Below are 72,089 nucleotides of genomic sequence, written 5' to 3'. Positions count from 1 at the left end.
CTGCAGTCTGGAACCGCAAGACCGCTACGGTCGCAGGTTCGAATCCTGCCTCGGGCATGGATGTTTGTGATGTCCTTAGGTTAGTTAGGTTTAACTAGTTCTAAGTTCTAGGGGACTAATGACCTCAGCAGTTGAGTCCCATAGTGCTCAGAGCCATTTGAACCATTTTTGCTGAGTAATTGGAGGATGATGGAGTGAATTGATGGACTGATACGTCATTCATGGGTTGGTTCAGTTCAAAGTCTTCTACAATTGAAAAAATCCTCTTTTAGCTTGATGAAAAACTCTGTCTTTGCACTCTATATTCATGTAGTTTTCACTTCCCTGATCGTAAAGAACAGGAAACTTATGAACTTCTTCTATTAGTCGTTCCACATCCATGTTTTGTACACAGAACAGTCTTGCGCAGTTGCACAGCTCACAAGACAATTCTACCGTCAGGCAGTGTCCGTCAGGTGAAAAATTAAACACGGCGAATCCCGCCCGGCCCGGCCCCTGTCCGTTGACGTTCCACGTGCACGGCCCGGTCAAGTGGGGCCCGCTACTTTTGTTTTAATGATGTATTTCGTTGTCCGGGTGACGGCCGATACTCGGAAGTGTCTCGACACGGACACGGTCCGGGCATGTGCGTCCCGACCTTTACACTCAACGAGTGGAGCAAGCCAGTGTCGCAGTGTAAACTAGTCTTAATACGCCACCACCAGCTGGGCGGTGGTTACGGGGCGCGGGAAGAATGGCAATTCTGGACGGCGTCGTCGGTTAGTGCTGCGCTGCGAAGCGATGCCGGCGCGAGGTCACTGTGGAGAGCGGCCTCATCCCTGCGGCGATTTGTAACGGATTCTCTGACGTGGCGGCCAGCAAGGGGGGCGTGGGAGCGGACGGCTCGAACCGGAGGAAGCTACCGGTGCGCCGGAAGCGTCGCGGTGTTTGCCCGGGGCGCATCCTGCCGGCCGCCGCTTTCTCGTTCGTTAAAGCGCTTCCGCACCGCGCCGCACTGAAACACTTGCCAAGGCCAGGGGCACCAGGGGGTGGGCTGAACCGTGACTGCCCGATATCAGTGCTTTCTGTGACTCCTACTTGTCGGTACCGTAAACCGCGTAATCTCTGACCGCCGTGATTACGTCATTTAACAGATCCTCGCTTATCTTTTCCACTCTTCTTCATATTATTCTTGTCAGAAACATTGATGCATCAGACGTTAAGCTGATTGTGCCAAAGTTCTCGCACCAATTAGCGCTATCTTCGGGATCTACTGACGGCCTTGGGAGAGCCAGTCCTGACAAAACTCTACCATCTGGTGAGCAAGATGTATGAGACAGGCGAAATACCCTCAGACTTCAAGAAGAATATAATTATTCCAATCCCAAAGAAAGCAGGTGTTGACAGATGTGAAAATTACCAAACTATCACTTTAATAAGTCACGGATACAAAGTACAAACGCGAATTCTTTACAGACGAATGGAAAAGCTGGTTGAAGCCGACCTCGGCGAAGATCAGTTTGGATTCCGCACAAATGTTGGAACACGTGAGGCAATACTGGCCCTACCACTTATCTTAGAAAATAGATTAAGGAAAGGTAAACCTACGTTTCTAGCATTTGTAGACTTAGAGAAAGCTTTTGACAATGTTGACTGCAATACTCTCTTCCAAATTCTAAAGGTGGCAGACGTAAAATACAGGGAGCGAAAGGCTATTTTCAGTTTGTACCGAAACCAGATGACAGTTATAAGAGTCGAGGGACATGAAAGGGAAGCAGTGGTTGGGAAGGGAGTGAAACAGGGTTGTAGCCTCTCCCCGATGTTATTCAATCTGTATATTGAGCAAGCAGTAAAGGAAACAAAAGAAAAATTCGGAGTAGGTATTAAAATGCATGGAGAACAAATAAAAATTTCGAGATTCGCTGATGACATTGCAATTCTGTCAGACAGCAAAGGACTTAGAAGAGCAGTTGAACGGAATGGATAGTGTCTTTAAAGGAGGATATAAGATGAACATCAACAAAAGCAAAACGAGGATAATGGAATGTAGTCGAATTAAGTCGGGTGATGCTGAGGGAATTAGATTAGGAAATGAGACGCTTAAAGTAGTAAATGAGTTTTGCTATTTGGGGAGCAAAATAACTGATGATTGTCGAAATAGAGAGGATATAAAATGTAGACTGGCAATGGCAAAGAAATCGTTTCTGAAGAAAAATTTGTTAACATCGAGTATAGATTTAAGTGTCAGGAAGTCGTTTCTGAAAGTATTTGTATGGAGTGTAGCCATGTATGGAAGTGAAACATGGACGATAACCAGTTTGGACAAGAAGAGAATAGAAGCTTTCGAAATGTGGTGCTACAGAAGAATGCTGAAGATAAGGTGGGTAGATCACGTAACTAATGAGGAGGTATTGAATAGGATTGGAGAGAAGAGAAGTTTGTGGCACAACTTGACTAGAAGAAGGGATCGGTTGGTAGGACATGTTTTGAGGCATCAAGGGATCACAAATTTAGCATTGGAGGGCAGCGTGGAGGGTAAAAATCGTAGAGGGAGACCAAGAGATCAATACACTAAGCAGATTCAGAAGGATGTAGGTTGCAGTGGGTACTGGGAGATGAAGAAGCTTGCACAGGATAGAGTAGCATGGAGAGCTGCATCAAACCAGTCTCAGGACTGAAGACAACAACAACAACAACAATCTTCGGGACTGTACGGATCATATTTTTCCGTAAGCAACAAGATTAATAATCTTCAACATAGTACAATGTATCCCTTTCAGAATTAAAGATGAGATGTGATTGCAAAACGATGAGTGTACATACTTCCTCTGGAAACTAATTGTTCGGATTCGGGATACATCACAGAGACCAGGAAGAGAACACGGAAAAATACCGGGTGATCAAAAAGTCAGTATGAATTTGAAAACTGAATAAACCACGGAATAATGGAGATTGAGAGGTAAAAATTGATACACATTCTTGGAATGACATGGGGTTTTATTAGAAACAAACAAAAAAAACAAAGTTCACAAAATTTCCGACAGATGCGCGTCGTGTGGTGATGATCGTGTGCTCAGCCGCCACTCTCGTCATGCTTGGCCTCCCAGGTCCCCATACCTCAATCTGTGCGATTATTGGTTTTGGGGTTACCTGAAGTCGGAAGTGTATCGTGATCGACCGATATCTCTAGGGATGCTGAAAGACAACATCTGACGCCAATCCCTCACCATAACTCTGGACATGCTTTACACTGCTGTTCACAACATTATTCCTCGACTACAGCTTTGTTGAGGAATGATGGTGGACATATTGAGAATTTCCTGTACAGAACATCATCTTTGCTTTGTCTTACTTTGTTATGCTAATTATTGCTATTCTGATCAGGTGAAGCGCCATCTGTCGGACATTTTTGAACGTTTTTTTATTTTTTATTTTTATTTATTTATTTTTTTGGTTCTAAAAAACCCCATGTCATTCCAAGCATGTGTGTCAATTTGTGCCTCTCTATCTGCATTATTCCGTGATTAATTCAGGTATATAGCATAAAGAATTCAGTTCTAAATATATCCAGCTTTCGTGGTTGTCAGGCCCAGATTCGCTGGGGGGGGGGGGGGGGGGGGCGAAAGTACGTTTAGTAACGACGCACCGTTACAACATTAAGTATATAATGCGACAAAATGTTCTGAATTATACAAAAAGACACTGATCACACTTCCTGATAAGTAACTTAGACTGCAAGCTTCACGTGTAAGAAGATACGTCTGCATACAATGGCGTGCATATGACGCGCAAATCGACACGTCACCAAACCAGTCGCTTCCCAATGAAATTAAAACTGAAATATAAAAAACTTCTGGATATAGCGCTAGCAACGGCAAGTCAAGTGATTACTATACAATAAAACATTTATATTTACGTAACTACTGTGATTATTATTTGAAATAATTTAAGTAATATAAACGAGCGTCCTTACAGTTACGCAATAAACGAGATGGCGCAGTGGTTAGTATACTAGACCCGCATTCGGGAGGACGACGGTTCAAATCCGCGTCCGGCACTCCTGATTAAGATTTTCCATGATTTCCTTAAATCGCTTCACGCAAGCGCGGGGATGGTTCCTTTGAAAGGGCACGGCCGATTTCCTTCCCCATCCTTCCGTAATCCGAAGGGACCGATGACCTCGCTGTTTGGTCCCCTGCCCCATATCAACCAACCAACCACAGACGGGCAGAAGAAGACAGACGACAGATAGCAGTCGATTCATGCCTCAATTATTTGTAAAGCTCAGAATCGAAAATCATAGCAACGTTGTCTGTAGAATAATCACAGTGGAAATTTATAATTTTATCTTTGCAGTGAGGGTAAAAGATTAATTTCATCCACTGCTGTCAGTGTTTCTTCCGTGACAGTATTACTTTCGTAAAATAAAGAACAACCGCTTTCCGTCAAAATTGTGATTTTATGTCAATGCACGGTGCATTTCGAGCACTGGGGACTCATCTTCGGGAGCTTTGACAGCCTACATCGGTCTTGCTCCAGATTAAGATTAATTCTGGTAGTGGTACGATTACAGTGGTATACTGGAAAGTGCTACATTGTGAATATAAGTTTACAAAACTAATACAAATCGAAATATAATTTACTGTTTCCCGTGGTGAATACTTGGTTTTGAAGCACAGTATGAGGGGACATGTTTATGTACCTACATTCATTTTTCATTCTACAGCACATTTTCATAACACAAGTCAGGATAGCTCAAAGTATTTCAAAAGTAAAGATACTGCTTTTCTGCAACTAATACACAGGTGTTATTATTTCAAACAAGATACAAAGCTATTAAATTATCAGTTATGCAGGATATCATTGATAAAACAAATATTTGTGAATATGTCAAATGTGGATTAAGTTATCAAATGGTTGCATTATTAAACATTTGTTTCTTTAGGAAAAAGTAAACTTTTAAAATTGCTGAAAAAACTGTGGCTGCTAAACTCTGTTTGTGAGTTATGTTTTTGGAAGATTTTTATTTGTGTAACATTATTTCTAATTGTTCTAGATTACGTTTCTTAGCATGGTTTTCTGTGCGAAGTACCGTTAAGCTATTTCACTTGGTTTGTGTCTTTAAGGCACATGTGGTTGGCTATTGTGGATTTTTGAAGGAGGTTAAGTTTAAAGGTATCAGTGTTTTGTTTGTAACGTGTGTGAAAGTTTTTCTTGTTTTGCCTATTTAAAGAAATTAATTAATTACAGTTCTGACTGGTTGTGCTAAAGATATACATATCTGACAAAAAAATTGTATCACCGAGTAGTGGAGGATCAAACGAAATGAAACTTCACTTCTTGAGAGGGTATGTATGTTATGTCAGAGACTACAAAATCGTATCTTATTTACAAAGAACCTCCTCTGGCCTCGATGAATGAACTCATCCAGTTGGAAAGAGTGCCATAGAGCTGTTGTATCCTCTGCAGAGACACTTTAGTCCATAATTATTGTAACTGGTTCCAGACATCCGGGGTACTGGTTTGCCGCGAGGGATTAGTCGAGCGGTCTGAGGCGCTGCAGTCATGGACTGTACGGCTGGTCCCGGCGAAGGTTCGAGACCTCCCTCGGGCATGGGTGTGTGTGTTTGTCCTTAGGATAATCTAGGTTAAGTAGTGTGTAAGCTTAGGGACTGATGACCTTAGCAGCTAAGTCCCATAAGATTTCACACACATTAGAACGTTTTTGGTACTGGTTTTTTGTTGAGTTGACATCGAAACTGGCCACACACATGTTCTGCCGTGGACACATCTGCAGATATTGCTAGCCACGTCTGTACCTCAACATCACGCAGAGAATTCATGGAGTAGCGTACCATGTGTGGGCGAGCATTGTCCTGTTGAAAAAAAATGACACCTCGGAAGAGTCGCTTGAGGGGTAACGCACGACCACGCAGAATATCGTAACGTCTCTTTAGAGTTCCCTCAGTCCTACCATCCATGACCTGAAGCCATACCCATCGGCTCTCCACACCATGGAGCCAAGAGTAACACAGCTGTTTCTCTGCAAAATATTGGAAGACTGGGACCTTTCCCTCGGCTGCTGCAATACTCGCCGACGGTGGTCATCCAGAATGATTCAGCGTTGAACACAATGCGACGTCGTGCTTCCTTTGTCCCAGGCCACGGCACCAGTCCAAACGTAGCCGTTTATGTTGTCGGATGATTCCCCAACGTGGCTGCAGCTAGTCCCGGTTCAGCGGTGTGCGATGATGAAGAATCTTCATTAATTGTTGTCCAGCTGGAGGTGCAGACATATAAATAGGTTACAGAGTGATTCGTGCACAATTCTAGGTCTTCCCTTGTGGTGGTCAAACGTGATCGACCGGAATTCCCATTGAACTCGCAATGTTGACACCTTGCGTCGAAATCACCCAAGGGTATTTCGACTTTCTACAGGCTAAATCACTCATTCTGACGACCTTCCTTTTTTGCATTCATCACATTTTTCCTCCTGCCATTTTGCCTTGGCTTCCTTACATTTCATATTTATTTCATTGCTGACTGGCTTATATTTCTGTATGTCACAGTTTCGCTGAACATTTTTTTGTACTTACTTTCTTCGTCGATCAGTTTCGTCATGGAACCATTTAGCTGGCGAGAGAGCGTTACGGAGATGCTAAAGAAACTCCATTGGGAGACGTTACAAGAGAGGCGTTGTGCATCACGAAGAGAGCTACTATTGAATTTTCGGGACAGCACTTTCCAGGAGGAGACGGACAACATATTACTTCACCCCCCTCCCCCCACCACCCCTCCCCACCCCCACACGCACACATACCCCGGGTATCGACCACGAGGAGAAAATTCGGGAAATTAAAGCCAATGCAGAGGCTTACCAACAATCATTTTTCCCACACACTGTTCACTAGTTGAACAGGGTTGGAGGGATCAGATAGTGGTACCGAAAGTACCCACCGCCACACACCACTCGGTGGTTTGCGGAATATGATGTAGATCTGGATGAAGTATAAATATTTCTTCTTCGCAGTTACCTTCCTTCTACTTTGTCCGTCCAACTTTTTGGTTGGCCTTTTTAGAGATGTCCATTCCTCTTCAACCGAACTGCCTACTGTAGTATTCATAATCAAAGTAATCGAAGTACTTATAGTCTCAAAGAACTTCAAAGGTGTCTCATCATTCCTCAGTATTTCCGTATCCCACTTCTTTCCACATTGATTTTCCCGCACTAGTCTCTTAAATTTCAACCTATTATTTATGATATGATCAATGTGATCAGAGCCCATCTCTGCCTGTTTGGAAAGTTGGGCATTTCCTTACTACTAGCTTCCATCCAGTTTGACTGATTAGCTTCAGCGATACGAATTGCTGCCTTACGTCTAACAGCTTACATATTCCTGTGAGCCGAACTGTCGAGATAAAATTCAAGATTGCCATCTAAAGACGGAACTTACACAGGCAAACAAGTAGTGACTACTTAGTAAATATTACTTTTTGTATCTCATTAGAGAGTGCTTTTGTTGCTTCTGTAAGTTGCTAGCGATTAGTGAAAAATCGAAAGGAGGAAAGATTTAAATTGATGTCATTAAATTAAGTTGGGATAATCTGAAGATAAAGAAGACAGCATCAGACAATCATGTAATAGACGTTGACATTCTTGGCAACAGAAGGACATTTAAAATAGTAAGTTCCTACGTGCGACGCAAGGTCTGATCTGTTTTTCTGAGATTCGATATGAGGCCGGTGCCAACAATTATTGTCGTGCTCCTCAATCTAAAGACACAAGTCTATACTGTGCAAGTCTTTTCAGCTCTATATACATTCGAATATGACTACAGTAGTCGAGACCTGATATCTTGTACAATTTTTACTCCAGTTTTTGTAAGTAGTGTATATTTATTGCCAGTTCCGGCGTGTATGACTACATTGGGGAATATTTATTACACAATCGGTCTCGCAGAACATACATTCAGTATGGTGATGCTTTGGCCTTCTAGGACGCCAGAAATGTTCTGTGCCATACATTTTCCTGGTATGTTTCGACACCGAAGAAACCTGCAGTGTATGAGACACACATAGTCCAGTTTACCGTACAGCAATTTGCAAATACCATTTGTTTGTCATGTGAACATCCCGAAATCGTTTCTCGGAAAGCAGTACTGTCTGCCAAATTGAAGCTTCCGTAACTGGCTTTCGCTGTGGACAAACTCCCTAATACGTTTCAGATGCGGTTGGATTGTTGGACTGCTGCTCGACTTTTAAAATCTTTAACGGAGACGAAGTCATTTGATGCAGAATGACAAAAGAAGCACTGGACTAGCCAGTGAACTATTCATTTCCTTTATTTAACTAAAGACAATTACATTTTTTTCTTAATTACATAGAAAGAGATACATAAACGTATTTGCTAAGATAGAAACATCGAACTGCCTGGTAACAACAATCCTATATGCTGTGGACCTGATTAATACGTAAACTGCTACACCCACTGTCTGATTCAGTGACAGAGGCTCTCGTGTACAATGAATGGCTGGCAACAAACCAATCGGAACAGGAATGCATCTTCCTCTACTTGGAAGTTTTCTGGCCATTACAATTCTCTGACCAGACGGAGCACAATTATGTTCCACCAGTGAACACATTTGCAATCTTTCTCTTCACTGCACTTGGTCCAGGTGCGTGTAAAAGAAGTTTCTCACATAATAACTGTCGCAGATGAAATTTTTAAATATACTTTTCTTGATCAATTCGTCTTCGTCCTTACTAGTTATCCGTTCGCCATAAGACATTTGTCCTCTTCATTCAAAATAGTATACGACAAACCCGGCATTGCTCGGGTAATCATTTTGCCAATTTTCTATTAAAAACGAAAACAAAAAATGGACTATGTTTGTCGTCAAGTATATAAAACAGTTCGTTTCCATGTTGTTGTTGTTGTGGTCTTCAGTCCTGAGACTGGTTTGATGCAAATCTCCATGCTATTCTATCCTGTGCAAGCTTCTTCATCTCCCAGTACTTACTGCAACCTACATCCTTCTGAATCTGTTTAGTGTATTCATCTCTTGGTCTCCCTCTACGATTTTTACCCTCTACGCTTCCCTCAAATACTCAATTGGTGATCCCTTGATGCCTCAGAACATGTCCTACCAACCGATCCCTTCTTCTAGTCAAGTTGTGCCACAAACTTCTCTTCTCCCCAATCCTATTCAATACCTACTCATTAGTTATATGATCTACCCATCTAAGCTTCAGCATTCTTCTGTAGCACCACATTTCGAAAGCTTCTATTCTCTTCTTGTCCAAACTAGTTATCGTCCACGTTTCACTTCCATACATGGCTACGCTCCATACATGTACTTTTAGAAACGACTTCCTGCCACTTAAATCTATACTCGATGTTAACAAATTTCTCTTCTTCAGAAACGCTTTCCATGCCATTGTCAGTCTACATTTTATATCCTCTCTACTTCGACCATCATCAGTTATTTTGCTCCCCAAATAGCAAAACTCATTTACTACTTTAATTGTCTCATTTCCTAATCTAATTCTCTCAGCATCACCCGATTTAATTCGACTACATTCCATTATTCTCGTTTTGCTTTTGTTGATGTTCATCTTATATCCTCCTTTCAAGACACTATCCATTCCATTCAACTGCTCTTCTAAGCGCTTTGCTGTCTCTGACAGAATTACAATGTCATCGGCGAACCTCAAAATTTTTATTTCTTCTCCATGCATTTTAATACCTACTCCGAATTTTTCTTTTGTTTCCTTTACTGCTTGCTCAATATACAGATTGAATAACATCGGGGAGAGGCTACAACCCTGTCTCACTCCCTTCCCACCCACTGCTTCCCTTTCATGTCCCTCGACTCTTATAACTGCCATCTGGTTTCTGTACAAATTGTAAATAGCGTTTCGCTCCCTGTATTTTACCCGTTGAACGGAATGGACAGTGTCTTGAAAGGAGGGTATAAGATGAACATCAACAAAAGCAAAACGAGGATAATGGAATGTAGTCGAATTAAGTCGGGTGAATCAGAGGGAATTAGATTAGGAAATGAGACGCTTAAAGTGGTAAATGAGTATTGCTATTTATGGAGCAAAATAACTGATGGTCGAAGTAGAGAGGATATAAAATGTAGACTGGCAATGGCAAGGAAAGCATTTCTGAAGAAGAGAAATTTGTTAACATCGAGTATAGATTTAAGTGTCAGAAAGTCGTTTCTGAAAGTTTTTGTATGGAGTGTAGCCATGTATGGAAGTGAAACATGGACGATAAATACACTCCTGGAAATGGAAAAAAGAACACATTGACACCGGTGTGTCAGACCCATCATACTTGCTCCGGACACTGCGAGAGGGCTGTACAAGCAATGATCACACGCACGGCACAGCGGACACACCAGGAACCGCGGTGTTGGCCGTCGAATGGCGCTAGCTGCGCAGCATTTGTGCACCGCCGCCGTCAGTGTCAGCCAGTTTGCCGTGGCATACGGAGCTCCATCGCAGTCTTTAACACTGGTAGCATGCCGCGACAGCGTGGACGTGAACCGTATGTGCAGTTGACGGACTTTGAGCGAGGGCGTATAGTGGGCATGCGGGAGGCCGGGTGGACGTACCGCCGAATTGCTCAACACGTGGGGCGTGAGGTCTCCACAGTACATCGATGTTGTCGCCAGTGGTCGGCGGAAGGTGCACGTGCCCGTCGACCTGGGACCGGACCGCAGCGACGCACGGATGCACGCCAAGACCGTAGGATCCTACGCAGTGCCGTAGGGGACCGCACCGCCACTTCCCAGCAAATTAGGGACACTGTTGCTCCTGGGGTATCGGCGAGGACCATTCGCAACCGTCTCCATGAAGCTGGGCTACGGTCCCGCACACCGTTAGGCCGTCTTCCGCTCACGCCCCAACATCGTGCAGCCCGCCTCCAGTGGTGTCGCGACAGGCGTGAATGGAGGGACGAATGGAGACGTGTCGTCTTCAGCGATGAGAGTCGCTTCTGCCTTGGTGCCAATGATGGTCGTATGCGTGTTTGGCGCCGTGCAGGTGAGCGCCACAATCAGGACTGCATACGACCGAGGCACACAGGGCCAACACCCGGCATCATGGTGTGGGGAGCGATCTCCTACACTGGCCGTACACCACTGGTGATCGTCGAGGGGACACTGAATAGTGCACGGTACATCCAAACCGTCATCGAACCCATCGTTCTACCATTCCTAGACCGGCAAGGGAACTTGCTGTTCCAACAGGACAATGCACGTCCGCATGTATCCCGTGCCACCCAACGTGCTCTAGAAGGTGTAAGTCAACTACCCTGGCCAGCAAGATCTCCGGATCTGTCCCCCATTGAGCATGTTTGGGACTGGATGAAGCGTCGTCTCACGCGGTCTGCACGTCCAGCACGAACGCTGGTCCAACTGAGGCGCCAGGTGGAAATGGCATGGCAACCCGTTCCACAGGACTACATCCAGCATCTCTACGATCGTCTCCATGGGAGAATAGCAGCCTGCATTGCTGCGAAAGGTGGATATACACTGTACTAGTGCCGACATGTGCATGCTCTGTTGCCTGTGTCTATGTGCCTGTGGTTCTGTCAGTGTGATCATGTGATGTATCTGACCCCAGGAATGTGTCAATAAAGTTTCCCCTTCCTGGGACAATGAATTCACGGTGTTCTTATTTCAATTTCCAGGAGTGTAGTTTAGACAAGAATAGAATAGAAGCCTTCGAAATGTGGTGCTACAGAAGAATGCTGAAGGTTAGATGGGTAGATCACATAACTAATGAGGAGGTATTGAATAGAATTGGGGAGAAGAGGAGTGTGTGGCACAACTTGACTAGAAGAAGGGATCGGTTGGTAGGACATGTTCTGAGGCATCAGGGGATCACCAATTTAGTACTGGGGAGCAGCGTGGAGGGTAAAAATCGCAGAGGGAAACCAAGAGATGAATACACTAAACAGATTCAGAAGGACGTAAGTTGCAGTAGGTAGTTGCAGTAGGTGCTGGGAGATGAAGAAGCTTGCAAAGGATAGAGTAGCCTGGAGAGCTGCATCTAACCAGCCTCAGGACTGAAGACCACAACAACAACAACAATGCATTAAAACATTAAGCATGATGTAGCATTTGTCCACAAATCTCGGTGCTTATGACGCCATATTTATTGACTATGTGTCGTACAATTATGATGTGCATACTGTCAGCGAAATACCTTGCGAATGGAGTTAGTAGCAAGGAAATAATAAATTTAAACGGCATGCAAGACGCGAAATTTTTTCACGGATCTCAGTGTTTATGACGCCTTATCTCCTGAACTATATGCGGTACCATGATATACTTTTGTAGCGCATTTAGCGACACATGTGGATACTGCCTGCGAAATTTATTGCGAATACAGTTAGTAGCACAGAAGTAATACATTTAAATATCAGGCATGATGCAGTTTTTCACGCATCAAATTGTTTATATCATATCTTCCTAACTGTGATAGGTGGTCGTTGCTGTTGCCACAGCGATTGTTGCCAGCTGTAAGGGATATATGTACCAAGTTTGGTTGAAATCGTCGAGTGGTTTAGGGGGAGGTAATGGAACACACACACACACACACACACACACACACACATGTACATACATCCATACATACACTCACGTACATTTTACTTCACAGGACTGACGAAATTTGAACAGCTGATTTACAGGCACCATTTCTGCGAAACAACTGACGCTCGTAGCAGCGATAGTTGTTCGGCGCCGCAAAATGTGTTCAGGATGTAAATACTACACCGAATACCTGTTCCTTCTAATTCTTCTATTTTGCGAGAGCTGTGTCCCACGTGTACGCGGTGTGAGTTTGTGTGTGTGAATCGCTGTTTGGAACGAGACGTTTAAGTTCCACGGACGGCCGTTTTCGCACGGCGGGGCGCAGCGCTCGTTTGGCGGTCGCCCAGTTGGCGCTGCCGTCGAGTGGCGGCGCTGGGATCGCGCGGCGGCTTACTACACGTCGGCGGCGTCACGTTCCCAGCCAGGTGTAATGGACGCCGAGCCAAAGAGTCTTTGACCTTGCCGGAATTCGAAGACGAGCCGCGCCGTGCGCGCGTCCTTCACTTGCTCTACCGCCATCAGTCTTTTTCTTTTTTTCGTTCCCTGCCTCGCCTGCGGTTCCTCTTGGTTTTGTTCGCCTACTCGCTGCAACCGCCGATGACGAAGCACCTCCCCCCCCCCCTCCCTCTTTCGCCTCCTCTCACTCTGCCAGGGCGCGACTCAGCCGCGCGGCGATGCGATCGTGCATGGCGGATTCCTGAAACAAGAGCAGCGCGACGCAGCGCGCGGTCGTTCAACCGCGGTAACAATATCCGGCGTGTCCTTGCGCGCGATTGGCCGGCGGCCGCGTGACCTTGCCTGCCATTGGGCGGCGCGGCGCGCGCGGCGAGGTCAGTCGCGTGGACGCGTAGAGCTGCCCCGGCAGAAGCGGGCGAACTGCAGCGTCGTGCGCCCGCTCTCCACAGCAATACGGCGGAGCGCAGCGTACTATGAACGAGCTGGGGACCAAAGAAACGCACCCAGGCGATGATGCGGCGGAACTAGAGGGCGCGGGTCGCACGGCTCCGTCCATGGGGCGGAAACGAGCGCAGCTGCAGAGTGAAGCACTGCTCTCCGCGGCGGCGTGATTACACAAGTTGGCTAACAATTCAAGGCTTCATAGCCGAGGTGACGCGGTCCGAGCACACCGTGGGATCGACAGGGCTTCGAGTACGCACACCCTCCCGAAGGTAACAAATGTCTAGATCACGGACAGTGATATTCAGGGCTGACAATTTGCTGTGCTCCCTCCCTGCCTTAAGTGTACTACATATATCAATTCAACTGCCCTCGGCAGCTTTTGAAATCACCACTCCCATGCCAATAAATCGTAATTATTTTGGGTCGCCAACCTCAGCGTGAAAGATTACCGCGTGACACAAGGGGATTACTCTAAATCAGCGGTCCATCTGCCATTCGCGAAGACCCAGCGTCGGTTCAAACGGACCGTCGAATCGTAGGGAAACCTACGTAGAAATAAAGGCATTACACACAAGCCTAGCTTGTCGTCACACAAAGATTGTGGCGGGCACTGAAACAGCAACGACGCCATATAGGACGTTTAACACTTACGAGTGGAGACACTAACTGTTGTGGTAATGTAAATTAAAAGTGAGAAGGGTTTCTATTCACATCCTTTAACATCCGCTCCCATCCTTTTATACTTTGACGAGTAAGATCTCCTCTAGTCTCTGGATTTATGTGGTATTTATTTGGTTTACTCTTTACACTATGACAAATGAGGTGTAAACTATCATCTGTTACAACTTTAGACAATTCCAGTCCTTCCTCGCAGTTAGTAAAACCCACAAACTACTAGCCATCCGGTATTCGACTGAACAAGTCCTGAGAGACAATCTCCACTCCTTCCAAATTAACAGTGTACCGGTAACTCAAAGAAATAGTATCGACAGCAACTGATTATATATATATATATATATATATATATATATATATATATATATATATATAGCCACGCGGAGTGGCTGCCCGGTCTGGGGAACCATGTCAAGGATTGCGCGGCCGCTCCCGCCGGAGGTTCGAGTCCTCCCTCGGGCATGGGTGTGTGTGTTTGTCCTTAGGATAATTTAGGTTAAGTAGTGTGTAAGCTTAGGGGCTGATGACCTTAGCAGTTAAGTCCCATAAGATTTCACACACATTTGATTATTGATTGTGGACTGGGCCGTAATAAGTTACTAGTAGTTGCCCTTTACAGTAACACAAAATTTATTTTAAACGAGTAATTCCAGACTCAATAATAAATAAAAAATACCACGCGTTATTAATGAAGGAATAAACAGCTGTGTAAACAATAGTGTTTTCAGTGAGTTACATTTTAGCAAATCACCTTTAAATACACATACAGCAGATAATGTTTTAAAAGCAAGCCACTGTGATCTGGGCAGAAGGCCTTACACACCAGGAATGGCAATAAATTAAGAATTGCTTAAAACTCACTGCAACTTACACATTACAGGTATTGAAATATTAAACGCAAGTCGCCACAAACACAGCAGAAGGCATCAGACGCCAGGAATGGCAGTAAATAAGGTTTTAAGGCTTACTGCTAAAATACAAAAACCAAATTAGAATTTTAAGGCAAATGACCAAAATCACGGCTGAATGCCTTACACGCCAGCAACGGCAACAATATACAAAAAAATTAGAAACCTGCTGTAAAGCAGCAAATACAATAGCAAAGGTTAATAAAAAAAAAAAAAAAAAAACAAGCAACTGATCACGAAACGGATGAAATAAGATGATGGTAAACTTTGTAACACAACCCTTAACATCCACTGAACACTACACTGCTAGATTTATTCCAGAAGACGACAAGAACTATTAACCATATATAACCTTTAATGTAGGCATTACAAGGTATTGTAATAAATAATACAAGGCAGATTATACCCGCAGAAGGCGTGGGCTGAAGGAGCGTTACACTGAACTACTGGCTATCACACCTCCTTTTAGAACACACATGTCTTACAAGCACCAAAAGGCCACAGACGGTGCTCCAGATATTGACATTTGAGAAGATCTGGCATCAAACACTTTCGCGAGCGATGAGATAGCCAATAGTTGCATTCACTTCACAAGATGGTAACTCAGACTAGTGGCAGTCTAACGAATGACTAATGACAATCTTGCTGAAGTTACCTGACGTCCGATAAAGCAAATGCAACGATGAAACAATACGCCAAAGCCGGAACCGGCGGTCTGCACTACGTCCCCAGAATACTGTGTTTAGAGCGCCCAGAACGAGAAAGGAACCACTACCACCATAGTAGAAGAATCACCAACCGGCCTACAACCAAGAAAGCTGTCAAAAATACACGCCTTACCCGAGAGCAGCTGCCGTTACATACACTAACCCCCAGGGCAGGTAACTGGGGCGTTAGCGGCCACCAGCCAAGAAAAACTACTGCTGGTTCAACTTAACAAATTGTAACAAGTTGAACGCAGTAAATAGTAATAAGAAGTCGAGGGAAGCTAAACAGATCCGCCTTCCCCAAGCACTCCACTCGCTGCTCTTCACCTCGGCAACACTACGAGCAGCAACACGAACCCAAGTCAGTGGAGAATCGCGAGATATCACAATGGTGGAGGCTTTTCTGCTTGGGTCGAAATGCACTCATCTTAAAGCTTCCTGTATCCGGTTTACGAATAGTTCGTGCACCCTCGTGACCACAGCCCTTCCATCCGGCAGTCCATGCTGTAGCGTTGCTCTTGGGGGACAAAAATAAAAAGAATTGTTACTTTTTTTTTAATGCCGAAAAAGTGAATATTTTGGTGGGCCACTTGGCAACAGAATCAGGGATTTATTACGCTATTATAATAACATACGTTGACCATTAAATACCTGAATAAGAGCAGCATATTGATATATATATATATATATATATATATATATATATATTTGAGATCGCTCGGAAGAAACATTATCATTTCTGTGCATTTTTATAGTCGCGATGTAGTCATACCCGGATCAACACTAAGGGACCAGAAGATTTATAGACTTTAAAAGAAATGCAACACTACACAATTAAAAAGAGTTGGTTCAGATATAATAGGAAAACGATAATGTTCCTTCTGCCTCATGCTGCGTTCGGCCCATCAGCGTGATCGTAATTTCTGATGATGAAGAAACACAAAATAATTAAGTTAAGTAAATAAGGAGATGGACTCATCAAGGTTAATTTCCGAAAATAAGCACACTTATCTTTAACACACGTTTTTTTTTTTTTTTAATGCTACGTACCTTTTCATATTAAGTTACAATAGATGACCATTGTGGTTAAATACTTTATACATAACAGTCAAAATGTCCTCTGGATGCTGTCTGTTCGATATCAGTTACAAGAAACTACATCTTTTCTGATTGGAAAAAATAACAATTAGCATATTCACTCAATATTTTCACATCAAATATAAAATACAGTTGTGGAACACAGCAAGTCCGCGTCCGCCTCTCATGGAATACAAACAGTAAAAGGTGAGGCGCCAAAAGCCTCATTTGTCTTGAAACAACAGAATTCTTTTTTACACCATTAATCGATACATGTACATAGAGATTTACTGGCACCGCGCAAGAACGGTAAAGATAAAGAATAATAGTTTCTGTCGATGCTATGCGATGGTTCATTTCTTTTACTTTACAATTGTTCAATAACTTTAGGCCATCAGGCGTTTACTATTGAGCGTATATTAATGTTTGTGAGGCGAAAATTACTAATATTACAATGCGTGCCGCCAGCGGTCCGGGCGTGTTCTGGCGCTGCGTGGACCTGGCTCCTCATGAGTCCCCAACCGAACTGCCACACTCACACGAGCCGGAAAATAAACGACGTCGCCCTAAAGATAGGGCAACATATCGATAACCGCCGCTGCTGTCACTTGCGGACAGGCAACGCTTGCAAAACCGGCAACCGCAACCATGTCAACTAAACGATACCGTCTGGCCTGCAACAGAGGACGGAAACCTACAAACAGCACCAACGCGAGTCGCAGCACGGCTCACTGACAGCAAATCCAAAGAGATTCTCGTCGTATGAGAAGTATACTAGCGGCAAGCTACTATCAATACCTTCTCTGCACGATAGCGATGGAAATACTATCGACGACAGAGTTGCTAAAACAGATTTACCAAACACAACCTTCCGAAATTCCTTCAGCAAATAAGGCGAAGTAAATATTCCAGAATTTGAATCAGAAACAGCTGCCAACATGAGTAACTTAAAAGTGGATATCCTCGGAGCAGTGACACAACTTGAATCACTTAATAAAACCAAGTCTTCTGGTCCAGACTTTATACGATACACGTTCCTTTAACAGTAGGCTAATGCAATAGTTCCATACTTAAAATCATATACAACCGCTCGCTCGATGAAAGATCCGTACCTAAGACTGGAAAGCTGAATAGATGAAAGGTGGCTACACTGTGCCACTGCGCCAGAGATTGCGCCAAAGAGTACTACTAAGCCGCCTCCACAGTGTGTGTTAAGAGTTCGTGGCAGTCAGTGATTGTCGAGAGTTCATGGCAGTCAGTGCTTGTAGAGAGCTCGTAGAGGACAGTGTGTGTTAAGAGTCGTACCGAGATGTGCTAGTGGGCACTGCTTGTCGTGAAGTCGGAGTGAGATGTTGTAGTAAAGAGTGTTGTTCCATGTTTTATGCAGTTATTTGATGGGAGAGATAGCAGATGTTATTGTAATGAGTGCATTTCGTCAATATATATGAAGGTAAAAACTACAATGTTCTTTTATTAATTGTGTGTCTGAAATAATGCGTCACTACAGGTTCAGTCAACAAAGCATCTGGCTTGTGTTCTTGTATTAGAGTGAATTCTGGTTTTCTTGCGTAATTATAGTTTTTCTAATTTTCTTTTGTCACGTCAGTATAATTGGTATTTAAAAATTCTTGTCTTGTTGGAGAAGAACCGTGCCAGATGTGGACGTTGAGTCACACTCCCACATACAGAACAGCTACTTTTGTGCTTATTGGTTTTGTAGGTTTTATAGTTGCTGGGGACTTAATTAATTAACTGTGTTTACGAAAATTTTCTTACATTGTTTGTTGCAGTCAGATTGCGTAATAATTCTAGTCACGGCCAACCGATTACGAGACACTGCGTAATCGGACATACTAAAAAACAAAAAAAAAATATTTTCAATTATATATTTAAACAAGCCCCCATGCACGTGGCGACCGCTCCTTCGGATCGTCCCTTGGAATTTTTCTGACTGTAAAAGTAGTAGACAGTAGTTTTGTTGTAGTAATTTGTAGCTAGTAATTGTAGTCTATTTTGTATGTGTAGATTTGGTAATTGGCATTCTTCTAATGGTATTTTTCAAAATTTAATTTTTATTGCCTTGTATACGCGTTTGACAAATTAGTGCAATTATTTCAATTGTTCGTTAATCGTGTTTGAGGGAAACATATAGTGTGAATAGTATTGTTGGAGATAAGGAGTCATTGTGTGTGATTTTCGTACAGTGACGAATCTTCGTATATTTTGTAAATGATTACGCGATCAATGAAAAAGGCAAAAATGATGAATAGTGAGAATAACGAAATTGTTGACATGGCGAACTCGCCAACAGAGGAAAACAGTATGGTGGATAATGGAGTTGAAAACAATGTAATAAGTCGGGAAAATAGTCCGGAACCATTTCAAAATTTTTCTCAATCGGAAAATTCACAGAATCTGAGATTAACGACAGAAGATTCTGAAATAGTATCGAACACAGATAGCTTTACAGCTATGACGGAGGAAACTGGTTTTGCGGGAAATGTTAGGGGCGAAAATAATTTTGAAACAGTTACTATGGGGCAGTTGATGAGTGCTATATTAAAAATGGAAACACGGTTTGTATCTGAATTAAGAGCAATGACAACACGGTTATGCTCAAAAATAGGAACAATTGAAACAGAACTAGGAACAACTAAAACCGAGATGAAAGCAGTGGGATCACAGTTACGATCTGAATTAGAAACTGATAGGGGAACAATGGAAACTCAGTCAGGCTCACGAACAGGGACATGTTTCAAATACATGAAAGACGAATCAAATAAAGAAATTAGAGAAGAAGTACAACCGATTTTGAATGCTCACAATAATAGTTTAATTTCAACAGAAATCAGACAAGAAGAACAGGACAGAGAACAGGAAGAAAAAGATCGCGTGATAGTACAAAACTTTTCAGAATTAAATTTACAACGTGCACACGATAAGGAAGAAATAATTGAAAGAATTGAGGAATCCGTACCAAATGAAAGAATAAATAACTTAACGCAACAGTGTGAACAGTTAACTACTAAATGCGACAATACCGAAACCCGAGTCGCGACACTTACGGAAGACGTAAATAAACAGAAAGGACAATTAAGTGACTCATCGGAAAGAGTTGAGGAGATCTCAGATAAATTGACAAGTGTTAGGGGTTTGAAGAAAATAATTTGTTTCATTTACGGGATGCAACAAGAGAGCGCCAAGCGCGCGAACTTGACAATAATCGGCATTCGGACTGGGACAGACGCGGTAGGTCTTTGTCGCCACGAGGCGAAAACTTTGACTATAAACACTTTTTGACTGTCCGGAAATTTAAGATCTTCCGCAATTCTAAGAATGACATACATCCATGTGCATGGTTAGATCAATTTATGTACGCACTCCCGCCAGATGTGCCACAAGGTCACAAACTAGAAATTATGTGCAGCTATTAATGTCCTCAGGGGATTCACTACTCTAAGTGAATATGTGCCGTAGCGAGCATAGGGCCCCGAGCTGTAGTGGTGCTATTTCCCTTTTAGTTTTCTGCACCGCTGCCTACTCTTTTACTATTCTTTGCATCTGTCAAAACAACTCTTCGACTATCAATCTATCTAGACAGTAGATAAACAATAACCAGATATGACTATTTACCTAAATGAAATATCGAAAATTACTGTTTGAACTTATTAATGTCCTCAGGGGATTCACTACTCTAAGTGAATATGTGCCGTAGCGAGCATAGGGCCCCGAGCTGTAGTGGTGCTATTTCTCTTTTAGTTTTCTGTACCGCTACCTACTCTTTTACTATTCTTTGCATCTGCCAAACCAACTCTTCGACTATCAATCTATCTAGTGAGTAAGTAAACAATAACCGGATTTGACTAATTTACCCAAAAGTGATTTCGGAAATTGCCATGTGGAGTTACTGTACCTTCAGCAGCATTCATTCGTAGTTAAATGAAATTTTACCTGTTTATCTTCGTGACAACATTACTTCTTATGTTGACGATATTCTTATTGCGAAACGTTCTTGGAGTGAGCACAACAAAATTTTGGATTCATTATTACGTATTTTTGCACGAGTTGGCATGACAGTGAATTTGGAAAAATCTGAATTTGGTCGTTCTCAGGTGAAATTTCTCGGTCATATTATTTCTACAGAAGGTATTCTCCCTGATCCAGAGAAACTAGACGCTATTCGTAATTATGCTGTTCCTACCACAAAACGTGATGTTCGTGGTTTCCTTGGTGTTTGTAATTTTCTTAGACGTTTTGTTAGATTAGACGATTTGGCAACACCTCGTTTATGTGAACTATCTGGAAAGAAATCTAATTGGTGTTGGGATGAGGAAGCTCAGTCAGAATTTGAACAGCTTCGTGATGCTTTAGTTGCTGCTCCACTTCTTTCACATCCGGATTTATCTAAAGAATTTTGTTTGGCAACGGACTCATCATACAAAGGCCTAGGTGCACATTTATTTCAAGAGATAGAAGAAAACGGAGTTGTAGTACAGAAGACTATTGCATTTGGAAGTCGCGTTCTCTCTAAATCCGAAAAGAATTATTCGATTACGGAACTTGAAGCTTTGGCTGTTGTTTGGGCTTTTACAAAATTTCGCACATTTTTGTTTGGCAGACATACTAAGGTTTACACCGATCATCGAGCTCTGGAATTTCTTATGTCAACAAAATTAACTCATGGCAGATTGTCACGATGGGCGTTGTACCTACAGGAATTTGACTCTAGTATTGTTTACATACAGGGTTCTTCTAATATTGTTGCCGATGCTTTATCACGTGCACCTATGGGTTTGAAACAAAGTGCTGAAGAGGACTGCAAGGAAAACAATTTTTGTTTGATGTATATTCAAGGTGTTGCGTTTGAGAACTTTATTTCGTCTTCGCTCCAGGACATCGCTAAGGAGCAAAATAAGGATCCTATCTGGAAGGACATTAAGGAGAAGTGGAGGAGAAAGGAAAGCGTAGCGATTAGACAGCATTATCTAGTTCGCAATGACATTCTTTTTAAACGAAAATCGGTCGACAACTCCGTTTGGTTAGTTTGTATTCCTGATGAGTGGGTCAATAAATTGATTTGGTACACACATTTCAGTTATGCACACTTTGGTCCCAGAAAATGCTTTCACAAATTACGAGAAAATTGCCACTTCAATAATATGGAAAAACATATTCGATCTGTTCTTGCCAAATGCAAATTATGTCAAATGGCTAAGCCTCCAACGATTTCTCACAGAGCACCGTTGTTTCCTGTCATTCCAGCGAAATTAAAGGAGATGGCTGCAGTCGATTTGTTCGGTCCAGTGGTTCGTTCTACTAATGGTTTTGCGTACATTTTCGTAGCAGTGGAATTGACGTCAAAATATGTGTGTTTTACACCTTTACGCAAAGCAACAGCTCGTTCAGTATCTAATGCTTTCATCAAACATTTTCTTAAAGAAGTTGGTCATGTTGATAAGGTTATATCAGATAATGGATCACAGTTTCGTTCTAAAGTTTGGCTTCGTACTCTACAGCGTCGTAAAATTAAACCAATTTTCATTTCACTTTTTCACCCTCAATCTAACGCTTCAGAGAGATGGATGAAGGAAATCAATAAATTGTGCCGTCTTTATTGTCATCAGAATCACAGAACTTGGGATCAGTATCTTCATATTTTTCAAAACATTCTGAATGAACTCCCTAATGACTCAACTTCTTTACCGCCTATAATGATATTAAAAAACAAAGCACCGACAAATCGCATATCTGAAATCGTTCCTTTTCCGCCTTCACGGAAACTGCGGCATTCTGAAGTTGTCAACCTGGCTCTACAAAATATTGCATCTGCGGCTGCTAGAAGAGAGAAATCAGCGAAACGTCCTGGTCGTTTAAAAATTTTTTCGGTTGGTCAAAAGGTATTAATTAAGTCCCACCGTTTGTCTCATAAAGGAAAAGGCTTGTGTCGCAAATTTTTTCTGCTTTATAACGGTCCATATAGAATTCGAAAAATTATTCATGATAACACTGTTGAAGTAGAAACTCTTAAATCACGACGCTCTAAAGGAATACATCATATATCAAATGTTAAAATTTTTGTGGAATGACATACTTGTGAGAAACTAACAGCTACATGTAAACATGCGGAGAGTACAAGGATACCGCGCTGTGTTTTGGCGGCGGCACATACTCAAAGCAACAGTCAAGTCTGCGCGCCGCACAAGGCAGTCGTTGACCGCGAACAATAGCTTCCTACGTCACGCGCCCACAGCTGATCGAGCGCTCAGTGCGAATGCACTGACAGCCGTAAACAAACACACAGTCTAATTTCTCCGACTAAATTCAGTATAAAGCTATAGTGACTTGATGAATTCTGTTATTAACATTCAGTATTTTTCAGGATACGGTTCTATAAAATATTTAAGAACTTCAGGTAAATTCTGTGCGTGTCCGACGTTAAGACGACTTGCTATCGAGAAAATTTTCAGGAAGAATGTAATTTCGAAGAAGAAAGTAATTAACTAAAAAAGGTAACTATTAATTGAGTTTATTTTTCAGGTAACATATTTCCACTTAGGTACGTACTTTAGACGTAATTTGGTGCTCGCGATTACGTGATTCATACTTTGTGCTAATTTCATGTTCTATGAATTTACGTGTGAAGCGACGTGCTTGCGTACATTTGCTGATTTTTGTCAATGTTTTATTAATGAACATGGTTGTTATTTGTGTATATTATGCATCGCTTGGCTGCACTGCTTTTTCACTGATGTCATATTTTTTTTAGTTATGTGCCTGCTGTGCTTATTTATTTAAATTATAATTGTCACCTGATTAGTTGTGCTGATATGTATGTAAGTTATACTTTGTGATTTATCTGCTTGCGCCTTCATGTTTACTTATTAGGATGACACATGAACATTTATTTGCTTATGCTGATATGATGCTAATGACCTGTTTATTACGTAAGATATATGTTTACTGCTATGCGTATGGATTACATATTTACACATTTCTGTTTTGTTGTCATAACTGCTTTTTAATTTGGTATATAGCAATGCTGATATACTGTGTACAAACATAGAGTTTAGGTCACACTACTGTATTAATTATAGATTGTTCGCTTGGCAGAGCCTCGTTGTAGGAATTGTGCTGCATCCACTTGTTGACATTCTGTTCTCTACTGGTATATTTACTCGCTATTGCTTGTTTTGCTTACGCTCAGTGCCTTATATTTTTAAGATAAAAAAAATTAACTGCTATCATTCGACGAACGACATTAGTACAAGAAAGTCATAGAAGTCACATGAGCTGAGGTTTTATAGAAGCTGTATAAATTTATGCTAATAGGAAGGAAGCTAACGACATGACAGACCAAAACTAGGTTTAGACCATTGACAGTATCACACTGCATTTTCGTGAGCAATTGAAATAGGAAGTGACACTTGACACAAAAAATACTCCACATGTTTGCTTCTGCTATGATTCTTGAAGTGGTGTACACACTGTGAAATATTATGATCATTCACACTCCGTAATCTTACTTAATTACTGAGAGTTATTCGAACTAAGTCTGTTAGAGGTCAGGTATGCATTTCTTTTATTTAATGATGGACAAGGAACCAAAGTGTATCTTATAATTTATAATGAGTAGAAAATTTGGGTCAGATGGATTACACAGAGGTTGTGTGTGGACACTGTGTCTTCGGATTGTAGGGGATGATGAGGTTTGCATTAGGATTTTATCTGTACTTGTTCGAGGAGACTGACTAGAGGAAAGAGTTGTGTTGGAAGTGAGATGATATTGGCAATAAGGTTTATATTTATTGACGTATTATTGAGGTATAGAGATTATATGAAGTTGATGATTATTGGAGTTTTTGTGGACAAGAGGTAAGGTAAATGATATTGATGATAAGAGTTATATGTATCGACGTATTGAAGAAGTATTAGTGACGTATTGAGATTATGTGATGCTGATGATTATTGGAGTTTTGGTGGATAAGAGGTAAAGTAAGTGAGGAGCATATTTTTTTTGTTGGTCTTATGGAACAAGGAGGATGAAGAGAGCAGACTAGAACACTAAAATAGAAGGAAGATAGTCTATACACACACTTTGTTAAATCACTAAGCAGTATATACTTTTTTTTTGAAGAGAGGAAGTAATTGCATATCTTGGCTCACTGACAGTTGTTCAACAACAGTACATTTTGATCTGGCTTGGCAAACATTGGTCTTGACATGATGACTATGACGTTGACTAACTATTATTGACTGTTATACATTGCTGCCAGTACTACTTGATACACATGATGAACATCAGATTTAGACAGAATTTCATTTACACAATTAACACTATTCAGTTACACAGTAGCACTAATGTGGATGAAAGATGAGTGAGTGTGTTTTGTGTGTTTTCCTTTCCTAATCCTACCCACCTATCTCCTAAATATTATTTTATTTGTTGATAGTGGCTTGCACTGACACCCATAAATATTATAGGTTTACTGGTATTTGTGTATTGTAATAGTTAATAAGACAATTATCTGATATCATTTGTGTGTTTGTTATGATTTGTATGTTACTGTAAAAGCATTTGTATGTACATTCAAACTATTGTTCATGCCTGAACTGTGTGATTAGTGATGGTGCTGCACTTTTCAACATGATGTGTGACATTTGGTCGTGTTTAATTTCTGCTGATGAACTGTGTGATCAGTGATTGTAAAAAAAAATTATGGACTGTTACCTGTACCTTTTCTACATGATTGGTGCCACTAGGACATGTTTAATTTGTGCTCATAAACTCTGATGAACAGTGTGATCAGTGCTACTGAATTTTATGGAACTGCTTCTGCTGAGAGATGTGACTTTTTGCTGTTTGCACCTACTCAATATTGCTGGGTGCAACTGATGGACTGCTTCTACTGAAATGGTGTCACTTGTTGGTGTCTGCACCTGCTCGCAACATTGCTGGGTGCAACTGATGAACTGCTTCTACTGAAATAATGTCACTTGTTGCTGTCTGCACCTGCTCAACTTTGCTGGGTGCAGCTGATGGACTGCTTCTACTGAAATGATGTTACTTCTTGCTGTCTGCACCTGCTCTCAACGTTGCTGGGTGCAACTGATGAACTGTTTTTACTGAAATGAAGTCACTTGTTGCTGTCTGCACCTACTCAACATTGCTGGGTGCCTCTGATGGACTGCTTCTACTGAACTAATGTGACTTGTTGCTGTGTGTACCTCTTGAACTTTACTGGGTGCCACAGATGGAACTGCTTCTACTGAAATAATGTCACTTGTTGCTGTCTGCACCTACTCAACATTGCTGCGTGCAACTGATGAACTGTTTTTACTGAAATGAAGTCACTTGTTGCTGTCTGCACCTTCTCAACATTGCTGGGTGCCACTGTTAGAACTGTTTCTACTGAAATGATGTTACTTCTTGCTGTCTGCACCTGCTCAACATTGCTGGGTGCAACTGATGGACTGCTCCTACTGAAATGATGTCACTTGTTGGTGTCTGCACCTGCTCTCAACATTGCTGGGTGCAACTGATGGACTGCTTCTACTGAAATGATGTCACTTGTTGGTGTCTGCACCTGCTCAACATTGCTGGGTGCAACTGATGGACTGCTTCTACTGAAATGATGTCACTTGTTGGTGTCTGCACCTGCTTAACATTGCTGGGTGCAACTGATGGATTGCTTCTACTGAACTAATGTGACTTGTTGCTGGGTGTACCTGCTAAACTTTACTGGGTGCCACTGATGGACTGCTTCTACGGAAAACATGTAACCTGTTGGTGTCTTTTTTTTTTTGTATAAACTAATCACTGAAAGCATTTTATGTGAACATTTGTATAAACTGATTTTTTGTATATTGTGTAAACTATTATGTAAAGTCACATGTATGAAAAGAAGTTGTATTGCCTACTGTATTTCATATATTAGGTTAGTAAAAGGTCAGTGCAAAGCCAAAATTTTTAACTAATTATGTGATGTTTAGGTATTAATATTATCTTTTATTTTTGTCTGTATTTTTGTGGACGAATTTGGTGGTATTTTCACCACCAATGCTGGCAAAAATACCATCAAATTCTGGCCTGTGGAGGAGGGGCATATGAAAGGTGGCTACACTGTGCCACTGCGCCAGAGATTGCGCCAAAGAGTACTACTAAGCCGCCTCCACAGTGTGTGTTAAGAGTTCGTGGCAGTCAGTGATTGTCGAGAGTTCATGGCAGTCAGTGCTTGTAGAGAGCTCGTAGAGGACAGTGTGTGTTAAGAGTCGTACCGAGATGTGCTAGTGGGCACTGCTTGTCGTGAAGTCGGAGTGAGATGTAGTAAAGAGTGTTGTTCCATGTTTTATGCAGTTATTTGATGGGAGAGATAGCAGATGTTATTGTAATGAGTGCATTTCGTCAATATATATGAAGGTAAAAACTACAATGTTCTTTTATTAATTGTGTGTCTGAAATAATGCGTCACTACAGGTTCAGTCAACAAAGCATCTGGCTTGTGTTCTTGTATTAGAGTGAATTCTGGTTTTCTTGCGTAATTATAGTTTTTCTAATTTTCTTTTGTCACGTCAGTATAATTGGTATTTAAAAATTCTTGTCTTGTTGGAGAAGAACCGTGCCAGATGTGGACGTTGAGTCACACTCCCACATACAGAACAGCTACTTTTGTGCTTATTGGTTTTGTAGGTTTTATAGTTGCTGGGGACTTAATTAATTAACTGTGTTTACGAAAATTTTCTTACATTGTTTGTTGCAGTCAGATTGCGTAATAATTCTAGTCAGGGCCAACCGATTACGAGACACTGCGTAATCGGACATACTAAAAAACAAAAAAAAAATATTTTCAATTATATATTTAAACAAGCCCCCATGCATAGATCACACCAGTATTCAAAAAAGGCAATACGAGTAATCCAGTAACACGCCCTTATCATTAACGTCGCTATCCAGCGCATTTTTGGAACATATATTGTGTTTGAACATTATGAATTGTCTCGAAGAGAACGGTCTATTGACACAAAATCAACAAGGATTTAGAAAACATCGTTCTGGTGGAACATAGCTAGTAGCTCTTTACTCACAGGAAGCATTGAGGGCTATTGAGAAGGGATTTCAAGTTGATTCCGTATTTCTAGATTTCTAGAAGGCTTTTGACGCCTCGCAAGCCGCTTGTAATCAAATCGCGTGCTTATGGAATATTGTCTCAGTTATGTGACTGGGTTTGTGGTTTTCTGTCGGGGAGGTCACAGTTCGTAGTAACTGAAGAGAAGTAATCGAGTAAGACAGAAGTGATTTCTGACGTTCCCCCTATAGGCCCTCTGCTGTTCCTTATCTACACTCCTGGAAATTGAAATAAGAATACCGTGAATTCATTGTCCCAGGAAGGGGAAACTTTATTGACACATTCCTGGGGTCAGATACATCACATGATCACACTGACAGAACCACAGGCACATAGACACAGGCAACAGAGCATGCACAATGTCGGCACTAGTACAGTGTATATCCACCTTCCGCAGCAATGCGGGCTGCTATTCTCCCATGGAGACGATCGTAGAGATGCTGGATGTAGTCCTGTGGAACGGCTTGCCATGCCATTTCCACCTGGCGCCTCAGTTGGACCAGCGTTCGTGCTGGACGTGCAGACCGCGTGAGACGACGCTTCATCCAGTCCCAAACATGCTCAATGGGGGACAGATCCGGACATCTTGCTGGCCAGGGTAGTTGACTTACACCTTCTAGAGCACGTTGGGTGGCACGGGATACATGCGGACGTGCATTGTCCTGTTGGAACAGCAAGTTCCCTTGCCGGTCTAGGAATGGTAGAACGATGGGTTCGATGACGGTTTGGATGTACCGTGCACTATTCAGTGTCCCCTCGACGATCACCAGTGGTGTACGGCCAGTGTAGGAGATCGCTCCCCACACCATGATGCCGGGTGTTGGCCCTGTCTGCCTCGGTCGTATGCAGTCCTGATTGTGGCGCTCACCTGCACGGCGCCAAACACGCATACGACCATCATTGGCACCAAGGCAGAAGCGACTCTCATCGCTGAAGACGACACGTCTCCATTCGTCCCTCCATTCACGCCTGTCGCGACACCACTGGAGGCGGGCTGCACGATGTTGGGGCGTGAGCGGAAGACGGCCTAACGGTGTGCGGGACCGTAGCCCAGCTTCATGGAGACGGTTGCGAATGGTCCTCGCCGATACCCCAGGAGCAACAGTGTCCCTAATTTGCTGGGAAGTGGCGGTGCGGTCCCCTACGGCACTGCGTAGGATCCTACGGTCTTGGCGTGCATCCGTGCGTCGCTGCGGTCCGGTCCCAGGTCGACGGGCACGTGCACCTTCCGCCGACCACTGGCGACAACATCGATGTACTGTGGAGACCTCACGCCCCACGTGTTGAGCAATTCGGCGGTACGTCCACCCGGCCTCCCGCATGCCCACTATACGCCCTCGCTCAAAGTCCGTCAACTGCACATACGGTTCACGTCCACGCTGTCGCGGCATGCTACCAGTGTTAAAGACTGCGATGGAGCTCCGTATGCCACGGCAAACTGGCTGACACTGACGGCGGCGGTGCACAAATGCTGCGCAGCTAGCGCCATTCGACGGCCAACACCGCGGTTCCTGATGTGTCCGCTGTGCCGTGCGTGTGATCATTGCTTGTACAGCCCTCTCGCAGTGTCCGGAGCAAGTATGGTGGGTCTGACACACCGGTGTCAATGTGTTCTTTTTTCCATTTCCTGGAGTGTATATTAACGGTTTAAGAGACAATCTAAGCAACGGTCTTAGGTTGTTTCCAGATGATGTTGTCGTTTATCGTCTAGTAAAGTCTTCAGAAGATCAAAAGAGATTGTACAACGATTTAGAAAAGAAATCTGTATGGTGCGAAAATTGGTAGTTGACCCTAAATGATGAAAAGTGTGGGGATCACCCATACGAGCTCTACAAGGAATCTGTTACACTTCGGTTACACGATAAATCAATCAAATCTAAAGGCCCTAAATTCAACTAAATACCTAGGAATTACAATTACTATCAACTTAAATTGTAAAGAACACATAGAAAATGTTGTGGGGAAGGCGAACCAAAGACTATGATTTATTGGTAGAAAGCAGATGCAGCAGATCTCCTAACGAGACTGCTTACGCTATGCTTGTCCGTCCAGTACTGGTAGGCGGTGCGGGATTCTTACCAGACAGGATTAACGGAGTGCACCGAGAAAGTACAAAGGAGGGCAGCACGTTTTGTATTATCGAGAAATTGGGGCAGAGAGTGTCAGTGACATGATGCAGGATTTGGGATGGACATCATTGAAACAAAGGCGCTTTCCGTTGCGGTGGAATCTCCTCTCGAAATGTAAACCACCAACTTTCTCCTCCGAATTCGAAAATATGTAGTTGACGTCGACCTACATGGGGAGAAACAATCATCATAACAAAACAACGGAAATCATAGCTCGTACGGAAAGGTATTCGTGTTCGCTTTCTCCGCGCTCTGTTGGAGAGTGGAGTAATAGAGAATTATTGTGAAGGTGGTTCGATGAACCCCCTGCCAGGCACATAAGTGTGACTTGCAGAGTGTCCATGTAGATGAAGATGTAGATGAAGTTTACATGCTGAAACAAAATTATGTGACCAATCATAATTTTGTTTAGTTTTCTATTCCAGGTTGTTACTACCCATGGCTAAGTCAAAATTATGTGAACAATATTGATTTTGGTTTGTTTTCTATTCCAGGTTGTTAGTACCCATGGCTGACAGATTCACACAGGAGCAAGGTTCAAAATGGTTCAAATGGCTCTGAGCACTATGGGACTTAACATCTATGGTCATCAGTCCCCTAGAACTTAGAACTACTTAAACCTAACTAACCTAAGGACAGCACACAACACCCAGCCATCACGAGGCAGAGAAAATCCCTGACCCCGCCGGGAATCGAACCCGGGAACCCGGGCGTGGGAAGCGAGAACGCTACCGCACGACCACGAGATGCGGGCCAGGAGCAAGGAAGAGTGGCTGCAAGCTTAATGGAAGTTGTGCAAACGGCGACAGAAGTGCGTCGAAGGTTTACAAAATGATTTACAGACGGACAGACACCAACTTGTTTAACAATTTGTCTCATTTACTAGAAGTTTGCAGCAACTGGGTCAGTAGCAGACAATTATCGCGGGAATACCGGGCGACCTAGAGCCGGAAGAAGTGAAGTAAACATTGCTGCAGTGCAGGAGGGCATGCTACGTGGTCCATCGAAATCTACGAGACGTTGCAGTGTGGAAACGGGAATTCCACAGAGGAAAATGAACCTAATTCTATCCAAGGACCTCGGAATGCGGCCAATGAATAAAATTTCGAATAAAGCTTACAGTCATAGTAAAGATTACAAAACTGTTACTTCTATTAACGAAAAGTTTGATTCAAATGACGCAATCGTTGCCAAAGTAGACAAATCAAATTCCATTGTTATTGTTAGTGAAGAGCAGTACATTAATAAAACATTGCAGTTCTTTTCGGTAAACGACATTACAGAAATCGGCATGGATTTAACAAAAAAGGTACAAGCCGAATTAAAAAAGCTATTGAAGAGGACTTTCTTCCTCTTCACAGAAAAAGAAAAAAAAAAAAATACGCTGCTCCGTCATGAATCCGAAAGCTCCACGACTTAGATCCCAGTTTAAGGTACATAAGAAAAATTGTCCTGCTAGAGTAATTGTGAATTCTAGAAACAGTCCTTTATGCAAAATTACTAAAATGCTCGATAAAATTTTAAAACCATCTTTCGTGATCGGGGATAAGTTTTCAATCACAAATAATTCAGCTTTGATAAATGAAATTAAAGATAAGCCTATCGCTGACACGGCCCGCCTAGTATCTCTAGACATTAAAAACCTTTATGCGAATGTGCCGGTAAATGAGGCCGTTAAGGTCAACAAAGAAAATTTGCTTAAGTACAAAACACTGTCTCAGCAAGAAATAGTCGAATTCATCGAACAGTTAGAATTCGTTCAGAAATATGATTATTTTTCTTTTAACAATAAATTTTATATGTAAAAAGATGGACTGGCTATGGGTTCCACTATACCTGGAACCATAGCAGACATCTTTATAAATCATTTGGAAAAAAGACTCCTCGTTAACCCGCAATATCCCGTGGATAAACTTGTATATTACAAACGCTATGTAGATGATACGCTGCTTCTTATTGATGGACAAGAAAAAGAAGTTGCAGAAATAGTAAATAAATTTAACGAGTTACACAGTAAAATTGAAATCACTGTGGAAGAAGAGAAAAATGGTGAACTGCAATCTCTCGATCTAAGTATTAGGAAACAAAATTGTAGGCATGTTTTTAAAATATTTAGGAAACCAACCACTACTGATGTGTTGATACAAAATAATTCCTGCCATCCTAATTGCCAGAAACGTTCTGCTTTTAGATCTTTGATAGATAGAGCCTTTAGAGTCCCTATGAATGAAGAAGACAGAATGACTGAGCTGAACATCGTGAAACAACTAGCCAGAGCTAACGGATATCACCAAAACGTTGTCAATAAATTAATACGACAGAAACAGCGCGCGAATGCGAGGAAGAACACCGTAAATAATATTACGAGAGTCGCAATACCGTACTTCGGTGATATTACGCAAAAAGTGGCTAACATTTTCAAACCTTTTAAAGTTGATACCGCTTTTCAGACCAGTAATACGCTGCGGTTTAAACTAAGAAATAATTTACAGCAGGAAAGCGATAAATATGAGAGAGCTGGGGTCTATAAAATTCAGTGTAACACGTGCAAGGCAAGCTATGTAGGCCAAATTGGTAGGTCCTTTAAAGTGCGTTACAAAGAACATAGCGATGCTTTCCGGCTCAATAATTTCGAAAAGTCAGCTGTAGCCACGCATATTTGGGAAACGGGACACCCCATGTTGGGAATAGATCAGGATCTCGTTATTTTACATAGACAGGACAAAGGCAAAAAGCTGGATCTACTAGAACAGCTGGAAATAACGATACATAGCGTGGATAATCAGAACACACTGAATGAACAGCTGACGGGTGATACAAATAACTTTTTCAAACATTTCACTGGTTTCTTTTCGTAACTACATTTTTAGCAATTGGCAGGATACCATCATTTCATGGGGTCCTTGGAACATGTATACGTTATCTATTTGTATAGACAGCTCTGTGACTTCCTTGTTTACTTGCGCGTGAGCTCACTCGCGTTTCCGTGTCGTGTTTGGCTACGTGGTGTGTGGTATCAACGAAAACGCACGGGCGGTTTACGACGATAGAGGAGAGAGCCATGTGCTTAGATGTTGAACACCATAGGCGACACCATTTTAGAGCTTTTTATACTTTGACGACTATGTGGAGATGGACCTTGGAAGACACGGCTGCAACAAGGGAAGTACCCACGATGTTTTAATTTTACTATCAATTTTTTTGTGCCTGGTGCATGTTCCATTTTAGCAAGTTTTAACAGGTTCTTTCACTTTTTATTATTCTGATGATGGAAGCTTGACTTCTGAAACGTGTCAATCTATAAACAAGTGGTTGAGCCGATATATCTTTTAATATTGGTATGGGGTGCCATTGGTTACACGTCTCGGTCACCTCTTGTTCGCACTGACGGCACTTTGAACAGTGGACGTTACTTTTCAGATGTGTTACGACCCGTGGCTCTACCCTTCATTAGATCCCTGCGAAACCATGCATTTCAGCTGGATAATGCACGACCACATGTTGCAGGTCCTGTACGGGCCTTTGTGGATACAGAAAATGTTAGACTACTGCCCTGGCCAGCACATTCTCCAGATCTCTCACCAACTGAAAACGTCTGGTCAATGGTGGCCGAGCAACTGGCTCGTCACAATACGCCAGTCACTACTCTTGATGATCTGTGGTAATGTGTTAAAGCTGCATGGGCAGCTGTACCTGTACACGCCATCCAAGCTCTGTTTGACTCAATGCCCAGGCGTATCAAGGCCGTTATTACGGCCAGAGGTGAATGTTGTGAGTACTGATTTCTGAGGATCTCTGCACCGAAACTGCGTGAAAATGTAATCACATGTCAGTTCTAGTATAATATATTTGTCCAATGAATACCCGTTTATCATCTGCGTTTCTTCAGGGTGTAGCAATTTTAATGGTCAGTAGTGTAATTTTGACTCACTCGTACTTGCTTCCTTCCCGAAACGAAACTACAGAAAATCTGCTAGAGCGTTGTAGCTTTCGCAGAGAGCGCTACGCCTCTCCCTTCTTCACGGTCCTTGCGGAACTGCCATCTCGTCCTCCGGGCGGCTTCCAACTCCTAACGCCGCTATCGCCACTTCCCAGTTCTACTATCGGCCCTGACCCGGACCGACATCCACCACCCTCAATACGCTTTTCACTCCGGCACACCACTCTTATTCTCTGCCTTATTTTGATAGGATGTCTCATAATGAATCTCATCGACCAGCTGTCACTGGTCACTCTTTTCCCTGCTACCCCCACTTCCTCTCTTGCTCCTTCCACAAGGATCTCCCGGTATAACGGTGGCCTAGGAACCACAGCTGTTACTGCCCACTGTAATGAAACTGGTCTGACTACATCGTGTTCTATCTCCCAAACGTAGCTTCCGATACAAGATGTTTTAGCACACATTTTGCGATGTTGATGTTGTAGTCTTCAGTCCTGAGACTGGTTTGATGCAGCTCTCCATGTTACCCTATCCTGTGCAAGCTTCTTCATCTCCCAGTACCTACTGCAACCCACATCCTTCTGAATCTGCTTACTGTATTCATCTCTTGGTCTCCCTCTACGATTTTTACCCTCCACGCTGCCCTCCAATGTTAAATTTGTGATCCCTTGATGCCTCAGAATATGCCCTACCAACCGATCCCTTCTTCTAGTCAAGTTTTGCCACAAACTTCTCTTCTCCCCAGTCCTATTCAATACCTCCTCATTAGTTACGTGATCTACCCACCTAATCTTCAACATTCTTCTGTAGCACCACATTTTGAAAGCTTCTATTCTCTTCTTGTCCAAACTATTTATTGTCCATGTTTCACTTCCATACATGGCTACACTCCATACAAATACTTTCAGAAACGACTTCCTGACACTTAAATCTATACTCGATGTTAACAAATTTCTCCTCTTCAGAAACGCTCTCCTTGCCATTGCCAGTCTACATTTTATATCCTCTCTCCTTCGACCATCATCAGTTATTTTGCTCCCCATATAGCAAAACTCCTTTACTACTTTAAGTGTCTCATTTCCTAATCTAATTCCCTCAGCATCACCAGACTTAATTCGACCACATTCCATTATCCTCGTTTTGCTTTTCTTGATGTTCATCTTATATCCTCCTTTCAAGACACTGTCCATTCCGTTCAACTGCTCTTCCAAGTCCTTTGCTGTCTCTGATAGAATTACAATGTCATCGGCGAACCTCAAAGTTTTTATTTCTTCTCCATGCATTTTAATACCTACTCCGAATTTTTCTTTTGTTTCCTTTACTGCTTGCTCAATATACAGATTGAATAACATCGGGGAGAGACTACAACCCTGTCTCACTCCCTTCCCAACCACTGCTTCCCTTTCATGCCTCACGACTCTTATAACTGCCATCTGGCTTCTGTACAAATTGTAAATAGCCTTTCGCTCCCTGTGTTTTACCCCTGCCACCTTTAGAATTTGAAAGAGAGTATTCCAGTCAACATTGTCAAAAGCTTTCTCTAAGTCTACAAACGCTAGAATCGTAGGTTTGCCTTTCCTTACTCTTTCTTATAAGATAAGTCGTAAGGTCAGTATTGACTCACGTGTTCCAATGTTTCTACGGAATCCAAACTGATCTTCCCCGAGGTCGGCTTCTACCAGTTTTTCCATTCGTCTGTAAAGAATTCGCGTTAGTATTTTGCAGCTGTGACTTATTAAACTGATAGTTCGGTAATTTTCACATCTGTCAACACATGCTCCCTTTGGGATTGGAATTATTATATTCTTCTTGAAGTCTCAGGGTATTTCGCCTGTCTCATACATCTTGTTCACCAGATGGTAGAGTTTTGTCAGGACTGGCTCTCCCAAGGCCATCAGTAGTTCTAATGGAATGTTGTCTACTCCCGGGGCCTTGTTTCGACTCAGGTCTTTCAGTGCTCTGTCAAACTCTTCACGCAGTATCGTATCTCCCATTTCATCTTCATCTACATCCTCTTCCATTTACATAATATTGTCCTCAAGTACATCGCCCTTGTATAAACCCTCTATATACTCCTTCCACCTTTCTGCCTTCCCTTCTTTGCTTAGAACTGGGTTGCCATCTGAGCTCTTGATATTCATACAAGTCGTTCTCTTTTCTCCAAAGGTCTCTTTAGTTTTCCTGTAGGCAGTATCTATCTTACCCCTAGTGAGATAAGCCTCTACATCCTTACATTTGTCCTCTAGCCATCCCTCCTTAGCCATTTTGCACTTCCTGTCGATCTCATTCTTGAGATGTCTGTATTCCTCTTTGCCTGCTTCATTTACTGCATTTTTATTTCTTCTCCTTTCATCAATTAAGTTCAATATTTTCCTCTGTTACCCAAGGATTTCTACTAGCCCTCGTCTTTTTACCTACTGCATCCTCTGCTACCTTTGCTATTTCACCGCTCAGAGTTACCCACTCTTCTTCTACTGTACTTCTTTCCCCCATTCCCTTATGCTCTCCCTGGAACTCTGTACAACCTCTGGTTCTTTCCGTTTATCCAGGTCCCATCTCCTTAAATTCCCACCTTTTTGCAGTTTCTTCAGTTTTAATCTACAGTTAATGACTAATAGATTGTGGTCAGAGCCCACATCTGCCCCTGGATATGTCTTACAATTTATATCCTGGTTCCTAAATCTCTGTCTTACCATTATATAATCTATATGATACGTTCTAGTACCTCCAGGATTGTTCCATGTATACAACCTTCTTTCATGATTCTTGAACCAAGTGTTAGCTATGATTATGTTGTGCTCTGTGCAAAATTCTACCAGGCGGCTTCCTCTTTCATTTCTTAGCCCCAATCCATTTTCACCTACTATGTTTCCTTCTCTCCCTTTTCCTACTCTCGAATTCCAGTCACCCATGACTATTAAATTTTCGTCTCCCTTCACTACCTGAATAATTTCTTTTATCTCATCATACATTTCATCAATTTCTTCATCATCTGCAGAGCTAGTTGGCATATAAACTTGTACTACATGGGCTTTGTGTCTATCTTGGCCACAATAATGCGTTCACTATGCTGTTGGTAGTAGCTTACCCACACTCCTATTTTTTTTATTCATTATTAAACCTACTCCTGCATTACCCCTATTTGATTTTGTATTTATAACCCTGTATTCACCTGACCAAAAGTCGTGTTCCTCCTGCCACCGAACTTCACTAATTCCCACTATATCTAACTTTAACCTATCCATTTCCATTTTCAAATTTTCTAATCTACCTGTCCTGTTAAGGGATCTGACATTCCACGCTCCGATCCGTAGAACGCCAGTTTTCTTTTTCCTTATAAAGACGTCCTCTTGAGTAGTCCCCGCCAGGAGATCCGAATGGGGGACTATTTTACCTCCGGAATATTTTACTCAAGAGGACGCCATCATCATTTATCCATACAGTAAAGCTGCATGCCCTCGGGAAAAATTACGGCTGTAGTTTCCCCTTGTTTTCAGCCGTTCGCAGTACCAGCACAGCAAGGCCGTTTTGGTTAATGTTGCAAGGCCAGGTCAGTCAATCATCCAGACTGTTGCCCCTGCAGCTACTGAAAAGGCTGCTGCCCCTCTTCAGGAACCACACGTCTGTCTGGCCTCTCAACAGATACCCCTCCGTTGTGGTTGCACCTACGGTACGGCCATGTGTATCGCTGAGGCACGCAAGCCTCCCCACCAACGGCAAGGTCCATGGTTCATGGGGAAGATTTTGCGATACACTTTCGTAATTCTTGCTTTATTTTCGTCGCCACTGTAAAGTCTTGTGCCATGGGAAGCAACGGAGAGGCTGTTGTTTTGTGGCCAGTATCCTCTTTCTACAACTGGCCATCTGTTGTGGTACAAGCTCTTCGCTAATACTCCACGTTAGCCTCACTGCTGGTGAACTACAAGTCCCGCAATGCGATGAATGACAGACGCCAAAGTGGAGTGCGAGTTGGTGGGTCACTGACTGAGCTATTGACTGAGCAGCTGCGCTAGTGACCGAGTCAGAGACTGAGACTGAAACGCTCTGGTCAGCGGTGGCGATCTAAATACCTGTTGTCGAGAGGGCGTTGTCGGCACGTTGCTAGCGAGTCTGTCTTTGGCCTCTCTCCTGATAAGCGCACTTGATCCAGCACCTGCTATCAACTTTCTAACTACATATTTACCGACCGTTGTGCTGGTGACAGCTTACACCAGCATAGTTCTCATAAATTGTGTAAGTATTTCTTATAAAAAAGTTGTCTTGATTATTTCGATTGAATGTAAATTGTCAGCGGGGTGCGTAGGTATGGAGAGATTTAATAATGTTTGATCATTGTGTTGTCGTCTTCGTACACTACTGGCCATCAAAATTGCTACACCACGGAGATGACGTGCTACAGACGCGAAATTTAACCGACAGGAAGAAGATGCTGCGATATGCAAATCATTAGCTTTTCAGAGCATTCACACAAGGTTGGCGCCGGTCGCGACACCTACAACGTGCTGACATGAGGAAAGTTTCCAACCGATTTCTCATACACAAACAGCAGTTGACCGGCGTTGCCTGGTGAAACGTTGTTGCAATGCCTTGTGTAAGGAGGAGAAATGCGTACCGTCACGTTTCCGTCTTTGATAAAGGTCGGATTGTAGCCTATCGCGATTGCAGTTTATCGTATCGCAACACTGCTGTTCACGTTGGCCGAGCTCCAATGACTGTTTAGCAGAATATGGAAACGGTGGCTTCAGGAGGGTAATACGGAACGCCGTGCTGGATCCCAACAGCCTCGTATCCCTACCAGTCGAGATGACAGGCACCTTATCCGCATAGCTGTAACAGATCGTGCAGCCACGTCTCGATCCCTGAGTCAACAGATGGGGACGTTTGCAAGACAACAACCATCTGCACGAACAGTTCAACGACGTTTGCAGCAGCATAGACTATCAGCTCGGAGACCATGGATGCGGTTACTCTTGACGCTGCATCACAGACAGGAGCGCCTGCGATGGTATGCTCAACGACGAACCTGGGTGCACGAATGGCAAAACGTCATTTTTCGGAAGAATCCAGGTTCTCTTTACAGCATCATGATGGTGGCATCCGTGTTTGGCGACATCGCGGTGAACGCACATTGGAAGCTTGTATTCGTCATCGCCATACTGTATTATCACCCGGCGTGATGGTATGGGGTGCTATTGGTTACACGTCTCGGTCACCTCTTGTTCGCATTGACGGCACTTTGAACAGTGGACGTAACATTTCAGATGTGTTACGACCCGTAGCTCTACCCTTCTTTCACTCCCTGCGAAACCCTACATTTCAGCAGGATGACGCACGATCGCATGTTGCAGGTCCTGTACGGGCCTTTCTGGATACAGAAAATGTTCGACTGCTTCCATGGCCAGCACTTTCTCACATCTCTCACCAACTGAAAACTTCTGGTCAACGCTGGCCGAGCAACTGGCTCGTCACAATACGCCAGTCACTACTCTTGATGAACTGTGGTATCGTGTTGAATCTGCATGGGAAGCTGTACCTGTACACGCAATCCAAGCTGTTTTTGATTCATTGCCCAGGCCAGAGGTGGTTGTTCTGGGTACTGATTTCTCAGGATCTATGCACCCAAATTGCGTGAAAATGTAATCACATGTCAGTTCTAGTATAATTTATTTGTCCAATTAATACCTGTTTATCATCTACATTTCTTCTTGGTGCAACAATTTTAATAGCCAGTAGTGTATTTCACGATCTATTAACTGTCCGTCGGTAAAGTAAGTGAGATGCTGGGGAGTAGTTTATCGAGAGAGGTTGTACATCTTCACATGTGGTCAAAGTTGGACGACTGTTGCCCATTATGTCTAAATATCGATGCTCAAAATTTTCTTTTTGTATATCTGAACCATAACCAAAAAGGATTATTTAAAATTTATGGAATGATTCAAAGAATGTATCAACAAAGTTAAAAGTGAGATGTTTTTATTGTTTTAATTGAATTAATACAAAAGATCAAATCCGTGAATTCCTGCAAATCCAAATAATATGCTACACGAAAGCGAGAAAGAAGACCCCTAGACGTGAAAGACGAGAAACAACGAAGAATAATTTTACCAGCTATGTACCAATTATGTCGATTCTGAACTTTCCAGCCTGTTTGCTCAGTGTGCTGTTACAAAGGAATACGTATATGTCCTGAAAATCAGCAGAGACAGATTTTAATAATTAATGGTTTAAATGGCTCTGAGCACTATGCGACTTAACTTCTGAGGTCATCAGTCGCCTAACTAACATAAGGACATCACACACATCCATGCCCGAGGCAGGATTCGAACCTGCGACCGTAGCGGTCGCTCCGTTCCAGACTGCAGCTCCTTGAACCGCACGGCTACTGCGGCCGGCTTAATAATTAATCTGAATCCGTCATTACAGGGTGGGGGGTCAGACTACAGGAAACAACACTTGGCAGCCTCCGAGACCCCTCCATTCCGATTTTGCAGAACAGCCTCCGAGTCCCCATAACCGCTATGGTTCCCCAGCGACTCCAGGGGCCACACGGCGTTTGACAAACACTTCCTAGAACGGGACAATTTCTTGTGCGTCCTGTGTTCCAAGGCTCTTGTCAGCGACCGAAATGGCCTGTCAGCGTCTCCATCGCCGGAAACCGCCATCCAGCCAGCCAATCTCCTCGCAGCCCAAGCAGCAGGCTTCTCAACCGCTCCCTTTGACTAAAGCATGACCAACATCGAGTTTTACCTTATCTCCAGACTGTAGTCCCACTAAATTAAAAATCAAAAATTTATCACCTTGCCTTTCTATGGTCCCATTAGCAATAAAATTGCCAGAGTATTCAAGAAGAGGAATATTAATGTAGGTTTCTCGACTGCGAACAAACTAGGTGTGCTTTTAAGGAATAACATTCATGAACGCAATGTCATACATGAATCAGGTGTTTACAAACTTATGTGTGCCACGTGTAATGCAGGTTACATAGGGCAAACCGGAAGAAAATTAGAAACAAGGTTCCGTGAGCACGTTGTACTTGAGAGGAAGGATATTGCGGAAAAATCGAATTTCGCAGCCCATCTGGTAGCTACTGGTCGTACAACTCCAGATTTGACATCGCAATTGAAGTTATTGCACAAGGGTAAAAAAGGACGCTTTCTCGACCTTATGGAAGAGATGGAGATCTTTTGCCATCATAAATCTCCAGACATCGCGCTACTTAACGAGCAAACGATGTCGAGAAGCACACGTTTTTGGGACTGCTTCTCCGATTTCCTATGAAAAAAGTCAACAACTTGCTGCCAATTATCACAATTAGCAATTCGTAGTTAGTTGCTTGTTATCGCTTATATACAACGCCTCAGTCATAGTTGCTACGAGAACACTTACAATGGCCGCTATTCCAACTATCTCAGCACATAGACACACATGTTTCGGTTTGTTCTAATAACGTTACTAATTTCGGTTTTTAAAAAGTATGCTCCCTTTTGTTCCGTAATTTTCAGAACTTATGGACGCCTACTGAACATAATTTTACTACAGTCGACATCGCTTAGGCGTTGACACAAAGTAACATGAACCGCTTATCACTTTACGTAATTATTTATAATGTATGTTAACAATTCCTTTTCTGTTTGAATAAGTGCTGGATATCGTGCAGAGCCTATGTTTAATTTCCCTAAAGTACAATGTATATTTCTGGTATAAGTGGCACTATTACCTGTCCTTCCTCATGATGTTTGATGTATACTACCTGTTCGCACCTTATATTTTTAAATTTATTTCAATAACACAAATAGAATTATAGGATCTTCTGAAGTCTGCTTTTTTTTTCATATGGATCCCACTACTACTATAATTTATGTAAAATCAAATTATTTTATTAATATTCAAAACCGGTTGCTTGGCAATTTTATTACATACATACGTATGGGTTCTGACCCAGTGCTTATGCGGAAGCGCACAACCAGTGATGGGACGAATGATATGTACATTATCACGTCGTTAAATATGATAACAAAATTGTTACTCTACACCCTCAAACAATTTTTGTTGTTGTAATGAATATTGTTTAGTGGCATTTGAATTGTTACTTAGTGGCATTTTCGTACTATTACTATTTTTATATATTTGACTTCTCAGTTTTAACGTATATTTACGTAAATCAAGAACGATAAACTTCTAACTTCCCACGCCAAATGGTGGGTGCTATGTTTTACAGTAAGCAACCGTGTATATTTGATGTCATGCATGTATGGGTTCTGACCCAGTGCTTATGCGGAAGCCTATAACCACTGTTATAACAATGCTAGCTTGTCCAAAGGGACAAACGAGACGTACATCAGCATGTCGGTTAAATATGATAACAAAATTATTTATCCACACCTACAAACTTTTTTGTAATGAACATTGTGTTTCACGGCATTTTAATTATTACGTAATGGCAGTTTCGTACTATAACTATTTTTTATATATTTGACTCCTTAGTCTTAACGTAACATTTTACGTAAATCACGAACGTTGGTGGGTATTATGTTTTTTTAATAAACCTGTGTTACACCGCATTTCATGTTATTCATATATTATTCTTTTTCATTGTCTTTTTCTCTTTTACCTGTCCGGCACTCTGACCACTTATTATCGATCTGTTTTATGTTTTGTAAGTTTGTTTTTGTAAAAACAATATGCCAATGTATTTTAGATGTTTCCTTCCTCCTTCGTCTGCTATGTGTTTTACGTTGTTGTTGTTGTTGTTGTGGTCTTCAGTCCTGAGACTGGTTTGATGCAGCTCTCCATGCTACTCTATCCTGTGCAAGCTTCTTCATCTCCCAGTACCTACTGCAACCTACATCCTTCTGAATCTGCTTAGTGTATTCATCTCTTGGTCTCCCTCTACGATTTTTACCCTCCACGCTGCCCTCCAATGCTAAATTTGTGATCCCTTTATGCCTCAAAACATGTCCTACCAACCGATCCCTTCTTCTAGTCGTGCCACAAACTTATCTTCTCCCCAATCCTATTCCATACCTCCTCATTAGTTACGTGATCTACCCACCTTATCTTCAGCATTCTTCTGTAGCACCACATTTCGAAAGCTTCTATTCTCTTCTTGTCCAAACTGGTTATCGTCCATGTTTCACTTCCATACATGGCTACACTCCATACAAATACTTTCAGAAACGACTTCCTGACACTTAAATCTATACCCGATGTTAACAAATTTCTCTTCTTCAGAAACGCTTTCCTTGCCATTGCCAGTCTACATTTTATATCCTTTCTACTTCGACCATCATCAGTTATTTTACTCCCTAAATAGCAAAACTCCTTAACTACTTTAAGTGTCTCATTTCCTAATCTAATCCTCTCAGCATCACCCGATTTAATTTGACTACATTCCATTATCCTAGTTTTGCTTTTGTTGATGTTCATCTTATATCCTCCTTTCAAGACACTGTCCATTCCGTTCAACTGCTCTTCCAAGTCCTTTGCTGTCTCTGACAGAATTACAATGTCTTCGGCGAACCTCAAAGTTTTTATTTCTTCTCCATGGATTTTAATACCTACTCCGAATTTTTCTTTTGTTTCCTTTACTGCTTGCTCAATATACAGATTGAATAACATCGGGGATAGGCTACAACCCTGTCTCACTCCTTTCCCAACCACTGCTTCCCTTTCATGCCCCTCGACTCTTATAACTGCCATCTGGTTTCTGTACAAATTGTAAATAGCCTTTCGCTCCCTGTATTTTACCCCAGCCACCTTCAGAATTTGAAAGAGAGTGTTCCAGTTAACGTTGTTAAAAGCTTTCTCTAAGTCTACAAATGCTAGAAACGTAGGTTTGCCTTTTCTTAATCTTTCTACTAAGATTAGTATTAGTATTGCCTCACGTGTTCCAACATTTCTACGGAATCCAAACTGATCTTCCCCGAGGTCCGCTTCTACCAGTTTTTCCATTCGTCTGTAAAGAATTCGCGTTAGTATTTTGCAGCTGTGATTTATTTAACTGATAGTTCGGTGTTTTACGTACATTTTAAATTTGAATTACTTCATGATTAACAAATGCACAAGAGTTATTTAGTGTTAATATCTCGCAAAACCAGTAATATTAAGTCTTCACGTGACACAAGTCACATAGAGGGCGTTCCCAGCCCTGTCACACCGAGGTCTGCTGAACAAGTGCATGTAAACAGCGGCCTCAGTTTATGTGATCGCTCTAAGCTTGTTGACACCTGTGCCTACCAATTTAAATTGTATATTACAGGTATGTTCCTACCAACTGTTATGTTCATATGCAGATGTAGTTGTGATTTTCTGTCTTATACTCTCTGTTCGTTATGTGAAAATTTTTAACTTCTAACACTGAGGATGGTCACTAAGTGACCGAAAATCGATTTTGCGGTTAATAAAACAAAAAAATACGACCAATGCTGTCTCTCCTGCCAAGTATATCCACTATCTGGTCTTGGTGCACAGGACACTCTATGGAGTCGCCAATCAATAACCTTTCACTTATATGAGGAACTTCATTATTGATGTTTCAAGTTGTCTTAGATCTTTTGATTTAATGTCCAACTTACTGCTTTCTCTTCTTAAAAATTTAAGTCACATCCTAGATACTGAAAATGGGACAGCTGCTCTATTACTGCGCTGCTGGTGATTTTATTAGTCCTTATAGGGTATTTTCCTAAAAGGGCTATTGTTTTTGTTTTTATTGTTCATACCTTCTGGTTATAATTTAGGGTTATACTGTTTAGTCTACGAACCGTTATTTTTAATTTGTCTTGACTGTCCAGTATGGTTACCGGTCGTCGTCAAAAAGGATTTTATATAAAAATTTGGCACACGCGCTCCTTATACCTTGAAATATTTCCATCCTTCATCAGTTCCCTCAACTGGTCGTCGAAGTATGTTGTACACTATACGTGATATATTACAATCCCATTACTCCATGGTTTATCTCTATTTTTGGTGTCAGCTCTTTGTCCTTATCTATTCCTATCTTGATCGAAGAAATTTCTTTTATTCTGTTAATATGTTCCTCAGCTGCGGACGATCGATTGATCAAATGATTCGTATTCTTATGAGGTTCATTTCAAAATTTCTGCACACTGCACATGCGCGACCGTTAAAGTCGCGTGATCAAGTTGAAATTGAATTCAGTTGTGAGCGAGACTTGAGGCGCGATGGTCGTATTTGTGTTTGCAGGTTCACGTGCTGTGTCGGGAGTGATTCATTTTCTGAAATGAAAGCTGAAACCGAGTCACGTCGGATTACGCGTAGTGACCAGCATTCCTACATCAAAAAGCCGGCCTGAGTGGCCGAGCGGTTCTAGGCGCTTCAGTCTGGAACCGCGCGACCGCTACGGTCGCAGGTTCGAATCCTGCCTCGGGCATGGATGTGTGTGTCGTCCTTCGGTTAGTTAAGTTTAAGTAGCTCAAAGTTTTAGGGGACTGGTTACCTCAGATGTTGAGTCCCATAGTGCTCAGAGCCATTTTTTACCTACACCAAAATCGAATTCCTACGTAGGAAGAACCCAACGGAAATTTACACCGCTTTGAGAGAGGTGTGAGGGAGTAGTGTAGTGGATCGCAGCACAGTATCACGGTTGTCTAAACGTTTCCGTTAACGTCGAAGAAGAGGAAAGCCGTCAACTGCAACAGATTCAATGTACAGAATCATAAATGAAAAAGATTAGAAAAGTTGCTGCCAGATGGGTTGGGCATGATCTGAGTGAAGAGTAGAAAGCAGAGTGCAAGAGAATTGCGGAAGAATTGCTTCCACGTTACCGAACAGAAGGAGAACAGTTTCTCAAAAGGATTGCTGCACTCGCTGAAACGTGGAAAAGAGATTATGAGCCAGAATTGTAGTTTCAGTCGTCACAATGGAAAAGTTCCGACTGTACACGTGAGGCAAAAACTTCGGTGCCAACAATCAAAGGTGAAACTAACGATGATCTTTGCGTATGAAATAAATGGTGTCATAGGTACAAACAGAGCGCCACAGGGGACGTTTCAACAGGCGCCTACTACAAACTGTTTTTGCAAAATATTTGCGCCCGAAAATTCGTCGCACAAGGCCTGACATGCTTGCACATGCTGTCCTCATTTTGTACGATAATGCAAGATGGTAATTGCTCTTCCAGTGAGAGCAACGCTCGACAAATATGGATGGGAAATACGTCCACACCATACAGTCCCGATATGAGCCCACCAGACTTTGATTTGTTTCCCAAATTGAAAGAACAGCTCCGGGGAAAACGTTTTGATACAACTGATGAAGCCTGCAGTGAGGTGAGTAGTCAGACAGCTCGACAATGAAGGTGCCCTATCCGGAATACAGAAGTTGTGAAGAGACGTTGGGAAATTGTCTCAAGCAAGAATGGAGGCTATATTGAAGGCCTGTAAATGTATTTTGTAAAATTAACTATTTTCTTTAGTTCTATCTAACAGTATGCAGAACTTTTGAAATGAAATGATCGTATGGCATTGTTGGCCTGGAGGCCCCATCCGGGGAAGTTCAGCCGCCGTATTGCAAGTCCTCCTTAGTTGACGCCACTTCGGCGACTTGGGAGTCAATGATGATGAAAGACTAGGGTTACCAGATTTCGGAATGCTAAAAAGAGGACATTTTCCATATTTTAGGATGAAAAAAGAGGACACTTTCTGTTTCTTAAATTTATAAGGTCGGGCAGGGTGGCCGAGCGGTTCTAGGCGCTTCAGTCTGGAACCGCGCGACCGCTACGGTCGCAGGTTCGAATCCTGCCACGGGCATGGATGTGTGTGATGTCCTTAGGTTAGTTAGGTTTAAGTAGTTCTAAGTTCTAGGGGACTGATGACCTCAGATGTTAAGTCCCATAGTGCTCAGAGCCATTTGAACCATTTTTATTGCATAAGAAAAAAAATAAAAACATTACAAACATCTCACACACCTACGGATTTTTCATTTGACTGAATATTTTTTAAAAGTTCCTTTTCTTGACACAAATATTTAAAAAAGTTCTTGCAATTCAAATTTCTAAAATTAAATTTCACCATTGCCATCCCCTTTACAGTGTCAGTAGTGAGTCTATTTCTCTCCTTTGTCCACTGTGCCTCTATTAAGGAGAACAACCTCTCCACACAAGCATTATGGGCTGGCAACGCGAAGAAGAGTTGTGCAATTTTAATTAACTCGCTAAACTGTTCCTCACTGCTACACGACTCAATATACTTGCACCACTATGGCTATGTGGCTATGAATTTTTTTAAACTGGGACAACTGATCAAGACACTTTTCATCGTGAATTTTAATGTATTTATTCAACAAAAATTTGATTGATTCTTCCACGTAGGACCACGATATATCTGAAAATTCATTTAAAACAAGAAAATTCACAAAATGGTTCCGTCCACATATTCAGGTACTCCAAACATCCTTCATAGAGGGTACCAACATGGCACTTAAAATCCTTCACCGTCAAAGCATAACCATCATTTTCCATTTGAAACAATCTTTCTTTCACACTCAAAGATATAAAATTTTCATCTTTTCTGTGCTGAAGAACACCACGAAGGGAATACAGTACATTCATGACATCGATAAGGGAGTTTTCTTCCTTTTCTAAGATACTAATGTAATTATGAAAAATGCCAACTAAGGATTGGATATGCCATAGATTAGCTCATTGATAGGGTCCATAAAAAATTCTTTAGGACTGTTGGAGGTTTGTTTCGTGACAGAAAGAAGGATTTCAGAGCGGGAAACATCTCTGTAAGTCTCTGAATGGCTGGAAATAGTGACAGCCATCGAGTCTTGCTATGGTCAAGAAGTTGTTGGTACTCTATTTCAACAAAATCACAAAATTTCTTTAGTGACTCCACACGGACGGTGTATATCGTAAAATGATCATATATTAATACTTGTAAGTCAATTTCAAGGAGGTCAGTTCCGTGCTGAATGCAGTTATTAAGAACATGAGAAGGACATCCCACTCCAACCAATACCTTGTTAAGTACCCTCTTTAGATCAGTAAACACATTATTTCCGTCACCTCTTTTAATGCCACCAAACACTGTGTTGCAATTATCAGCACCAAACGCCACACATTTGTCCTTAATTTTAAACTTGTTAAGCGTATCAGTGATATATGTTGAAATAGTTTCTGCCGTTTCATTTGGTCTACTTTCTATATTTAGAAGTTTAATTTGCAGTCCTCCATTCCTGTGATCAAAGTAATGAACTTCAATGGGGATCATTTTAATATTCTCATGGTTGCTAGCATCTGTCGAGACACCAACAAAAGGAATGCACTCCAGATCTTTCATGATGCATTCCAGTGAATGAGGTGCTAGAACTGAATCCATTATTGTTTCAGTTTTCGTACGTCCACACGAGATTTTTGATGATATGGACGAGTCATGGAAAACTTCTCTCAACAGTCCGCTGGTACAGTCCATAGATTTGTAACTGCTGTGGTGAAACACAGTATGACACTTCATATGTTTTTCTGTTTTCATGTGCACTTCCAGATCGCTGGTGCCGTGATCTGCTATAGATACACAGGTCCATGGCAACAAACCATACATTCTGCATCCCATTCAACTCTTCCAGGACGAAGGCTCAGATATTCTCGGAGTTTATCCGTAAATGCACACTTCCTCTTTGGCATGATGAGAAATTATCTTAAACAAAAGTTAAACAAAGAATGATCAAAACGTGTTGTTCAGCTTAACTATGACAAAGTCTTCACTTACAAAACTTAGCTATAATTCTGTACCTTAAGCTATATTTTGAAATTCGCGAAACTTATCCAATATGGAAAGTAAAGATGCAGCTGGATGATCAACAAGTTCGCTAAAAACACGTGTGTCACACAAAAACAAACAGCACGTAGACAATCACAGCTGTGCTTTGACCATAGATACTACCTATGGTCGAAGGTAAAAGATACATAATGTGTATGCAATACAAATCGATATTTTTGATTTTGTGAGCGTAACAGATCGAATTTAAGCTAATAAGAAACGATGCAATTCAATGACCGTAGTAAAAAGTACATAAATTGTTGGCGATACGACATGAAAACAAAAATCAAAAGATCTTCATCCCCAAAACCAAAAAATGCGGACGTTAACAGAAATCGCAAAAATGTATGCGGACGCTACATTTCACGTCGAAACTGAGGACATGTCCGCGTAAATGCGGACGTCCGGTAACCCTATGAAAGACACACAACACCCAGTTTCCTTCCGGGAATCGAACCCGGACCCCATGCATGGGAAGCGGTAACGCTGCCGCTACGCTACAGAGGCTGTCAACTTTTGAAACGTCGACATAAAAGTTTTCTGGGTTTGGTACCGCGTCGTAATGTAAACACTACTGCTGCTGCTGGAGAAAAACCAACGTTTAGACCCAGAGGAAGGCCGCTGCAATCGTGGCCGAAACGTTGGTTTTTCTCCAGCAGCAGTAGTTTTTACATTATGACGCGGTACCAAACCCAGAAAGCTTTTATGTCGACTGACTCTGGCTGCGGAAGCCTACGCAATAACTTTTGAAATGATCCTCGTATTTTGGACCTTTTGTACAAACGTCGACACACTTTCATCAGGTGTCTGGGGAAACCTCTTTTTTCATTAGTGACCAGAGTTCTTTTCCGTGGATGCGGTCAGATGCCTTTCCTTACTGATTGCATAATAGTAAAGAAAAATCTAGCTTCAAGGGTGATAGGGAGCGAGGTGGTGCAGTGGTTAGCACATTGGACTCGCATTCGGGAGGACGACGGTTCAAACCCGCATCGGGCGATGCAGATTTTGTTCTTTCGTAATTTCCCTAAACCGTTCCAGGCAAACGTCGGGATGGTTGCTTTGAAAGGGGACTGCCGACTTCCTTCCGTATCCTTGATGCAATCCGAGCTTGTGCTCCAACTCTAATGACCTCGATGTCGGCGGGACGGTAAACCCATTCTTCCTTCCTTTTTTCCTTCTTCCAAAGGTGATGGACATACAAGTATGTAGGGGGAGAAAAGAGAGTACGGACCAATATGCTGCAAAATCGAATATCCAGCTGTGGGAAAGATGGAAGAAACAGAACAAGAGGAAAACTGAAAGAAACTCAAATAGAATCTCCAAGGAGCATCTCCTGCAAGTAGCAGAGTGTAAGGAAATACATCAGTGCAGGTTAACTTAGCTACTGTAACAAATGCCTTCAAGCGAAGATCTAACTGAAGAAGGGACAAACACTTTGCAAGAGTTTACTGTAAATCTCTCTGTGCTGTTGAGGAAGAAATGACGAAATTTCCGACAGGTCTTTCTGTTTTTCGACTGATAAATAGCGTCATTGTGTGTATAGTGCTTCAAGGCGCGTGTGAATCGTCTGGCGTTCGGCGCAGTGAGCGCAAGCTGCCTGCCACACTTTCGGACTCAAAACACGATTGATTTGACCAGCTACTCGACACCCCGTAGGTTTACAAAACCACAGACCGACACTTCCAATGGTTGCCACTGACGGCGCTCAGTGCAGATTCAGATGAAGTTTAATTACCAATAAATAAAATCCCAAAAATTCGTAAACAAAAGGAATGAAACAATAATATTTCCTGGTTAATCCGAAAATGTTCAAGGTAACAGCATCTGTTTTACACCGGAACGCCGACACAGCGAGCGCACAATGCAGTCACATAGAGCTGTATGATGATATTTACGAGACGTGATTTTTAAGTAAGTACCGTCTTAAAATTAAAAAAAGACGTGCTAAGATATCGCAATAATTTTATTTTTACGCGAAAGCCTGTACCTTATACCACTTTCCTACATAATTTCCGTCAATATTGAGGCACTTGCCATTACGTTGTACCAGTTTTTCAATACCCTCCCCACTGAAGTCTGCCGCCTGACTTGTTAACCACTGGATCATCACTGTTTCGACATCGTCATCGCCTTGAAGACGCTGACCGCCCAGGTGTTTCTTCAAGATGAAACATGGGTGGCCTACGTCACACTAGAATCAAAGCAACAGTCCATGGAATGGTGGCTTTCAGATTCACCCAGAAAAGTGAAGTTTAAGCAAACAATTTCCGCCCGGAAAATCACGTGCACAGTTTTTTGGGACAGAAAAGGAGTATTGCTTGTGGAATTTCTCGCTCGTAATGAGGCAATCAACGAAGCAGCTTACTGTAAGACATTGCACAATCTGCGCCGTTCAATTCAGAACAAAAGACGTGGCAAGTTGAGCAAGGGCATCGTTTTGCTGCAAGACAATGTCCGTCCGCATGTGGCGAATCAGACCAAAGATCTCATCACATCTTTTCGATGGGAAACTCTAGATCATCCTCTGTACAGCCCCGATCTTGCGCCCAGTGAGTACCATCTGTTCCTGCACTTGAAGAAACACCTGGGGGGTCCAGCGTCTTCATGACGATGTCGAAACAGTGGTGATGCAGTGGTTAACAAGTCAGGCGGCAGACTTCTATGAGGAGGGTATTCAAAAACTGGTACAAGGTTATGATTAGTGCCTCAATATTGACGGAAATTACGTAGAAAGTAGAATAAGGTACAGTCATTCGTGTAAAAATAGAATTATTGAGATATCTTAGCACGTCTTTTTTTAATTTCAAAACGGTACTTACTAAAAAAATACGCCTCATATTTACAACGAAGGGTCGCCTCACCACACGGTTGTGGCACGGAAAAGTATTATATTCGTTGAAGTTAATTATTAATTTATTGTTTTTATGTATATAGACTGAAGTGCCGAGTGAAAATTTGTACCAAGGACAGGAATCGAACCCGGATGTCCTCTGTTCGTGTAGTAAGGAAGAATTTAAAGCAGAAGACAATGTGGATGAAGGAGGGAGGCGTCACAGGGTAATACACGCAGCTGTCTGAACGGCTGTGCCAGGGTGGCTTAATGAGTAACGCAGCTCACTACCAAACAGGAGACCTGGGTTCGATTCCCGACATTGATACAAATTTTCACTCGTCATTTCAGTCTATCTGGATCAAATCATATCTGTTTGAGACCTATAAAGTCCCTTAAATTGAGTCATTTCATTTGTATTAATTCATTGATTCAAAAATAGTAAGATTAACAGATCAAGGGAATCTTAGGAAAATTCACCATGTTCTATATAATGGAATTACTTTACATGCTATTACGAACAGGAAGAAATTACACATTGTACACCGACTGCACTGAATAAGTGCTGGAGGCAGCTGAGTGCTACTCTACAAAGCAATGACTTTTCAAAGTCTGAGGAGCTCGCATATGCAATAATGCTGGTGAAGATCGACTCACGATCCTAATACAAGAAATACTCTACAGGGCTATTACAAATGATTGAAGCGATTTCATAAATTCACTGTAGCTCCATTCATTGACATATGGTCACGACACACTACAGATACGTAGAAAAACTCATAAAGTTTTGTTCGGCTGAAGCCGCACTTCAGGTTTCTGCCGCCAGAGCGCTCGAGAGCGCAGTGAGACAAAATGGCGACAGGAGCTGAGAAAGTGTATGTCGTGCTTGAAATGCACTCACATCAGTCAGTCATAACAGTGCAACGACACTTCAGGACGAAGTTCAACAAAGATCCGCCAACGGCTAACTCCATTCGGCGATGGTATGCGCAATTTAAAGCTTCTGGATGCCTCTGTAAGGGGAAATCAACGGGTCGGCCTGCAGTGAGCGAAGAAACGGTTGAACGCGTGCGGGCAAGTTTCACGCGTAGCCCTCGGAAGTCGACGAATAAAGCAAGCAGGGAGCTAAACGTACCACAGCCGACGGTTTGGAAAATCTTACGGAAAAGGCTGAAGCAGAAGCCTTACCGTTTACAATTGCTACAAGCCCTGACACCCGATGACAAAGTCAAACGCTTTGAATTTTCGGCGCGGTTGCAACAGCTCATGGAAGAGGATGCGTTCAATGCGAAACTTGTTGTCAGTGATGAAGCAACATTTTTTCTTAATGGTGAAGTAAACAGACACAATGTGCGAATCTGGGCGGTAGAGAATCCTCACGCATTCCTGCAGCAAATTCGCAATTCACTAAAAGTTAACGTGTTTTGTGCAATCTCACGGCTTAAAGTTTACCGCCCCTTTTTCTTCTGCGAAAAAAACATTACAGGACACGTGTATCTGGACATGCTTGAAAATTGGCTCATGCCACAACTGGAGACCGACAGCCCCGACTTCATCTTTCAACAGGATGGTGCTCCACCGCACTTCCATCATGATGTTCGGCATTTCTTAAACAGGAGATTGGAAAACCGATGGATCGGTCGTGGTGGAGATCACGATCAGCAATTCATGCCACGGCCTCCACGCTCTCCCGACTTAACCCCATGCGATTTCTTTCTGTGGGGTTACGTGAACTTCGAACTCATTGATGGGGACATGCTGCGCCGAGTGTGGGAGGAACTTGATTATCGGCTTGATGTCTGCCGAATGACTAAAGGGGCACATATCGAACATTTGTGGATGCCTAAAAAAACTTTTTGAGTTTTGTATGTGTGTGCAAAGCATTGTGAAAATATCTCTAATATTAAAGTTATTGTAGGACTGTGAAATCGCTTCAATCATTTGTAATAACCCTGTATAAAGAGGGAAACTCACATCGTGAAATGAAACTATGCGCTACCTATGCAGGGAAGGAATCCCGAGTTTTGCCACCGCGACAGCCGAAAATTTCTTCTCACAGTCAACAATGCAGAGGAAACCCGTAGAATTTTCCCCAAAAGCGCTTACTGTATTTCCGTAAACTGAGTAGCAGTTGATACTGGGTGGGCTTTCATCCCGATTGTCTGAAAATTCCCCTGAACGCAAAGTGCAGCTCTTTCCCACGCTGCGTACGGTAATATGACGGCGGCGCTTTCTCTGCGTATGCTTCTAGGAAAGACCGAGGGCGTTTCTGGCTACCCCCCAGGGATCACTTGTCTTTCTTGCAGTTCTGAGAAAGAGGCTTGTGGCACCCTGGCTTGAAGAGCACCATTACCTGAGTCAGCCTGCTCAGGCGGCTCTCGTGCCGCTGAAGGAATTCAGGAAAACGTCCCGAAAATCCGCTCCTCGGCCACCCAACGTCCTAAGTTTGCAACTGGTCTTTCTCATCACTCTCCAGCAACGACAAATTTAACGATCTCAATACTCCAAACTTCACAAGCCCTGTCGCTCCATCTGGTAAATTTCGGATAATACAACATCAATAACCAGGTTTATTGTCACTTTTCAGACATGTAGCTAACGAGTGACGTCACATTGTTTCGAATACTTCGATATTTCTCCATTCTTCTGTTTCAGAATAACAATTTTTATGTACCTATTTTAGACGGATGAGTATGAGACACTTTGATCACGCTGCATTTGGTTATCTCACACAGTTGCACTGACAATAACGTTTCAGCACCATTTTTAAAATCGAAGTTGTTTGCTTTGAACTTACATGGAAGGGGTTCATAGCTTTACCTGGCTCTTGTGTAATCGTAGAACAAATCTTTCCTCATTTCTATATAACTAAAAAATCTCTGTCGCAGCTCAAAAAACGTGAGTGTTCTCTCTTCAAACCATCCACTCGGAATTCCGGATGGAAACACTGCTTGGCGCAAAGGCCATGCAACACCTGGTAATGAATGTCTAAAACATTTTCTCCATCATTTGACACTTGGAACAACTCTAGGAACATTCAACAGAGACCCACAAACATAACAGCACTAACACCCGTTTTGTGGAGAAATGACACTAAGGAAGTTTCCCACTTCCATTCTTCAGTTAGTAACCTACGAAGTACTAGAAACCTTAATATAACTGAAAAAGACACAGAAGATTAAACATAACTGGTAATGAAATATGAAAAAACTACTACTAAGGTTCGCCGGCCGGAGTGGCCGTGCGGTTCTAGGCGCTACAGTCTGGAACCGGGCTACCGCTACAGTCGCAGGTTCGAATCCTGCCCCGGGCATGGATGTGTGTGATGTCCTTAGGTTAGTTAGGTTTAATTAGTTCTAAGCTCTAGGCGACTCATGACCTCAGAAGTTAAGTCGCATAGTGCTCAGAGCCAGAGCCATTACCAAGGTTTATATCGAAATGAGTTCAAAAATGAGTAGAAAACATCAATAGAGAATAAAGAGACAGAGACCCAAGAATACTATCAGAATTAAGAAGTGCATTAAAAGAAACAAAAACCAGGAAAAAAGCCCCACTTGTTGGGTGTCCCTTTGAGGAATGTCGTGCCAAATTCTGTTCAATTGGCGCGTTGCATCTTTAAAATCCCCATTTGGTTCTGCTCATAATGGTCCAAACGTTCTCAGTTTGGAGAGATCCGGCGACGTAGTTGTCCAACATAGGGTTTGGCAAGCACAGAGAAAAACAGTAGAATATCTCGCCCTCTGCAGGCGGGCACTATCTTGCTGAAATGAAAGCCCAGGATGGCTTGTCATGAAGGGCAAAGAAACGGGGCGTAGAATATCGTCGACATACCGCTCTGCTGTAAGGGTGCCGCAGATGACAACCAAATGGGTCCTGTTATGAAAAGAAATGGTAGGTTCGTACCCCACCACTGTCTGGAGTATCTCCATACACGTCTTCGACCTGGAATCTCATTGACTGGAGCCGAATTGCCTTCAATGATGAGCGCACTGTACCCCGTTGAGCTGCGAAGACATATCTGGAGACCTCCCAGGCGGCAGTGCGATACCAATCTGACTGTCGCCCATCATACGGCCCACCCGACAACCAGGAGTGATGGTCTGAAATGTTATTTCCCATAGCAGGATACCTGTGGTTGTCATCCGAGTCACCCTTAAGCATACGTCAATGATGTCCTATGTCCCGTTTTGTTACCCATCATGGCAAGCCATCCTTGGCTTACGTTTCAGCGAGATGCCCGCTCGCACATGGCAAGAGTTTCTACTGCCTACCTTCATTCTTGCCAAACCCTACCTTGGCCACCAACAAGGTTGCCGGATCTCTCCCCAACTGAGAACGTCGGGAACATTATCGACAGGACCGTCAAACCATCCTGTGATCTGGCGATCTAACTCTCCAATTGTACATAATTTGGCTTGATATCCCTCAAGTGGACATCCAACAACTCTATCAATCAATACCAAGCCGAATAACTGCTTGCATAAGGGCCAGAGGTGGACCAATGTGTTATTGACTTGCTCATCTGGTGACGCTCTTTCTATTGAGTAAATCATCCAGTTTTTCTGAAATTCCAATCATCCGTGTATGTGTACATGTACATCACATCTACCGATTTCCGTCCCATTCGGATAATTCCTTCGCGGTTCATCGTTTTATTGTCTTAGAGTCTTTTTTCAGGGCTGGCTTTTTTGCTCTCCGTGTAAATCGACGGATGACAGAAATAAACGTTTAGGGATGGGCTTGAAAGTCAGAGTGGAAGGACATCGATGATAAAATTTACTGATGACAACGAGGTGCGCTGTGAAACTGAAGAAGAGTGGACTGAACAGTCTACTGAGTAGAATAGACGAAAGTAGGCTAAAGTATTAAGCATCAGTAGCAGAAACTTAGCATAAAAATTGGGGACCAAACTGTAGTTGACGTGAAGGAAAACAACTATACTCGAAGCAAAATAACCTATGATGGAGGAAGCAAGGAGGATGCAGAAGGAGATAAGCACAAGCAAAGAGAGTAGAGAGTATATTCGCCAAAAGACGTGTTCTAGTGTTAAACACAGATCTTAACTTGACAAAGAAATAGATTTCCCTGTGGCCTTCAAGATGAGATTTCGATGTTGAAAAGATTTCTCCTCCAGTACAGATTCAGACGCATTAGTACTATATTTTTTCTAATCTGTAACATGCTAACTAGATGCTGCTGTCGGGGTAGCGCCAGCGATCTATACAAGGTGAGAGTTTTTCCGGTATGTGCACTCCATGCGAATGTGGAGCAACGCACGGAGAACGTTTATCAATTATTCTATCCTCGGATGCACATGTCCGATGTGTTCATATCATATCAGTTGCGAGTCTTAGATTGATCCCAAAAATCGGGTAGTCAAGGTTATTGACGTCATACGGCCTTCCACTTTCACCTGCGATGTTAGGTTCTGTTCACGTATGCGAGTAAACAACACTACTTCTATCTGCCTCCATAGCTCAGGTGACTGCTAGCATTTGGCCGACAAGGGGAGGGGAGTTGGTGGCATAAGGTTCCTGCTCACCAGTCGTAGCCCCAGTACCTTGGAAACAATGGTCGTGACTGACCTGTATGTGTGTTTCTTAGTCTGCAGTCCGCTGTACAACTTGTCGTGGTGTAGGCAGAAAAGCAGAGAGGTTTAGCCGTATCGATGGACAGGTTGTTCGTCAGCGATTTACCGTTAAATTGGCCACGAGTCCTTTGTTCTCACGCTAGTTTTCCTCCACCAGTTTTCAAAGCAGGATCACTGCTCAATGTTTGTTGTCCAGCATTCTACAGGTGATAATAAGTAAGTACAGATGTGTTTTGGTAGACACTTTTCGTGTTTTGGCCACAGATACTGGCATCTTTTGTAAGAGAACTATGATTGTGCTTGAGTTCTTGGATGTTAATGCGAAATTATGGTGCTCATTTCGGGAGCCATATCACGTGTGCACGAATATCTGCGATTTCTTTAGGAAATACTTTGCTACCACGTGCAGTGATCGTATAAAGTCTCTTTTGAACGATTAATGAGTTTATCGCCAATGTAGCCAGTAAACTCAAGAGAATTCAAGTGATAATTTTTTGTTTAACATGATACTAACTTTCTCATTTTTACCGATTTTTGGGAACTTGGGAGTTAACGCCTTTATTCAGCCATCTTCTCACATGGACGAGTGGTTGGGATTAAGTCTTGTGCTTTTGGATCTGTGGCAAATGTTTGAGCCTTCAGTACCAGTTTAACCCATGTGTGGATTTACCAATTAAAGTGTACCTTCGTAGTGGAATATACAAGTTCTTCTTGTTCACTTCACTGCCGTGTATGTCCACATGCTTCTCAGGTTGTCCGTGAGTTCATATTCTCGTTAATTATTGAACAATACTCAGTTTTCTGCATCGAATTTTCTTAATTTTCAGTTTAATGTACTTCTGTTCTGTTTAACATATCTGTGATTGCTGCGTACGCAGTACTCTTTTTAGATACTGTTTGCACTGGAGAATATCATTTGCTATGCTTATTTCATGAACAGTCGAACATCTGATTATTTCCTTTTATGTACCGACTCCTTGCGAAACAATGTTCATTTTCCAAACCTTGCTAATATAGTACGGTACTGTGAACATTCGTACATACGAAGAAGGGTATAGTTTCTCTGAATTAATGTAATATTTTCTTATTTTATCACGAGTGGGGAACATGGTTCTTGTCTGAGTGTGTTTTGTGTTTCCCAAGATCTGCTTTTTCCTGTTAACGAAACTATTTGCCGGAAAATTTAAGAAATCCAGATCTTCTATCTTAGAAGTCTTCACGATGTTATGATTGAGGCCATGATCTCTTCTCTTATAGTAAATAAACAAACACCGTACGGATACGAACTTCTTATTACCAACACTGGTTTGAGTCGGCACTGCAGATCATCTTCACGTCAGGCTCTGCCAGATCTGCAGATGTACTGCAGAGTAGATAAGAACAAGTTGTTGGTAATAAAAAGTTGGTATCGGTGTGGTAGTTTGTTTATTACTTCGGCGGATACTTATCTAAATTCCTCATTCATAAGATTGCATTACCCTTTGCCTAAATTATTGACTGAATGGCGTCCCCTTGACATGCTGAATATTTATTCTTGGTAAGCATACCGTTTTATTTGTAGAACCCATCATCAAGTATGAACTTCTCACATGACAATCCCAAACAAGGTAGGTTTTAATAAACCTTTCACAAAAATGTTCAAATGTGTGTGAAATCTTATGGGACTTAACTGCTAAGGTCATCAGTCCCTAAGCTTACACACTACTTAACCTAAATTACCCTAAGGACAAAGACACACATCCATGCCCGAGGAAGGACTCGAACCTCTGCCAGGACCAGCCGCACAGTCCATGACTGCAGCGCCTTAGACGGCCTTTTTTTCCGTCGGTAATCGTGTTTGGTCGTTGCGGACATCACATGACATCCGTTAAAGTTCGTTTGTTGATCCTTCCACTCAGTTTTTTTATTACAGAGGCCAACCGCCTCTCTGACCGAACACGTTGAGCTACCGTGCCGGCATATGTTTATTATAATTTTCATAAAGTGCCATATTGGCAGAAATAACAACCTATTACAAGTTTTGAAACAATTTTCCTGAAGTATGCAATTCTAAAAATTTTCGCAGCCGGTAGGACTCGAACCTACGCTCCCAGAGGGAATCTGATTTCTAGTCAGACGCCTTAACCACTCGGCCACGGCTGCGGACCGCCTGCTGGTGCAATACCGCACGACACATCTTTTGCAAATCAATACCTATTTGAGTTAACTTCTTCATTCTCCTTGGTGCTATTCGAAAGGAGAAGGCTATGTGCTGGGACCGAGTTTCACCCTCTCCCTTCTCTGATCATCATTCTACAACACAAATGTAACGGTACACTATACTCACATCCAATACACTCGATTGCGCTCTACAGATACACACGACACAACTCTCACATATCCGCGAACAAAGAGCCCTATATACATGGAGGAAGAACACTCTTCCCGACAGGCAGCTGAATCCACCCTGTGGCATATTCCAGCATAGAATGCTGTACGACCGTTACATTTACCAGTACTTGTGATTTGTGAGGTGATAGTGCTAAGATACTTTTGTATCAGCCAGTCGTCAAGTACGCTACTGGACGTTAACAGTGCAGCACCAGGAAGGATAGCAACTAACGAAATTTTACGTATTGTGTATATTTAGTATAGCACGAAGCATATGTGATAGAATTTTGGAGTAATTAGATGACAGATACAGAGACGTCATTCCATACTGCTTCATTTCTTTGCCAGAGTTCATCAATCATAGCCGGTGGCTAGTGATAGCATGCTGGTCTCTCTGGAACCCATAACCATACCTTTTCGATGTGATGAGACAACAACGTGGTGGCCTGGGCAACACTCAATCTCTGTAGGCACATAGGCCAGAACAGCACAGACAGTGTGCAATTTTGTGTCATCTTATTGAAATTTAAGGAAACGGAGGCCTCGAAGGCCGGGCACAGCCATCAGCCTTAGCACGCCTGCTGTCCAAATTTCCATCTATGTGAAGCGGATCTGATCTTAATGTGGATACCTGTCTTTCTGCAAACAAAGGTACGACTCAGGGTAAGTGATGTAGCTGTATGATCCTTCACAATCGAGAGAACAATATGTCTGTCCTCTTAGGCACTACACGCACGTGATACTGCTAAGATTCTATATGCATTCAATATGGCCCTCCTGAACAGAACGATACAGCATTTGCATATCAATCGTGGTATCCCAATTGATAAACTTCAGACTCGATAGGCCACTATCCCACTGCTGTCGAAATCCGACCCATGCTAGTACACATTTCTTCGTCTTACGTGAGACATAACGCTAGCTTACCACAAATAAACAACATTGAAATGTGATACCTGAATGGGGAATCCACTGCATTATCTTTTATAGTATTCTGAAGGTGGCAGGGGTAAAATACAGGGAGCGAAAGGCTATTTACAATTTGTACAGAAACCAGATGGCAGTTATAAGAGTCGAGGGGCATGAAAGGGAAGCAGTGGTTGAGAAGGGATTGAGACAGGGTTGTAGCCTATACCCGATGTCATTCAATCTGTATGTTGAGCAAGCAGTAAAGGAAACAAAAGAAAAATTCTGAGTAGGATTTAAAATCCATGGAGAAGAAATTAAAACTTTGAGGTTGTAAGTAGGCTGTATAGGTTTTTTTTATTGGTAACGCCACGTAGCGCTCTGTATGAAAATCACTGGCTGTGCTGTGTGCAGTCTGTGGCTGGTTTGCATTATTGTCGGCTGTTGTAGTGTTGGGCAGTTGGCTGTTAACAGCGCGTAGCGTTGCGCAGTTGGAGGGAGCCGCCAGCAGTGGTGGATGTGGGGAGAGAGATGACGGAGTTTTGAGAGCGAATGTTCTGGACGTGTGTCCATTTGTAAGACTGGATGTCATGAACTGATATATATGACTTTTGAACACTGTTAAGGTAAATACATTGTTTGTTCTTTATCAAAATCTTTCATTTGCTAACTATGCCTATCAATAGTTTGAGCCTTCAGTAGTTAGAATCTTTTATTTAGCTGGCAGTATTGGCGCTCGCTGTATTGCAGTAGTTTGAGTAACGAAGATTTTTGTGAGGATAGTGATTCATAAAAGGTATAGGTTATTGTTAGTCAGGGCCATTCTTTTGTAGGGATTATTAAAAGTCAGATTGCATTGCGCTAAAAATATTGTGTATCAGTCTAAGCACAGTCATTTATAATTTTTCTAAGGGGACGTTTCAAGGTTCGCCGATGGCATTGTAATTCTGTCAAAGACAGAAAAGGACCTGGAAGAGCAGTTGAACGGAATGGACAGTGTCGTGAAAGGAACATTAACAAAATCAAAACCAGCACAATGGAATGTAGTCGAATTAAATCAGGTGATGCTGAGGGTATTAGATTAGGAAATGAGACTATAAGTAGTAAATGAGTTTTGCTATTTGGGGAGCAAAATAACTGAGGGTGGTCGGAGTAGAGGATATATAAAATGTAGACTGCCATTGGCAAGGAAAGCGTTTCTGAGGAAGAGAAATTTGTTAACATCGAGTATAGATTTAAGTGTCAGGAATGTATTTGTATGGAGTGTAGCCATGTATGGAAGTGAAACATGGACGATAAATAGTTTGGACAAGAAGAGAATAGGAGCTTTCGAAATGGGTGCTACAGAAGAATGCTGAAGATTAGATGGGTAGATCACATAACTAATGAGGAGATATTGAATAGAATTGGGGAGAAGAGAAATTTGAGGCACAACTTGACTAGAAGAAGGGATCGGTTGGTAGGACATGTTCTGAGGCATCAAGGGATCACCAATTTAGTATTGGAGGGCAGCGCGGTGGGTAAAAATCGTAGAGGGAGACCAAGAGATGAATACACTAAACAGATTCAGAAGGATGTAGGTTGCAGTAGGTACTGGGAGATGAAGAAGCTTGCACAAGATAGAGTGGCATGTAGAGCTGTCTCTGGACTGAAGACCACAACAACAACATACAGAATTTAGGATGCTTTATTAGTCCGTGCTTTGTGTGGTTGCAGAAAAAATTTTCACGTCCCCTGGCGAGGGACAGATGGGACAAAGACTGAAGTCCACCACTCACAGTGCTTCTCTCCCCGTGGCCACACAAAGTGTCTCAGGAAGACCCTATAAACGCCCTCTGGCGGGTGAAGACTACCGTGACTAGAAATCAAACTAGACCAGGAATAATTCGAAAACCAGCAAGTTGCCTGAGAGTAATCACGTGGTCAACAACAACTAGAGAATGACAAACAACGGAGACAGCAGTGCAGAATAACAAGTTCACCAACATCAAACCGTGACACGTAGCGAATTCAACGATGTCTAGCGAGAATAGTACCATAGCGCAGGGAAATCACAACTGACTGCAGAGCTGCTTTTTTTTTCCTTTATTGATTTTCAATTCCCCCCGAAGGGGGCGGGCTGGCAGCAGCTTAGTACGCTGCTCTACAGCCTGCAGACTTTTATTTTAAAAACGGAAGAAGAAAAGAAACAAGAAAAACAGGCGATAAAACGGTGACGTAAAGTGTAAAATGGCGGAAAAATGCGGAAAGTTAAAACAGAAAGCAAAAGGGGGTGGCAATGTTAATAAAAGACAGAGGAATCAGACAAGTAACATATGCAGAGCTTTCGCACTGCTGGCTTTAAAGGACTGCCGCGGGCGCTGGGAGGCTAGCGTGCCGGCGTGTCCACGTGGCAGTGCTTACGGCAGTGACTCAAGCGTCTGCAGATGTAGCCGCATTGTCTAACCCAGGCCCGAGTGCCAAAGCACTCAGCCTCGCTGCACATTTCCCCCACCGACACGCCACGCTTTCTGACAAGGAGACGGCACGACCGTGGGGTCGGGGATTTGTCAGCAATTTTGTGTGGTGAAAGAGGACCCCTAACACCTCACGTGGTTAAAATATTAGGACGCACTACTCGGAAAATCCCGAGAAAAATCGATCCAAAGTTTCTTATGTTCCTTATGAGCATAAAATGTTAATCCATTGTCGTGCCGCCGTCTAGCCTACATGGATGCCGGTACGGTAGCTCAGCGTGTTCGGTCAGAGGGTTAGCTGCCTTCTGTATGTAACCTCCCCGAAAAATTTTTAAATAAATATTATGAATATGATTCTGGTTTAGAGTAACCTCCCCACAAAATAAAATGAATACTATCGATAATGATTCTGATTTAGTGTAACCTCAAAACAAAATTCCTTCACAGTGTAACCTCCACACAAAATTCGTTTACATTTAATCTACCCACAAAATTCTTTCTGATTTAATCTAAGCTCAAAATTCATTCACATTTAACGTAACCTCAAAACAGAAAAATTCCTAAACCTCTCAACAGTAAAAATTATAATTATGTCGTTCACATTCAGTGTAACGTTCCAATAAAAAAATAAATTCAGTAACCTGGTAATAAAACAATGTAACTAACCTCTCAATTAAATTGTCGCTCACTTATGACTTTTCAATAATTCACTGTGAATTTAACCTGCTAAATATTGGACGACAGCAGTGCTGCGTCATGGCCCTGAAAGATCATTTTGAATAAAAAAGGAAAAATTCTTACCTCAATGAAGTCGCCGGATATATCTGCTCTTACAATAAATTTTTCCGGCACAGCTCTGTGCAATGCTGGCCGACCTATCTGTCATTTATGAAAGGAAGCAACTGATTTTTCTATTGCAATAATCGGGATGATAATGGATGGGAGAAATTAGTAAATTCTTTAAATTGAAACGAATGGTTGTTAAAAGTTACTTTTTATGAGGAAGATTATTATTACGAGAGTTTTAAAACATTTACATGCGACTTGAGATAACATTACTACATACGCGCGAGGCTGCTTTTTACCTTATACAATAATACTCAGGCTCCGGCATCGCTGCACCGCGACCGGGCCAGCCAACACGATACACCATACCAGACCAGAGCAGACACCAGACTCGCAACAACTTAACTGCTACAGCTACACAGTTCCTACTGCAGTCAACACTGCTCTCTGGTCAGAGACCTTGCACATCGCAGGCAGCGCATGAGCAATACATCGAAATTACATCTGCTCGGACGTCTTACATGTAATAAAAAAACTGAGTTCATGGAGCAACGACGAACTGAAACGGGTGTCTTGCGACGTCCGCCCCGAGCAGATGCAACGAACGAAAACGAACAAAAATGAGATTTAAAAAGAAAAAAAAAGATAAGAAAAAACGTGGTTAGCGCTGAGACCCGTAAGCCAGAGGTCTCGGGTTCGATTCCTCCTCCAGCACTTTTTTTTTTTCTTCTGTTGCTTGCAAAATTGCAGCGCATTGTTACAGGAGAATCGTGAAATTAATTCCCGGGAAGATTGTATAGAAATTCATTCTATAATTCACCATTAATTATCGTCAACAATATTCCGAGACATGATTTAATATGCCTGGTTTGCCTCAAAATTGTCAGAAACTCGAAACATTTTCGTAAATGTTAATGGGACATGTTTTTATACAGATTTATTGCAAACGCCCTGTGATTGTAAAAAATCAGCTTTTATATGTTGCGCAAGATGTCGCAAAAATTATTACTTTGTTTGTTTTTACGATAATTACTACTACTGTTCTTGTTTATAATTATTATATGTATAAAAATTGAATGTTTCCCAATCGACTTTGTTCTTCCGATTACAAAGGCAATGTTTCTCCTCATATACTTTACAATGAAAAATGGAAAACCCACCGCCACGAACTGTGTTGTTGGACAAAAAGAAAATAATTTTTATTCAATAATGTAACTAATTTGTTAAATATAATGTATGTTTGGGAAACTTTCTGAATAATTGGTGGAATAACCAAAGAAAATGAAACAGAAGGAAAAAAAAGTGTCAGAGGAGGAATCGAACACGACACCTGTGCCGTAAGAATCCGAGCCCTAAACACCGAGGCCAGACGGCGGCTTGGCAGTGTACTAACATTTTACACTCATAAGGCACGTAAGAAACTTTGGATCGATTTTTCCCGGGACTTTCCGGGTAGTGCGTCCTAATATTTTAACCACGTGGGTTGTTAGGGGTCCTCTTTCACCACACAAAATTGTGGAAAAATCCCCGACCCCATGGTCGTGCCGTCTCCTTGTGAGTGCAAAGAGGAGAAAAGGGGAAAACTGTGAACGCGGCGCATTTAAATGGCATACGACTTGGTTTTCCATTTCATATTTCTCAACGTCATACAATGCAAACAAAACACATTATCAGTGTTATTTAATGATTTTTGGCGTGCTGAAGAATTTTTGTCTGGTACAGACTGTCAACATACAAACAGATGCAGACGATTTCACAGTTTTGTAATCCAGTTGCCATGTAACTGTGACTTATCTTGTTTCATAACCGAAATAAGATGTTTCACACAAAAGTCTCGATCGCTGTATTGCGGCACCTTTGCAACTTCATAATGGAGACTTGAAAACTCTACCTGAGGAAACCAACAAAGATGTCCTCGACAGTTTAAACGTAAAAAGATTTGTCTTTAAAACTGACATTACCTTGCAAGTCAATCAAATACATCCGCACATGCACAGGAGCACTTTCAACTGAAACGACAAACAGTCTCGACAACAGATGCAAGAGTGACAGTTTCCTCATAACCTTTATGAAATTATCCTTGTAATTCTTTCAAGACCACAATGAATCCTGTAAACCTTTCGTTTTCCTTAACACAAGTGCGCTTAGCGAACTGGACTGTCTTTGTGAAAACATGTCCATTGTACAACGTGATTTTCTTTTTAAAAGCATCCCCACCAAATCAGAAATAATTTTACCTTGCGGTGTCTTACCGTGGGCAATGTGCAGTCAAGTCCACTTAAAATGCGTTCCGAAATCCATTCCAGATGTCCTAATTTTCATTCCTGCACTTCTTATTCCTTCACAAATTCAACAATAGCGAGCTCTAAATCGACAAAATTTTCTGGTCATGCGCCTTGACTTAACCAACCTACTTTGCAGTAATACACTCCTGGAAATTGAAATAAGAACACCGTGAATTCATTGTCCCAGGAAGGGGAAACTTTATTGACACATTCCTGGGGTCAGATACATCACATGATCACACTGACAGAACCACAGGCACATAGACACAGGCAACAGAGCATGCACAATGTCGGCACTAGTACAGTGTATATCCACCTTTCGCAGCAATGCAGGCTGCTATTCTCCCATGGAAACGATCGTAGAGATGCTGGATGTAGTCCTGTGGAACGGCTTGCCATGCCATTTCCACCTGGCGCCTCAGTTGGACCAGCGTTCGTGCTGGACGTGCAGACCGCGTGAGACGACGCTTCATCCAGTCCCAAACATGCTCAATGGGGGACAGATCCGGAGATCTTGCTGGCCAGGGTAGTTGACTTACACCTTCTAGAGCACGTTGGGTGGCACGGGATACATGCGGACGTGCATTGTCCTGTTGGAACAGCAAGTTCCCTTGCCGGTCTAGGAATGGTAGAACGATGGGTTCGATGACGGTTTGGATGTACCGTGCACTATTCAGTGTCCCCTCGACGATCACCAGTGGTGTACGGCCAGTGTAGGAGATCGCTCCCCACACCATGATGCCGGGTGTTGGCCCTGTGTGCCTCGGTCGTATGCAGTCCTGATTGTGGCGCTCACCTGCACGGCGCCAACCACGCATACGACCATCATTGGCACCAAGGCAGAAGCGACTCTCATCGCTGAAGACGACACGTCTCCATTCGTCCCTCCATTCACGCCTGTCGCGACACCACTGGAGGCGGGCTGCACGATGTTGGGGCGTGAGCGGAAGACGGCCTAACGGTGTGCGGGACCGTAGCCCAGCTTCATGGAGACGGTTGCGAATGGTCCTCGCCGATACCCCAGGAGCAACAGTGTCCCTAATTTGCTGGGAAGTGGCGGTGCGGTCCCCTACGGCACTGCGTAGGATCCTACGGTCTTGGCGTGCATCCGTGCGTCGCTGCGGTCCGGTCCCAGGTCGACGGGCACGTGCACCTTCCGCCGACCACTGGCGACAACATCGATGTACTGTGGAGACCTCACGCCCCACGTGTTGAGCAGTTCGGCGGTACGTCCACCCGGCCTCCCGCATGTCCACTATACGCCCTCGCTCAAAGTCCGTCAACTGCACATACGGTTCACGTCCACGCTGTCGCGGCATGCTACCAGTGTTAAAGACTGCGATGGAGCTCCGTATGCCACGGCAAACTGGCTGACACTGACGGCGGCGGTGCACAAATGCTGCGCAGCTAGCGCCATTCGACGGCCAACACCGTGGTTCCTGGTGTGTCCGCTGTGCCGTGCGTGTGATCATTGCTTGTACAGCCCTCTCGCAGTGTCCGGAGCAAGTATGGTGGGTCTGACACACCGGTGTCAATGTGTTCTTTTTTCCATTTCCAGGAGTGTATATGAAGTCTCCATACTCTTCCTTCAGTTCCATTGGTAAATGTTGCAACTGACAGTGGAATAACGCATGTGACTTCAGAAATTCTGTTGCTCATACCACCAGTTCCTTCACGAGCTGCATGTCTGCAAATTTAGCACAAAGTACTTGTTGATGTACACCGGCCGTGGTGACCGAGTGGTTCTATGCGCTACAGTCTGGAACCGCGTGACAGCTTCGGTCGCAGGTTCGAATCCTGCCTCGGGCATGGGTGTGTGTGATGTCCTTAGGTTAGTTAGGTTTAAGTAGTTGTAAGTTCTAGGGGACTGATGGCCCCAGAAGTTAAGTCCTATAGTGCTCAGAGCCATTTGAACCATCTGATGTACGGAACAATGTACCCTGTCTGTTGATCGTTGTAATTGTTTGCTGTTTCATTGCCAACTGTTGTTGTTGTTGTGGTCTTCAGTCCAGAGACTGGTTTGATGCAGCTCTCCATGATACTCTATCCTGTGCAAGCTTCTTCATCTCCCAGTACCTACTGGAACCTACATCCTTCTGAATCTGTTTAGTGTATCCATCTTTTGGTCTCCCTCTACGATTTTTACCCTCCACGCTGCCCTCCAATACTAAATTGGTGACCACTTGATGCCTCAAAATATGCCCTACCAACCTATCCCTTCTTCTAGTCAAGTTTTGCCACAAATTTCTTTTGTCTCCAATTCTATTCAATACCTCCTCATTAGTTATGTGATCTACCCATCTAATCTTCAGCATTCTTCTGTAGCACCACATTTCGAAAGCTTCTATTCTCTTCTTGTCTAAACTATTTATCATCCACGTTTCACTTCCATACATGGCTACACTCCATACAAATACTTTCAGAAACGTCTTCCTGACACTTAAATCTATACTCGATGTTTACAAATTTCTCTTCCTCAGAAACGCTTTCCCTGCCATTACCAGTCTAAATTTTGTATCCTTTCTACTTCGACCATCATCAGTTATTTTTCTCCCCAAATAGCAAAACTCCTTTACTACTTTAAGCGTCTCATTTCCTAATCTAATTCCCGCAGCATCGCCCGATTTAATTCGACTACATTCCATTATCCTCATTTTGATTTTGTTGATGTTCATCTTACATCTTCCTTTCAAAACACTGTCCATACTGTTCAGCTGCTCTTCCAGGTCCTTTGCTGTCTCTGACGGAATTACAATGTCATCGGCGAACCTCAAAGTTTTTATTTCTTCTCCATGGATTTTAATACCTACTCCGAATAGGCTACAACCCTGTGTCACTCCCTTCCCAATCACTGCTTCCCTTTCATGCCCCTCGACTCTTATAACTGCCATCTGATTTCTGTACAAATTGTAAATAGCCTTTCGCTCCCTGTATTTTACCCCTGCCACCTTCATAATTTGAAAGTGAGTATTCCAGTCAACATTGTCAAAAGCTTCCTCTAAGTGTACAACTGCTAGAAACGTAGGTTTGCCTTTCCTTAATCTATTTTCTAAGATAAGTCGTAGGGTCAGTATTGCCTCACGTGCTCCGACATTTCTGCGGAGTCTAAACTGATCTTCCCCGAGGTCGGCTTCTACCAGTTTTTCCATTCGTCTGTAAAGATTTCGTGTTAGTATTTTGCAGCCGCGGCTTGTTAAACTGGTCTGTAAATTCTTTCTGAATGCTATTGTAATGTCGTTTCACAGCAAATATGTGGCTCACCTCACTTATGCGAATTCAGAATACTCATCCCTCTCTTCTATTATTCCCGTTCATTTTAAAGGATTGTACAGTAGATAGCTAGATTGCCTCTTGTCGTGGACACAGCCACGGGATCTTTGAATGTCCTCCATATCACGAGCAAAAAGCGAAGGGTAAACGGCGCTGACACCACGATTCTGCAGAATTCAGAGAGTTGTAACTATCGAAAAATGCCGCACCACAATGCTAAATGAAATGTACCACTGTGAAGCGTATCTCCAAGATGGACCGAGCAAAGTCCAGCGACAGGTCGGGCCTTCGCCTGCACTTGGCCCGTGCACACGGCACGCGTGAACTCTGTCACGACGTGGCCGGCCCTGGTCTAGCGGCTGTCATCGAGTTTCACACCTGTGATTGCAGTCTTTCTCGGCGTATTCCACTGATGAATTCTTCTCGGGTTATCAGCCGAATGGTGGCGTCGTCTTGTCGCAACGTTTCAACGAGTTTCGTACCCATCATCTTCTGACGAAGTTTCATACCTTCTGGCGGGCCTTCAGACAATCCACACTGCTTCCCCAACAGAGTGCCCTATTAGCCCCAGTTCTACCCATAAGGAGGCCTCTTACAGACCCCATCCACAGCCTTCAGCAGTGGAGTAAACGGCTCAACAGAAGACAGCCGAAACAACCAACAAGCAGACAACTGGAACAACAGTAATTATAGTAACATAGAGGTATGAGAGTAAGTAGGCTAGAATCTAAAAAAATATTTCGGACTTTACACTGACGCTTAGCGTGACTAACACTTCCCAACGAGAACATGATCTGCCAAACAGCAACGGAGCAAACTTTATAACACGACAACAGCATTTACGTAGCTTGTACTATTAAATACCAAATTTGGTTTACGTACTATGCCCCAACAGAACAAATAGTCCTATCACGGAAAAGCCACGTATAACACTTCCGTCCGCTACTGCTATACCATAACCTCAAAGCTGAAGGCAGTTCGTGAAATGAAGTTATTCTTGTGAAAGCAACAGAGTAGTGTTACCCTCTGAGAGGAATTTTGTTATGTTGACGGAGGTGGCTTATCGGAAGTGAAAGTCAGTGTGGTGTCACCGCCAGACACCACACTTGCTAGGTGGTAGTTTTAAATCGGCCACGGTCCATTAGTACATGTCGGACCCGCGTGTCGCCACTGTGTGGTCGCAGACCGAGCGCCACCACAAGGCAGGTCTCGAGATACGGACTAGCACTCGCCCCAGTTGTACGGACGACTTTGCTAGCGACGACACTGACGAAGCCTCGCTCATTTGCAGAGCAGATAGTTAGAATAGCCTTCAGCTAAGTCAATGGCTACGACCTAGCAAGGCGCCATTAGTAACATTGCATGTATCTATGGAGTCTCACTTATATCGTCAATAGCGATGTACCAAGGATGGATTAAAGTTAAGTATTCCAGAAGCTACGTACTTTTCTTTATAGCATTCATTACGTATCCTGTTACAGACCTATCTCTTGCCTGCGTGAACTAAACGCATGCCTTTCGGCTACTTCCGTGGCGTGGCTGTCTTGCTACGCCACAACAGTTGGCGACGACGATTAAAACGATTTTCTTCTTTATCCTCACTTGATTTACTTGTGTCATGGCTTCGCCACACTCTCCAGATGTACTGTCCGAATTTCATCGCTCGCAGAATCAGCAGACGCAGGCGTTATTGGATGCCCTTGGACAGCTCGTCCAGGGTCAACGTGCATTGCAAAACGATGCGGCAGCTGCCGCTTCACCGCTACCGCAGCCACAACATGCTGTTGCACCCACGTTGCAGCAATTTGACCCAGCTAAGGAAACATGGACGGAGTGGTCACGCCAGTTTGGGTTTCATCTCACCGCCTACAGAATTCAAGGTAACGAGCGGCAGCCTCATTTATTGGCGTGTGTAGGGGTGCAAACGTACCGTGTGATAGTGAAATTATTTCCCCGACGCGACGTAGCAGCTCTGTCCTACGACGAAATTTTGTCTGCTTTAGATGCCTACTTCAAAGAAACAGTCAATGTAGTTGCAAAGAGGTATACTTTCTTTCGTACAAAACGTACGGCCGGTCAAACTAATCGGGAGTGGGTTGCAACTTTGCAAGGCCTTACAAGGGATTGTGCTTTTGAGTGTGAATGTGGACTCCCTTATTCAGATACAATGGTCCGTGATGCAATTGCACAGAACGTTTCTGATGTTCGTATACGGGAACAGATTTTGAAACTAGTCAATCCCTCCCTTCAACAAGTGATAGACATATTAGATAGACAAGACACACTTGACTTTGCACAGGAATCATTTGAAACTTCGCCAGCCGTGTGTCACATTAACAGGCCCGCCGGGCGCGCTGCACGGACCGATAAACAGCCCTCGCGCTCGTCCGCGCAGCTGCCGCCTAGCTCCCCACGCGTGCCGCGCAAGCGCGCAAATGCAGTGAAATCATGCCCGCGGTGTGCTACTAGACATTCGCGTGAGAATTGCCCGTCACGCCGAGCTATTTGTTTTTACTGTAATAAGAAAGGACATGTTCAAAGTGTTTGCCAGAAAAAGCTCAGATCAGACACTCTTAATCATTCCAGGCCCTTTGCTTCGCGCCGGAATCGAACCAAGGACACTCAGGCTCGTGGACCTTCGCCCATGGACATTCATGTAGTTAATTCCACCCCGTCCAGTGCCACTTTCTCAAACAGTGACAGTGTTCTTCCCACACAAAGTGTGTGTCGACGTCGCCGGAAATCCCGTCAAGTCGCAAGTGCTTCTGTA

At 42.8% G+C, this 72,089-nt stretch overlaps 1 non-coding gene across 1 annotated transcript; it reads right to left on the bottom strand.

Annotated features, from left to right (window-relative positions):
- Positions 1–59,306: 59,306 nt before the first annotated feature.
- On the bottom strand, positions 59,307–59,388 carry Trnas-aga. The gene has a single exon. It is a non-coding gene; the product is annotated as a tRNA-Ser (tRNA).
- Positions 59,389–72,089: the final 12,701 nt, after the last annotated feature.

Source organism: Schistocerca piceifrons, chromosome 3 (assembly GCF_021461385.2).
Source record: "Schistocerca piceifrons isolate TAMUIC-IGC-003096 chromosome 3, iqSchPice1.1, whole genome shotgun sequence".
Taxonomy (NCBI): Eukaryota; Metazoa; Arthropoda; class Insecta; order Orthoptera; family Acrididae; genus Schistocerca; species Schistocerca piceifrons.
Note: the sequence above shows the minus strand (reverse complement) of the source record. Positions and strands in the feature narration are given on the sequence as shown.